A 72,089-nucleotide genomic window follows, 5' to 3' on the forward strand; every position below is an offset into this window, starting at 1 on the left:
TCCGTAGCCTATCCAGCATAGTCCTAGTCACCCACGCTATAATGAACTGTCCCATCTGTCGGTTTGCACGTGCGCGAGACGTAGCCTCGGCAAATCCAAGTTTAAAGCAATTTCCGGGGTAAAGTTTCAAGCCGCTATCTCTTAGATGGATGGCGTCAGGATGGTTTAAATGAACTCACTCCTTCGTTCGTCGCCGCATCCGCCATCGGTCAACATGCAATACGCTTTGACAAGTACAACAAGTGGTCGATGCTTCATGGTGGTCGGCTCTATAGGGCAAAAAGAGACGTTAGGGTATCGAGTTGAAGAGAAGAAACAAGAACGTGCTGTGAGCTAAAGGGAATCCCAGATCGACAGGTACGCCAGGGAAGAACTCGCAAGTTGAGGATCAGAAAAAGTTGGAGCGATCGAGTTTATTCACTTGTCGCGTTAAATATTTACATTTTTAAAAGTTGCATATACCTAAGTCGGTCTTGTTGCTCCCTAACAAGGGAACTTGCCCACATGAGCAATTAGTCAAAAAAAGCTATCCGTTGGAAGGTATACTATTTCCAATAGCTGAAACTTTCATAGGCAATTCAGTGGAAAAATTACACCAAAGCACGCTACAAACGGTTTCGACAATTCGTATAAATCACTTCTGTCTTCTACTTCTTGGATTATTTTAGAATTATTATTGTTATTGAAAAGAAATAACTAAAATAGAGAAGAGCTTGATTCCATTTGAAGTTCGAATTACATTTGGGTATAACAGGCTTATAAAATCGAATGATTTATTTTACACGCACGTACGTATACAGGGTGGACAGACAATCGTAGCACAACTGACTAGAGAGTAATTCTACATAAAAAAATAACGAAAGAACACGGTATACAATGGTCCAATTCGAAATCAAAAAGAATAATTTAAAAAGAAGAGATGATTGATTGTTTCGAATCGAATAACGCCTTGAAACTGGTGAAGCCAGGTAAAAAACAATGTTCGTGACCCACGGATTAGGAGGTGACAGGCTTCGAAACTCCAAGCGTTGCCACACAAAACTACAATCAATATCCATATAGTACATTTTTTAGAATTCCTTGTTCGAGTTGAACCTCGGTGTTATGTACGATCTGCATCAACAGTGATTGAGTAATTTAACAAATCATTGAAACCGGAAAAATAAAATTTTTATATTTTCAATTTTTGTATTGTGTAATTGTCATAATCAAATTACTGAAATTTTTACGGTTAAAATAGTATATGTATATTTGTATTAACTTGAAGCTAAGTGGATAACGTAGTTAAGAGAGTATTGCTGTCTAGACTGTCATTTATTCGGCCTTTTTTGTGATTTTTTTTTTAACGACAGCTAAGTTCTTTTGTACTGACATTTTGCAGACATATTTATTCGTCTTATAGGTATGTACAGTATTTTTTTCATCAAAAAATATTAAAAATTGCGAGAGTTATAGCTTCTTGTTTAAAAAAACGCATTTAAACTGGCTTACATGATATTTCAAGAGTTAGCAGACCGATTGACTTCAAATTTGGAGAGAATATTCAGCAGACGCGCCTTTATAGCTGGAACTAGAGATTTTAAAAAATATTGAGTTTTACCATTTTTTTTTGATACGCTAAAGACAAAAGAACGATTAACAAATAGAAATTCGAAACTTGAAGCGTCGCCATTTCTTTATTTATCAGGATTTTGACTTCTCCCTAGTTCCTGCTATAACTACAACCTTCCTTATGAAGATACTTCAACCCCCTCTGTTTCAAATTATCTGGAATCGTGGAAGCCATTGGAGCACCTTTTCCAAAAGAGCCATTAAATAAGAAGTTATAATTCCCACGATTTTTAATATTTTTCCATGAAAAAAATATTGTACGTGCTTATAAGATGAATAAATATATCTACAAAGTCTCAGTACAAAACAGCCTACCTATCATTAGAAAAAAAATCACAAAAAGGGCCGTGAAATTGACAGTCTAGACAGTAATACCTCCTTAATTAAATAATTAGCAAAGGAGCAGGATATAAGATAAAAAGCAGGTAAGGCGGAATAGTAGTACGAACAAACATGTTACGAAAGTCTATTGGTTTCTTCCTGAATGTTTTGTGGTCTTTTATTTGGTTTTTATCAACACCGAGTTAAAATCAATACCGATAAAAAACTTGACGAAAATTTCTATCAACACAATTTCTGTCACAAGAAGTATGTACTTTCAAGAGGAACTCGCAGAAATTTTACTCTTAAATGGACACCTAGCGTGAGATTGATTTATTAACATATATGTGATAGCGTGAACTATGGCCAATTTCTAGAATAAATTACTCCGTTTAACAACAGTTGGACATTTAAGGGGATCTTCTACTGTAAACCGCGTTTTTTAATGTTCTCTTTGGTATTATTTTATATAGAAACTATGCAACTTCTTGCATCGGTGTGCTGCATATATATTTATTACTCTTTCAGTAATATTTACAAATTTTTACAACGAGAAATTAGTCAAAATTAGTGGCAGTATAGAATCTCGTACTTAATCATTTATCGAAAAAGTGTTCTAATGGCTTCCATAATTCCAGCCGTTCTGTTTGTCTAAATCAAAAAAGCAAAAAAGATCCTTAATTAGGATACATTTGTCAATAACCAGTAACAAAAGGACAGAAAAAAATTAATAATTAAACAATTGACAGCATTTTGAAGTTGACCTATCGATTTTTTGGTTATTTTTAACTTTAACGGGCTAATAAAAAATAGAAACAATAATGATTTTGACTTCATTGTGCTGCGGGCTATAGCAACACATGTACTGAAATTACACGCCAAAATTAATAAAGTAGATCTTGTGGTATCATGGAAACCAATTCAGAAAAGATAGTTTTAAGAAAAACGCATTTAATACTAAACCTACCACGACCGGTCCAATAAACGTTTTTAAAATTTCGTTTAGAATTTCTAATATAGAATGTTATTTTAGCGCCATTTAACTTCACGACTTTTCTTATAATATACGTACAACGAATTTTTTAATATTCATTTCTATTCTTATTGTTTGTTTACTGAGGAAAAATATGTAGTCTGTCTTGCCTACTACGACCGGTCTCATAACCTGTTGAACGTTTTATATGTCTTTGTACAAAATCGTACAAAATTTGCAATGTAAATAGGAAATATACAGGGTGTTCGGCCACCCCTGGAAAAAATTTTAATAGGAGATTCTAGCGTCCAAAATAAGACGAAAATCAAGTGTATCAATTTGTTGATGGAGGCTTCGTTAAAAAGTTATTAACAATTAAATTCGAAAATTTCAAATCATTCTGAAAAAATTATTTTTTATTGCGGGGCTGAATTCTAATCATTTTTGGTAACCACACATACCCCTGAAATCCTACCCACTTTCGAGAAAAAAATTCGAGTAGGTACTGAAATTTTTAGACGAAATTAAAAAATTTCAAATCGTACTAAAAAATATATATTTAGTTACAGGGGGTAATTATAATCGTGTTTGGTCAATAGACATACCCTCGAAATCCTAACCACTTTCGAGAAAAAAATTCCTTACCAAAAATATCATTTCTGGCCAGAAATGTTACCCCGAAATGACGTGCGAATCTTTAAAACGTCATAACTTCTGAACGCGTGGGACGATTTTAATGTTTAAAAAAGCAGACTACGCGCATTTTAGTGTAGAATATGTACAAATCGTAAAAATATTCGAAAAGTTGGTCCTTGACCCCGCAAAATGGGAAAAATCTCATAAAAATAGTCCAATTTTGAAACAGCCATAACTCCTACATTAGTGAATATTTTTCAATGAAACTTTTTTCCGAAGTAGAGCTCATGGATACCTATAAAAAAGTATTAGACAACATTTCTGTAAAGCATCAAACAAATTTATTAAAAATGAAAAACGAATTTTTAAGAATAATCGACAGGAGGTAGGTGCCTAAATTTTTCGGCGAAAAAAAAATATTTCAGAACGTTCTGGAAAAATTATTTTCGTTCGTGGGGGTCAATTACAATTATTTTTGGTTATTACACATACCCTCGAAATCCTACCCATTTTCGACAAAAAAATGCGAGAAGGTCTAAAATTTTTCGACAAAATTAAAAAATTTCAAATCGTTTTGGAAAAATTATTTTCGATTACGTGGATCAATTACAATAATTTTTGGTGAATACTCCTACCCCCGAAATCCTACGTACTTTCTAGAAAAAAATTCAGTACGAACGGAACTTTAAACGTTAATAACTTTTTAACGAAGCCTCCATCAACAAAATAATATTCTTGATTTTCATCTTATTTTGACCTCTGGAATCTCCCAATCAAATTTTTCTCATGTGTGGCCGAACACCCTGTATAGCAAAGATGAAAGGAGAGAATCTTGAGTTTTCACTTTCTTAGAACAATCTAAAACGTGTATTAAAAATAGTTAAACTTTTTACGCGAACAGTTCCGAAACTAGTAGTGTTTTCTCCATAACTGTACCACTGTTAGAAACGGTAAAGCTTCCTCTTTGAAATGGCTTTTGTTTCATATTGATTCGACTTTTCGTTTTGGAGATATCGAAAGTTATGTGAAGGGGAAATTTTTTTTAATTCGACTATTTCTGTCTCCGTTTAATGTGTCGCGTCGGACCTCTCTCTCGCACGTGAGTCGTGATCGAGTGACGTAATATTTACTATTTACTACAAGCACGTGCGGTCAACAACCTTGCGAAGGCCGTTGTAAAAGTTCATTGGCCTCGCGACGTAAACAATGATAAGTAAACAAACATTTCGAACCCTTATATTTCCAAAACTAGCCACGCGATCAACTTGAAAAACCCGGTATATCTCCGGAACTAATTAAGCTATCGACTTGAATGAACACTCATTTTAAAGGGCGCTTCATCCTCTAGCCAATGAATATATCAGTTATTACTATTTATGCTGTCTTCTATATTTATTTTGAAATTTGCTTTGACACTATACACCCAAAGAAGTTTCATCAATTCCTACTAATCGTACGACTAGTGTACGATAAAACTGGACCATAAATCGTTTATTTAATTGAAAATGAATTTAAATACTGGATGTTTGCGTAATTACTAGGCAACACTTTTTCTTAAATAGTTGTTTCCTGTAGAACTAACTATGATATCGACTTGGAGCAAAATTCGTTTTTAAGGGCGTTTTATCTTCTATCCGATGAAAATTAAAAAATTTCGACGTAGTTTGTAAACTTTCTGTATGAAGTTAAAGTACTATGTACGCACATTCAGAGTAAAAGTATTGCATATTTTTGTACAGATTTTTAAAATGAAAAATTACGCGACATAAAAGTGAAAGATATCTTATGAATAAACATCAAAACACAACTTCCTATACATATAATTCAAAAATTAGAAGTACGTTGCCTCGTAAAAGAGAAAAAGAAGACTGATCATTTGATTGGTCATGGTAGGAAATGGGTACATATGAAGTGTCGCTAGGTTTAGCATTAAACAGAACTATAACTTTGTTAATTTTAGAAGTTTAATGACATGCTTTTGTACATATATTTCTAAAACTACATCCTTTAAGAAAATAGAATCTAAAAAAAATCTAATTGTTTGGCAATTTACAGTAAAGAATCCCCTTAAGTAGACGCTATTGTCCACTATTTACACAACTCACACGTTCAGAGAGGTAATAAGATCTTAATATGAAAATATTCGACTACCGTTTTTACTGTAGCTATATATTCGGGTTCTGAATATGTAAGGATGTCAGGGATGGTCACAGACGTGTGGTAGGATTAAAATATTCAGACACTTTAACCCTCTATGGGCCGAATTTGTTTCTTGAATATAAACTTACGAGTCACTTACTTTGATATCGGGTGCTGCCAACCGTCATCAATATTGTTATTAGTAGACTGCGGATCTTTAGGGAAATTCGTATTTTTATTAATAGAATTAATGAAATGGGAACTTTATAGAGGGTTGTCTCAACCCCTAAATACAATAATTTGTGTCTAACTTGAAACATTTCTTATATTTTGGCATATTAAGTGCATTCTGTAGTTTTTTGAAAATTTAAATTTCCCATAAATGCATAAACATCCGCAGTCTAGTTATTAGTTATCTCAGAAACATTAAATAATCTTGTGAGAAAACTAAAATTATTTAGTAAAATGTCGATATATTAACATGTGACCTGAAAGTTACACGGGCCCATAGAGAGTTAAACGTTGCTGTATAAACTATATTATTTAATATTACGATAAACTATTTAACAAAAAGTACGTAAAAGATATAAGGGTAAAAACCATAAGTGACTACTTTCGATCTGAGTTCGATGCACAGTGTCTTTCTGCTGTCGAAGTCGAACCCTCTCGATTCCTATCTACATATTATAAACAAATAAGGTCATCGATACGGAAGATCCCTTTTATTACGTATGTTCGTGGAGCAGACCCCCGAACGCATTTCAGCCTAAACCTAAATATATTGCTCATCGTTACGCACTTGATTCTAGCCTAAACTTCTTACAAATAACTTTTCATATCGTTATTCCAAGCAATAATGGTCATCGCGTAAAACTGTCTTAACGTAAAACCTACCTCGGACCCAAATCAAGAATCCGTTCCATCAGAATCTCCGTACATTCGTAACCCCTAATCACGTTTGGTGGCGCGGCGCGTCACCCGTGGACCACCAAGTCGAGGAACGGTCGTACGTACGGAGCTGGCGTCCAAGATCCTCGAGTAACTCGCGCGTTCCCTCCGGAGGAAATCCAGTCGCGGCGGCAACAGCGAATATGAAAAGAGAACAGAAGCGAGGAAAACGGTGTGCCTCGGCGTGGTTCGCTCGTCTGCGACAAGGTAAAGCGGCGAACGCTGAGCAGAGCAGAGCAGAGCAGAGCAGAGTAGCTAAGCAAAGGCGAGTGGTCGCGTCCAGGAAGAGCTAGGTTCAGACGAGGCGAGGCGAGGCGAGGCGAAGCGATGTAAGTAGGGGGATGGAGGGAACGCGCTAAGGCAACGGGTCCAAAGCCGTCGGGACTCGACGGGGCTCTGGCTCTGCTGGCGCGTTCACCTCCCGCTCGAACGCAGTACGCTTCGGACTCTCGCGCAGGCGAGATTGCACCAATCCGCTCGGTCGATCCGGCGACCACGTGCGCGTTGAACGTTACACGGCTGCCGCCGCCGGCGTTCTTTCCGTGACCTCACGACCACGTGTTTTCGGCGACCCCCGACGCGTCGACGTGAAAGTGAAACAGGAATTGGACGGAGATGACACCCTCCCTACGGATCGATCATCTTAACATACCAGGCTAGTGGGGAGGCTTGGAACAAAAACAAGACCCTCCGTGATTGATGGGAATATTACGGGCACGCGTGAATCAAAAGTTTCCTCGTTTTCTCGAACCTGATGCATTCGAGGGCATTAGACCGTAAGAGCAACACACCGATTATCGTTGTTTAGGAATTGAAGCATTAAGAGGAATGAAGAACATGGGATAGGGAAGAGGCATTTTAGAATTTTTTCAAATCTGTTCGCAAGTGGAATTGCACAGAGTAGGGGGCATTAGACTGTGGGGCGACATAGTAAGGCCATTTCAACGTTAACCAAAGTAGTTGGGAAGAGGAAGACAGAAAATGGGACAAAGCGATTCGAGTTTCTATAATTTTGTTAAACCTGTGAGTGGAATCGTATATATGCGTTAGACGTTAAATTGTAAGAACAGCGTAGCGATGTTAAGAAAAACTTTAAATCCAAGATAAATTGGAGGACATTAGATCGTATAACACAGTGACATTAACCTTTCAACGTGAACCAAAGTATTAGAATTCTATAATTATGTGACAACTATGGCAGCAATTCTAAAACTGACGTTTCCTTACGCTTTCGAGAACAAAAGTTGTCAAAAAGAACTCCTGAATTTTCTGTGAGGTCATAGCAATCGTATAAATTTCTCAACGATCGCAGACTGCAAGGATAAAAAATTACATTTTAAGTCCGCAATAATAAGAAAGGATCCCGATTGTCAAGATTCTATTTGCGGATTCGCGACGGGATGTAGATATATGTCGCGTGGCTATTCTAGGCGATCGTTAAATAGCGAGCAACAGAAGCGGCGATATTACTTGTTTCGATAACAGAGCAGCGCGCTGGCGTAATCGATAACGGATCCGATTAGTGAAGGGAATGGGAACGAGACGCTCTGTGATCAGGAAGAAATATAAACTTTACGAGTGGTTTAAGCTTGACGTGCTTTGTTTTTCCTAACCAGTGGAAACCCGAAGCTGTCACGGTTCGAGTCGGTCAACCTAATTCGTTTGTTCCGGAACGGAAGGGGTCCAAAGTTTTTCACGATTCTAATTACGCGACCTGATTCGTTTGTCTGGCGTTCCGACGATTCGAATTCGAACAAAGAGTGGCTAGTTTGCGACAGAAGGTCGAACGTGCACGAAGAGTCTCTCGAACCGATCGAGCGTTCCAGTTTCGATGTCCAGTTCGGAATGGTCACGCTATCGTACAGAGGAACGATCGATGGATTTCCCGATTGGTAGCCTGCTGATCGAATAGGATCAAATGTAGAGACTAGGTGGAAGAAAAAAGAGACGTTAGGAAGGGAAGGCGACCGAGCAGGATTGACGGGATGCAGAAGAAACGGTAGCTAGCAAAAAACGTTTAAAGCTACGGAGATATCGGGTTAATTAGATTATCGACGGTCTCGGGAGCAGCTCGAAGGCCTGGACGACCATACATGGTTCAGCTGTCTACGTAGCCAGGGGAAGTAGCGGGAGCGACGCGTGGGAGGTCGAGCGGCTTCCAGCGTGCTTTTTACGCACCCCGGGAAGACAGATTCGTGTGCTCACCTTGGGGAACCCACACATCGAGCAAGACTATTAAACAGATCTCGTTACTCGTCTGCCAACACCTATAGCCTTTCCGAGAAAACTAGCCGGCGTCCCGATCGTTTCAAGAACTCCTTCCATCGATCGGTGACTCGAAACGATCGACATAGTTACGTTCTGATTGTTTCTCAAGACGATTTCAAGAGTCGCAAAGTCGAAGCTCGCAGCATCGGTCTAACAGTATCAGCGACGTTTAAGTATCACGGAGTCGTAACACGAAACGGATAAGTCTGTATCGAAGTTTGTCGATGAACCGCGACCAGGTGTCGGCGTTAAACGCGGAATCGCGTGGCAACTTTCAATTTCGCCGGGGAACGCGCGCTGCTCACGCCAGGGCGCGTCAACCGCATCCTATAAATCCAGATTTCCGCGATTCCAGTGAACCAGTCCGCGGGCGCGTATATATGTCGCAGCGGCTTCTCTAGGAGACCATTAGACCCACGGGGCGAAGCGTTCGGCGCGATGAAAGTGTAGCTGAGCGTGTTATGCAAAGCAGCGCGTCGGGGGAACCAGAAAAGCCTGATCTGCAGTGATCGATCTGGAGTGTTGCTACGAATTCGATCGTCTGTTAGTGTGTTGCCCATTCACCGAACGCGTCGATGCGCGTGGCTCCGCTGACCGGTTCGCCGCGTACTTTCGGCTCCCAGCGGATTCTATCGACGATGGTGCGTCGCGTCGCGACTAGGCTTCCTAACAACGACTTTGCCAAGTGACTCTCGATGGTCTGGTCGTTCTCCAGCGTCCAGTTTCGGCGAATCGCTCGCCTCCGCGAGCTTTGATCCTCCAACGATTCCACGACTGTGGAACCTTCGGATTTGAATTGCAAATCGCGCGGGAACATGGATTTCTTCGAGAGCATTCCCCGTGTCGCTCGGTGAACGAATCTCGAGCGAGCGAGAGCGAGCCAGGCTGGTGACCACCGAGCCAACAGGAGACCAAGTCGGAGAGGAAAAAAGTAATGTCGGTCGCGGGTACGAGGAGGCTATGCAGAGTAGGCCTGGCAGCCGTGCTGGTCACCGCGTTGTGCGTGTTGACTCTCCTCGATTCGCCGCCTCAACTCCCGGATCCACCGGCGGATCCACCTCCCACGCCTGGTAAGCAGTTTTCTTCGCAAACCCATCGCCTCCAACGGCGCGCCGCGCGACCTTTGCCCTTTCGTTATCGCTGAACGGTTCGCAACCCGAGCGCCCCGCTAACGCGCCTTTCGCGCCTAACAATGCTCGTTTCTTTCGCGCATGCGCACTCAATGCTCGTGGATTAGTTAGGCCTGCTCGGATCGATGCGTCTGTCAGATCTCTCGAGAGAGAGACACGCCGGATACGCGTGGATAAGCTGACTGACGGTGTTGTGGGAATTGTCTAGCGGACAGCCTACGTAAATGAAAAGAGGCTTCTAACTAATCGTTCCGCGACCCCGAGCCTTCATCTTGATCGTGAATCGCCAACTTTGCTCAATGGATAAGCTACGGATTTAGTTTCTTACGGCATTATTCAACCATGTTCTCACTTTCCATTTCGCCCGTTGAATTACAATTGTCTGGCTCGCGAACAACGAGTATCCCGAAGCTGAAGACATTTTCGTGCCACGATAGAAATATGGTCGAATAATAGAACAAAATTTTATTTATTTAATTTGAAATTAACACAGTTTATCGTTTATTTCAATGTGTAAGGATCCTATATCCTCTTGACTGCCAAATCACATACGGTGTATTTAAAAAGTATTCCTACAAAAACTAATTACGAATAAAATGCTGTATAATAATGATTATTAAACAATATTTTTTAAACAAACGTGTTACATATATACTCCAAAGTCTGTAAAATAACAATATGAAATAACCAAAAAGATATTGTAGGAGATTTGTATTGAATATTTGTGCCGCGCTGTAGTTTTGTCGAATGTTAATTTATGTGCAAAAGGGTTGAAAGTGTTTTGTTCGAGAAGAAATGGGTAGCCAGGGACAGCGAGACAACAGGGAGAACGAAACGATTGGTTGTGAAATACTGACGTGCTTCTTACATGATATTAATTTGTGCAAAAAGATTGTGTGTTTGGTGTATTTCAAATTCGCTTATATAATTATATCATTCGTAATTCTTTGTTAAATGCTACAATATTTATATTGTTTATATAAATATCAAGAAAAATGAACGAAATGACAGAAATGAACGCGTAATAAGTATTCGTACAGTTACAGTTTATTACATTTATGATTTAAATTTTGTTGTGTAAACCCAATGTAATTAGTTTCAAATAACACTTACTGGTCGGCTTAGAAACGTTGTCTGGAATTGTAGCACAGACATACAGAGCAGTATTTATCATTACTATAGCAATGTGGGTCGAAGAAGTAAGGAAACTACCGTAGAAGAGCGAAAGATAATTATTAATTTGCATAATCAGTGAAAAACTTTACCCGAAGTATCGCGTATTGTAAAAAATCCAGATCTAGGATACAAGGAATCATTAACAGATACGGAGTACGAAAAACATTGTCAAATCGTGTGAGAAGTGGACGGCCGCGAAAAATTTCTAAACATAATGGTCGTAGTATTACTCAATTTATTAAAAATAATTCGAAAATGAATGCAACAAAGATCGCTGAAGAGCTTAAAAAATAATTTAAACATCACTGTATCTTCTTTAAACAGTACTGTACGTCATTTCTTGTGAAGTAAAGGTTATCATGGCAGAACAGCTCGAAGAAAATATTACGTGAATGAAAGCAATAGGAAGACGAGATTGGAGTTTGCACAAAGTTACGTAAAAACACCGATGGAGTCTTGGAAGAGGGTCATCTTCATGGATGAGAGCAAATTTAATATTTTTGACTCCGATGGACACTTCACAGTGTGGAGAAAAAAAAGTGAAGAGTATAAAACTCAGAACTTACAGCCGACAATAGCACATGGTGGTCATCTTCATTCAAGTGCTGAAAAAATGGGTATAGAAAATAATTTTGTCTTCAAGACAATGATCCTAAGCATACCGTTTACAATAGAAAAATGTGGATCTACGCTAATGGGTTGTAGCGTTAATGTAAACGCCGAATTGCTATTATAAAAGTGGAAAGGACATGTTTCGCGACGCAACACCTAACAGTATTAAAATGAAAATATTTCCTAAATTAATGATTTTTTAACATAAATATGTTAATACATTTTTGTAAAGAATATCAAGGTGCATCGACTAGTGCAATAAAAAGTATATCATTCCATTTAAAAAAATGTTAATGATCGTCTACAAAAAGATTAGTATCATCGAAATGTGCCCCTCTCGAAACTACTCAACATTATCTGAAACATTTTTCGCTACGCATAATAATAATATATGATATAAATCTAGATGGTAATTCACCCTGTATATTTTTGTTAATTTCATTTCACTTTCACCACTTTCAAGATCTCTGATTATTTGTAATTTTGTTTCAACAATCAGAATACACATTTTCGTTTGTTTGCCATTATAACACGTACTCTGTCAGTTTTGTACTGAATTGTTGAATTGATTAGAATTTCGTCGTCTGAACACAGGACACTACGTATATGTATATGAATGTATTCTATTTAAACATCGCTACGAAACGCTGTTCGGACAATAGAAGTTAAAATACTAAGGTCCTTACTGTACTAAATAGAGGAAAGTTCTGGTTTATTTAAAGAGGTATTTTCTAAAATTTTTAAAAAATTGATTTTATTCGAGCGTTTTACTTGAATTTCTTTTTGATCGGAGGAAAGAAAAGTATTAATTAATAACGTAGAAAGCATAGCTCGGTTCTCAGTCGCAATCGAGCTACTACGTAGTACTCAGTCACTTGATAGTTGAAGTCTACAGCACTTAGTACTAATTGCAGAAATCCGTCAAGGCCATTTAGCCTTTAAGCTGTACTGCAGTCTGGGTTAGTGCAAGACTGATCTCGTATTACGAGAGAGAAATTTATGTATCTCCTATATATACATACGTGATGGCGCGAGTTTCACGAAACGTATAAGTCTGTCGAAGACCGATACGGATGGCATAGTTTTACACAGTTTAGCAAAGAGAAACAGTTTTAAATTCAAGGAAAATGTCAGTCTGAGAACAAAGTTGGATATTGGAAATGATAAGAAAGCCATTCAGACTGTCCAAGAAATCCTTTTGAATTGATACAGGTTCGAGATGCATAAACTGTATTCCAACTTAGCTTTATATAGAATAAAATGGGGTAATACGTTCCACCGAACAGTTTTGTAAATTAAAACACATTTTTAATCAACGTATTATCATTTCCTTTATCAGTCATCAACTTTTATTATTATTAATTATAATCAGGATAATAAAAATAACAAGAATTTGAAAGAAAATTAAAAACTGGCACCACTGGGCAAGTTCGAAAATAAACTAAAATGTAATTATTCTTAACAAAAAATAACCGTAATACTTATACTTTGAATGAAAATGAACCTATAGAAAACAGTTATAATTAGACTGTGGCTCTTTATGCAAATACGTATTTTTATAGAGAAATAGGTAAAAATAGCAAATCCGGAATAGAAAGTCTTATTATTAGAGAATTGTAGAAATGTATTTTTCTAAGTATATTGCATATTTTGCATACGTTTATCACATATATTTCTAAAATTTTATAGTTTTTACTGAATTTTAAATCAACTTCAAAAATTAAAATCTCAATAAATTTGCGTGACTGATATCATCTTGTAACTTACACAAACATTTTTTTTTTATATAAAGTTTTACGTCGCATCAACATCGTGGTCATTAGTGACGGGTTTCTGTGTTGGTTTTAGATTTTGTGGAAGAGGTTGGTTTCTTTAAGAAATTCTATGAAAGTTTTTGGCAGTCATATAAGAGGTGGTGCACTGTAAGTGGAACTTCGTAACAGAAGAGAGGGTCTGTCTTCTTTATGAGAAATTCATGTGTTATCTTGCAATGTCCAGTTCTCGAACTAAGGAGTACGATTCTTTCTTTTCTGCTCATGTGGCCGCGGGGGATATCTTGAAAAAAATTTGTAACTAGACTATGGATATTTGATAGCTTCGATTTCCATATGTTGTTCCATTCATCTTTAATTTTTTCTTTTTTATGATGAATAATTTCTTGATGTGGGATAGGGATTGGGTGTTGTTCCATTTGGAGGGTGACTGCTTCTTTGGCCCTCGAATCAGCTTGTGTGTTGCCAGTTATTCCTTGGTGTGAGAGGATCCATATCATAGATATCTTTTTGTTGGAAGAGACAAGTTCCGTATATAGCATTAACCTATTTTTAATAATTTCGTTTTGGTTTCTTTTGGCGGTGTTCGTTAAGGGGGGAACCTCATGTAAATGGCCTGTTTTTCAAGAATTTTTTGTGAAAAATGTAATGCATAGATTGATTTAAAATTTTAGGTATCATTTATTAATATTATAATGTAACATGAGTATTTTTTTTAAGCCGTAATTGTTAATAAGGACGGTACAATGGCGGCTTGAAAATGGCATTTTGTAAATGCGCCGTGCAGCGTACAGGTTTCAAAAATGATCCGAAACCAAAAAATTAAGATGGATTCTTTAGTTTATGGAAGAACGCTCAGCATGATGTTTTTCTTTTGTTAAAATTTGCAAAATTGCAAAAATGGCGAAGTTATGAAGAAAAGAAGGATTTTTTTGTTATGAATAATTGTTAATATCAGTGTTTTAAATACAAAAATAAAAAATCGGAGCTCTTCATGCTGAGGCCAATTATTTATAGAATATTTGTGCCAAGTTTCATAAAGATCGAGTGATTAGTTTTTGAGCTTTGTTGCACGGCGTGCGAAATTTTGCGTTTCGAGAAAAACGCGTTTAAAGTTTGAGTAATAGAAAAATCGTGAAAAATTCGTAATTCATTTCAATTTACCGTGGTTTTTTACTAATCTACGATTCCAGGGCCATGGAACAGATCTTCCTCTTCTTCGAAAAGTTGTGATTTAGCCATTTTTTCTTTTTTTAGAGAAGCGAGAGCCTCTTTTGTGCAATGAAGACTGCGGCGCTACTGCTATTTAATACGACGTTTATTTTCACGATCAATGAATGTTTTACTCTGCTGTCCAATTACTATACTGAGCTCTTGCATTATTTGAAGGACGAACGAAAATCCTTCGTTGAATATGCCGGCAGCCAAAAAAGCAGTTATTTCAATAATTTTTATGCGACAATTGAAATGCTGAGGAGCTAAACGCCAAATGATGGCGTTAAAGCTCTCGTTAGCATTTTGTGTATGGCCACCTAAACATCTCTCCAACAAATCATCTCGTGAGAAATCTTTGTAAATTGGACGAATATGTTTTTGCATATCTTCATGTAATGGAGGTGGATGGTCAAATTCTTGTCCCAAGGCCTATGCAACGCACCACTTACACCACGAATCGGTACCAGGAGAACAGTCGTCGTGCTGCAGTTTTTCATTTGTTGAACACAGATGATTTTGCACTTATCGACTCATTTTCACTGTTGATTACACGGTCTCTTGGAGTTACTTCTATATTTCTTCAATGTCTGTTTCTAAGCGTTCTGAGCGTTCCGAGCTGCTTCTTTCGTAAAAGCCTTTATTCGACCGCCAGCAGAACGCTCGCTTCTCTTCGGGAAGATTTCGCTCTCCTCTCTTTCCGAAATCGACACCTCATATCTCTAAAACCTAAACATCCGTCGCCCGACTGCGGTGATCGCTTATACAACCATAAGACCAAGTGTTCGACGAGCATTCAACTACCCGAGGCGCTGCGCCCAATACAACTATTTACTTTATTTTAAAAATAAGGTACAAGGAAATCTCTGATCAGTTTCTAACTTTTTTATCGTATTCCTGAGGAAATTTCCTATCAATTTAAGCAAAAAAAAAAAATGCTCAAAAATTTCATTTTACATGAGGTTCCCCCCTTAAGGCTTGGGCTACGCTCGTGGAATCAGTGTAAATTGCGTGGTTTTGAGAATCAGAGGTGTGTATATGTTTAAGTGCGTCGTGTACTGCGTAGGCTTCAGCGGTAAAAATAGATGTTTGAATAGGTAGACGTCTCTTGATAACGTTATCATCTGTAATAATGGTGTATCCTACTCCTTGTTTGGTTTTAGATGCATCGGTGAAAAATTTTTTGCAAGATGCGTATTTTCTTTCTAGTTCTAGGAACCTGATCTTATGTTCGAGGCTTGATCTAAGGTTCTTGTTGCATTCGGCTAGAGTAGTGTCTATTTCCGGGGTTTTGGTCCGCCAGGGGGGGATTTTGTCTTGCTTCCGTTCTATAGTACTTGTTTTTTGTATCGTAATTGAAGGGAGGTATTTTTTAATTGTAACATACAGTGGTGATGGCAAATTTGGTTTTTTTCCGTATAACTCATAGTATCTATTGTTGAATATACAGGGTGTTCGGCCACCCCTGGGAAAAATTTTAATGAGAGATTCTAGATGCCAAAATAAGACGAAAATCAAGAATACTAATTTATTGATGGAGACTTCGTTAAAAAATTATTAACAATTAAATTTAAAAATTTCAAATCGTTCTGGAAAAATTATTTTCGGTTGCGAGGCTTAATTACAATCATTTTTGGTGAATAGACATACCGCTGAAATCCTATCCATTTTCGAGAAAAAACATCGGGTAGGTGCTGAAATTTTTCGACGGAAAAAAAATTTTTCAAATCGTTCTAAAAAAATTATTTTTGGTTGCGGGGGCTAATTACAATCGTTTTTGGTCATTACACATACCCCCAAAATCCTACGCACTTTCGAGAAAAAAATTCCTTAACGAAAATCTAATCAGGTGCCTAAATTTTTCGACGAAAAAAAAAATTCCAAATCGTTCTGGAAAAATTATTTTCATTTGCGAGGCTTAATTACAATCATTTTTGATGAATAGACATACCCCCGAAATCCTACGCATTTTCGAAAAAAAAATTCGAGTAGGTAGACAAATTTTTCAACAAAATTGAAAAGTTTCAAATCGTCCTAAAAAAATTATTTTTAGTTGAAGGGGTCAATTACAATCATTTTTGGTGAATAGACATACCCCCGAAATCCTGCGCATTTTCGAGAAAAAAATTCAGAATGGGTGAAACTTTAAACGTTAATAACTTTTTAACGAAGCCTCCATCAACAAATTGGTATTCTTGATTTTCGTCCTAGTTTGGCCTCTAGAATCTTCCATTAAAATTTTTCCCAGAGGTGGCCGAACATCCTGTATAATGATAGGTGGGGTTGCTGGGAGTAGATGACATTTACAGTGCGTATTTTATACTTAAGAATTTTCTTCACTGCTCCAGTAACATCTCACCAGTTTCAAATAGCACACCACTGATAGGATATGTACGGTATAGTCCCATAGATAATCGCAGTTACACAAACATTATATCAAATTAATCCTCAGAAAATGACAACAAATACAGCTCTGTGATAGTATCGCATAGTACAATTCAAAATAACATTCGCATGTAATACTTCAAATGGAAGGGTTGAAGAGAAAATTGTTTCAATGTGGAATGCAGTTTTAAAAACAAATTCCGATTAAAAAACATTATTTCCCATTGCTAAAGTTTTAGGAGGTGAAATTGTAATTCAAATTCTAATAATAATCAATGAAAAATAATGAGGTTATTATTATAATACACCTATTATGCTTATTATATATTTCACATATTTTTCTTCATGCGTCGGCAAATATAGGAAGATCCATATTACAATAATAGTCAACTTATAAAATATATACTACACTCTGCATGCAATTTTGAATAAAACTATCACAAAAAAAAAGAATAATTTGAATTGACCCAGTAGCATTGAAAATAGTGAAGGTGATCGTGTTACAATCTTCACACACAGTATAATATACAATTTATTATATGTACTTTATTTATTGTGGCGAGCATCCCTCGTTTATCAATTTGCACGACTAGGCTTCTTAATGGAGCGGATCAAGTCAGAAATTTCACATAAAGTGAACTTAATGGTGAAACAACTTTGTCGTTCATAAATCCTGGTTCTAAAAATAGTCGGGACGCGAGACGCAAGACGCCTTCAGCCAGTGCGACAAAAAATGGCATGAAAAGTAAAAGAGACGTAATAGGCAAGTCTTCTCGCTGACAGGGCTGTTAATATACGATACAGGTGTCTGTAGTCGCACGAGGTAATTCCCACGTGCCGAGGTACTTTTCTCGCGAGTCTGGTAAACGTGTGCGTTGTACTGTTCGCATTATTTCTTATTCACAAATACTTTCCCAGTATTACAGTCGACCGACAAAGAAAAGGAAAATGGCTGCGCGGTTCCTACAACTGGAAGCTAGCCGCGTCGATTTCAACGAGCATATTTGTCGACCGTCTATCACAGTAGATTTCTAGTCTAACATTTTCAGCACCGTACGCTTTAAGGGTGGATTTCTCTTTTTTGCCAACGAAATCTTTATGCACGAAAAAAGACAATTTCTGCAAAGCTACAGTCAGTCGGAGAATAGAAAAGGGTATATTTAATAGTTTATTCGAATCTTTGTGCCTGTATTTAATATTGTTATATGTGCATTGTATATTGGTTTTAACTAGTAAAATAGTATCATTTTTTATGTAAATTATAAATTAACATTGTTTTTGTATTGCATGTGTTTACGAAAATATATTCCATGCTATAACACTATAAATATTGTAATGTACAAAAGGCAAATTGGGTTCGATGCAAGCAGACTACAACGTGGGTGACAATATAACAAAAATGTATATAACAATAAAATGTTTATGCAGTACTTCAAGTGAAACAGTTTAAAGTGGCAGTAAATGGGTCTTTTACCTTATATTTGTATAAAATGTTTTTGTAACATTCAGCTTAAATTTTACAATTATAAACTTCTTACTAGACTGCGGGTGTTTATGTCAATAAAATATGTCAAATAATATGCCAAAATATACAGGAATATGCAAAATATACTGAAAATATATTCCAATAATTTTATTATTTAAACATAATAATAATCAGTTATAATTTAAATTACAATATGTTGCGAGTATTTTTGCAATATTGTCAAGGGTCAGTTGATAACGTTTATCGCTTAAAGTAAATTTATAGACAGAGAACGAACGCTGAACATCACAAGATGTGATTGGGGCATACTTGAATTTGCTGAAGTAGCATGTTTTAATTGTTTTAAGTTCTTTCACAATCTGACTTCGTAAAATTTCACTAATTTTGAATATTGTTTCGTAACAGGGATTTCTTACTAAAACTGCATTCCTAAAATTTCGATCTATATTCGTCACTAATTCCATCGATTCACTTAAAGGCATTCCAATAGTTTCTAATTTTGTTACATTGCCGGGGAAAGTTTGAAAATCTATTTTGATAAACATTAAATTCTGAATTAACGATTTATTTTGAAGAGCATCTTGTGTTTTTCTAACTGCTAATGCATCATTTGCATCGAAAGATTCAACTACATTTTTAATATCTTCCAAGAGCGTAGCATAAAATATTGCTGCCCGAATCCACGTCCCCCACCTTGTTAAAATTGGTTCAGCTGGTAATGGAAGATTTTCTAAAATTCTTCGATAACTTTCGACACGAAGTGGTGCTTTTACAAATACTTTTTTAATAGAAGATACTAAGTTATTTACAAGTGGAAAGTACTGACGCACTTCTTCTGCAACTCTATGTAAACCATGAATCACGCACGTTAGATGCACCATATTTGGATAAAACACCTTTAAATGTTTTCCAATTTTTATGAATTTACAAATCTAGCAATAGTAGAATAATTTGTTTCTGTTAATTGCTTACAGGAAAGTAAATGTGGTACTGACATCTCATCCTCAGACACTTTTCCAATAATTAAATTGGCTATGTTTCGTCCCATATTGTCCGTTGTTTCATCCACAGAAACCCACACATTATTTTCCCCAATATCTTCTCTAATATTACGTATTGCCAAATTATAACAATCATCAAGGTAATTTTTGCGTAGTGTCGATTCGTCTAATTCGTATATTTTGCTAGAAATCTTCGATAGACTTCGTTATCAAGACTTCGTCAAGGTAAATTAATCGCCACCATCGCTTTACACATGTCCATATAAAAATTGTTTTTTATTACTACTATCTGTTTGCCCACCTTTCGATCGTGAAAATTCGTCCATATTATTATTTTATTGAACTTTGCTTCTGTGCCCATTAGTATTTAAATGTTGTACTAATTGTGATTTTTTGTCACACTGAATTTCTTTGTCACATATTTGACACTTGACAATTTCTCCATTACTCACAAAACATTTTTCCACTATTAAAGAAATTCAATTCTATACTTTTATACGTTTACTGTTTTGTGCTTTAGGCATTTTGGGTATTTCGTTTCCGTAGAACCTATCTGCCAAACATACTTCAGAATAACTGATTAATACTATTCGTAACATCTATGAACTGTTACCATTATTGTGAACCATTGATAAATAGCTATGTTGAGATTTCTGCCATGACTATCGTACACAAACGTTAAATTAGTGAACTGAAATAAATACTAATGGAAAAAATAAACTGGAAAAAATATTAATGGGAGACTCTAGAGGCCAAAATAAGACGAAAATCAAGAATATCAATTTCTTGACAAAGGCTTCATTATAAAGTCATTAAAAAAATAATTAAAAAATTTCAAATCATTCTGAAAAAATTATTTTTATTGACGGGGCTGAATTACAATAATTTTTGGTGAATACACATACCCCTGAGATTCTACCCACTTTCGAGAAAAAAATTCGAGTAGATACTGAAATTTTTAGACGAAATTGAAAAATTTCAAATCATACTAAAAAAATTATATTTATTTACAAAGGTCAATTACAAGCATTTTTGGTGAATAAATATACTCCGAAATCCTACCCACTTTCGAGAAAAAAATTCTTTATCGAAAATCTAATATAAGGCCAGAAATGCTTCCCTAAAATTCATACCATTCTTTAAAATGTCATAATTCCTGAACGGATTGGAGGATTTTAATTTTTCGAAATGCGAACAACGCGTATTTTAGTGGAGAATATGTAGAAATTCTAACAATGTTGAAAAAGTTGTTCCTTAACACCGTAAAGTGAGAAGAACCCCCTAAACATGGTCCAATTTTCAAACGGCCATAACTCCTACAATAGCAAAGATATCTCATTGGAATTTTTTTCTGAACCTGAGTCCATGGATACATACAAAAAAGTATTAGATAACTTTTCTGTAAAGCGTCAAACAAATTTATTAAAAATGAAAAACAAACTTTTAAGAAAAATCGACAAGGGTAGCTGCCTAAATTTTTCGGTGAAAAAAAAAATTTCAAATCGTTCTAGAAAAATTATTTTCGGTTGCCGGGGTTAATTACAATCACTTTTGGACATTAGTCATACCTTCGAAATCCTATCCACTTTCGAGAAAAAAATTCGAGAAGGTGTGAAATTTTTCGACAAAATTAAAAAATTTCAAATCGTTCTGAAAAAATTAGTTTCGATTATGAGGGTCAATTACAATAATTTTTGGTGAATAGACCTACCCCCGAAATCCTACCTACTTCCTAGAAAAAAATTCAGTACGGGTGGAACTTTAAATGCTAATAACTTTTTAACGAAGCCTCAGTCAAGAAATTGATATTCTTGATTTTCGTCTCATTTTGGCCTCTAGAATTTCTCATTAAAATTTTTCCCTGGGGTGGCTGTACACCCTGTATATGACATATGCAGTATGTTTCGACATATGTTTTTATAAAAGATATGTAAAACGTATGCCATATGCAAAACATGCGAAATAATAAATATATTTTTAAGGACTTCTAATGATCTTTTATCTATTTCCTAGGAATATATGCATTTACATAAACATCCGCAGTCTATTTATTACTTTTATGTACCACTTATATTCCCCTTATATAGATTTTCGAACTAGTTTTTAACTTTATTGCGCAGACCGGATGAACTTGTTAAAAGGGTCGAATGGCCCGCGGGCCAAAGTTTCTGCACCGCTGGGAGTCAGCGTATAAACAAGTCATTAATCGCAGTAATTCCATGTAATCTGTAATTTAATGTCAGCACCAGGTTATACTTCGTGTCGAATAGAGTAGAACACCGATTATCTGGACAAGACGTGAGACAACTTAATCCGTGTAATCGGTAATTAACATACCTGTTCGGTAACCCGGACGAAACTCTTAACCGGGAACAGAATTCAAGAATTTCTATTTACATGCATAATCAATAACCCGAGATTCAATTTTCGTCCAAAAGACACTCTTTTGTAACAAGAATGTCTGCTTATAAAGTAATACAGAATTCCTGAGTCTGTACTCAATTGCCAACATAATGAAAATTTTTCATTTCATAAAAATATAGTTATTCATTATATCTATCAAAGTAAACCGACTTTACTACTATTTCCCATATTTCGTTTATAAATCACAGTCTTGTCGAGCATGCGAATCATATTTGGCGATTTTAGTGACTCAATTTGTCATCATCTTCAGAAACATTAAATAAAATAATTTAGAAAAAATATTTAAGAAGGCGTGAATGTAAAATACGCGTTACTTAGAAGCAAATTATTTAAATTGATTGTTGATGACAGATGAAATAGAAACAAATAATATTCCTTCGCTATTTCCTGCAGAAATTGAGTTAACTGATGGAGGATATGAAAAATACTTAACTAATTTAATAGTTTCTAACGCAATTCGCAATCTCGATTGGATCTCGCGTCGAACGGGCGACGGAACATCCCTGAAACACGGTTTTCGAACCGAATCGTCGTTCCATCTTGTTGTTAATCGACATCAACTATGATCTTAACTGGTGGCTAGTACAGTGCTTACCGAGTATCCCTGCCGCCGATCGAATCGTCTTAATTCGTGTGCAAAAAGCGAAGCCACCGACGCCGTAAATCCACCGCGACGCTTCGAGACACGAGCTTATCGCGGATACAAATCTTTACACGGTTCCTTGGCGGTAGCGACTTCATTAGGTGACGTAATTTACAGCCCGATTCGCCGAGTGATCGGCCGCCGCGCCACGCCACGCTGGCTCGACTTCCATGTACATACAGGGTGTTTAGTTATAGGTGTGCAATAATTTAGACTGTAATTCTACAGGTCAAAGTAAAACGAAAATTAAGAGTGGTAAAATTGCGTTTGACGCTTAGCGTCTGAGTAATTCATTGTTAATGATACGCGAAAAAATTAATACTTCGTTCAGTTCGTTTCTTTAGCATAGAACATGTGGAGGTCTATTTAACTTTCTTACGTGGAATTTAATTCTCCCTACGATTTATTTAATACGTTTTTTAAAACGTTTGCAAGTAATGCATATATGAATGTTAGAAAAACAAAGTACTATAAGCAGTAATCATGAAACTAGAATATTGAGTTTCAGTGAAATCCATTCAGTCGTTTAAACGTAAATGTATTAATAGGTGTACTGTGCAGAACTAAGAAATTGTCGCTTGGATTATCGAAGAACCAAAAGGGGATAATCTGTGACTTTTTTGTAGACCCCACCACAGACGAGGTATACGAGTAGACCTCACACGTTATGAACTTTCGTGGCCCAATAGATGGCGTATTTTATGTCATCCATTATTAGTTTATTGCAATGAAAAACAAGTTTTATTTGTTTTTATTGGAAACGACAATAGAGATAGATGTTTTCATCTCTGGGCAGAGTGATTCAAAAGATGACTTCGCAATTGTATCACCACAGACGAGGTATACGAATAGATCTTACACCCTATTGATTTTCGTGGCCCAATCAGACTGTCATACCGACCTGAAAATTCGCGCGTGATTTTAGCGTTCTCTTCTCATGGATGGCGGTCAGTTGAGAAACTATTCACTGAATTAGTATTAATGAACAGACAGCTGTAGTGTGTGCGTAAATACATGTGAGTTGACTATGACAGGGATTGAAAAAAGCAATCCAGTATTATCAGACAGCAGACCGGTGCTCGAAGGAAACTGCACCTCCATTTACACACATTAATGCGTAGCCACTTTGTATATGAGTTCTGGCGCTTCGTATAGCTTCGAGGATTCGAGGAAGAAGTAGCTGATTCTAATGGTCTCCTACAATAATAAATGTATTTCATTGAAATTTATTTATAAAGTAAAGCTTATGTATACCTATAAGAAAGTATTAAACAACATTTCCGTAGAACGTCAAACAAATTTATCGAAAATCAAAAACAAATTTTTAAGAAAAATCGGCAGGGGGTAGGTGCTAAAATTTTTCAACGAAATTAAAAAATTTCAAATCATTCTGAAAAAATTATTTTTGATTGCGAGCGTTACTTACAGTAATTTTTGGTGAATGAACATACCCCTCATAATCCTACGCACTTTCGAGAAAAAAATTCTTTACCGAAAATATAATCTGTGGCCAGAAATATCAATCCAAAATGTCGTGCTTATCTTTAAAATATCATAACTTTTGAACGGATTGAAGGATTTTAATGTTTCAAAATGCAAATAACGCGTATTTTAGTGAAGAATATGTAGAAATTCCAACAATGTTGGAAAAGTTGTTCCTTGGCCCCGTAAAGTGAGAAAACCCCCATTAAAGTGGACCAATTTTCAAACGACCATAACTCCTACAATAGTCAATGAATTTCAATCAAATTTAGTTTAAAAGTAGAGCTCATGGATACCTACAAGAAAGTATTAAACAACATTTCCGTAGAACGTCAAACAAATTTATTAAAAATTAAAAATAAATTTTTAAGGAAAATCGACAGTGGGTAGGTGCTGAAATTTTTCAACGAAATTAAAAAATTTTAAATCATTCTGAAAAAATTATTTTTGATTGCGAGCGTTAATTACAGTAATTTTTGGCAAGTACACGTACCCTCGAAATCCTACGCACTTTCGAGAAAAAAATTCTTTACCGAAATTATAATCTGTGGCCAGAAATGTTTCCTCAAAATTTCATGCGTATATGTATATATAAAATCATAACTCCTGAACAGATTGGAGGATTTTATTGTTTCGAAATGTAAACAACGCGTATTTTGGTGAAGAATATTTAGAAATTTTAAGAATATTCGCAAAGTTGTTCCTTAATCCCGTAAGGCGAGAAAAACCACATAAAGATGATCCAATCTTCAAACAACCATAACTCCTACAGTAATGAATATATTTCATTGAAATTTATTTACGAAATAGAGCTCATGAATATCTACGAGAAAGTATTAAACAAAATTTCCGTAGAGCGTCAAACAAGTTTATTGAAAATTAAAAACAAATTTTTAAGAAAAATCAACAGGGGTAGGTGCAAAAATTGTAACATTTTGTTCCGCTTTAAAGGAGTGTATCTCAAGACTAGGAAATAAAAGAATGAATGTCAATCGGACATTCCGGATAATCGGCACAATAAGACATACATACACATAATTTAGGATTATACTTATCACTGGATACTGAATCCATGCTTATTCTAATACTATTCAGCACCTTTTTATAATCGTAAAGAGCACCAAGAAATTCATCAAAACAGTACTACTCAAAGAATGATAGTTGACAGAAACTGTAACGAAGTCGAAAGACCATATTTAATGATTTTATATTTCATAAGGAATATTTTAATAAGAAGGTACTCAAAAAATATATAAATAATGTTTAAATCGTGCAAATGAAGATGTTACGCGGTACAAAAATTTGTTTCGTATAATGTTGGTTTTTGTAAATTAGAATAACTATTGAATGAAATAATTGATATTATATCTCTAGGGATCGAAAGCATTTCTTAATAATAATTAAAAGAATTTAATCATTATTCATTATTCCAATGCGATAAAGAAATTGTTTAATATCTATTTTATGGAGTCGTGAAGTTCTTATAAGCAGTTGCAACGATATACGATCGAATGTTTTACGGGAAATTAATGACATGTACCATTAATACGAGTTTTAGAACAGCAATTTCTTTGCTAGCTCTGATACTGGAGGAATCTAACGGGATAAGTTTTAAGATTAAAGTAAATCTCGAGAGTTAAACAATTGTGTTACTTATGACTTTTACATACTTTTTCTGCCTTGATGTTTGATCGTAATAATCTTTTAAAAATTACATTTATGAATAGGTTTAAAATATGTGTGTATGTTGATTGTGTATAATAGACAATAAACTGGCAGAGAATCGAGAATATGTAGCCGTATTAAGTTCATCAAGATACACATGCTCCTGTCTTTACAATCGGCACACAAGTTTCAAATTTAAAAGAAAAGAAAAATTTACAAAGAGAAAGAAAATCGAAATGGGAAAAAGTCGAGTCGAAAGGATTAAAACCTCAAAATCCAGCCGTTAACGCATCGACGAACAAAATAGTGGAGGACAAATCATGTACATTTTATCGAGGTTAGACAGTGGCGTTTTATCAAGGTATTCTTCCATCAGGCTCCTTTTAAAATATGTGCCGTGACCCCAAAAGGAGTAGGAATCTTCTTCTATACAACGCTGTGAGTTTAAAAAGGTCGAGAACCTCTACCCTAAAATATTGCACACCTGTAAGTAGATACTCTATTACGCTGGTGAAAATTATGAAAAAGGAAATGCGGATACTTTGGTAGCTTTTCGTGATCGTATTCTTCAGTTTACATGCGTATTTCTATCATGCGACTACCGAGGCTCGTAATGCAATTTTTACTTTATTATAAAACTGGTAAACCGTGACGTGGAAGATAGAAAAAGGGAATGCTGCAGTAAAGGGCACGAAGCTCACACTTGGCGTAATACGCGGTCGTTGGGTCAAGCGTAGACACCAGTTTTAACGACAGGCGGCATCAGCTGGGATAGTCGTTCCTATCGAACGGAACAAATTGTTTTACTACACTGCTCAGCGCGGAATTAATCCGGTCGCGTGAACCTCTTCGCGAATGGGCGACGACCACGGATTTAATTGATTGTAGAAGTTACGCCTCTAGCTTGAAGCAATTCCGTTCCAAGTGAGCTTTCCAAGAATCTCTGGAAATTCACTGATACTCCATAACAACGTTTAATACTAAACCTACCGCGACCGGTCAAATGACCGTTTTTAAAATTTCGTTTAGAATTTCTAACACACAATATTATTTTAACGCCATTTAACTTCACGACTTTTCTTCTAGTATACGCACAATGAATTTTACAATATTCACTTCTAATCTTATTGTTTATTTTCTGAGAAAAATATGTAGTCTGTCTTACCTACCACGACCGGTCATCTGACCGGTTGAACGATTTATGTTTTTTTGTAAAAAACTGGACATTTGGTACCAAATTCTGGTTAGCTTCCGATATAAATAGGAAATATATGTATAGTAAAGACGAAAGGAGAGGATTTACAGTTCCCACTGTCTTAGAACAGTCTAACAACGCGTATTGAAAATAGTTAAACTTTAGACGCGTTTAGTTTCGAAACTATTAGTGTTTTATTAATTATTGAGGTATTATTAGAAGCGGCAAAACCTCCCCTTTAAAATGGTTTTTGGTTTTTGTCGATCCGACTTTCCGTTTTCGAGATATCGTAATTTATGTAAAAATTAATTTTTTAAATTCCGCTCTCGGCCTTAGAAAAGGCTATTAACACGCATTAAAAATACTAAAAACTTTAGACGCGTGCAGTTCCGAAACTACTAGTGTTTTATTAATAATTGTACCACTGTTAGAAGCGACAAAGCCTCCCCTTTAAAATGGCTTTTGGTTTTTCTCGATCTGACTTTTCGTTTCGGAGGTATCATCGTGTAAAGACAATCGTAATTTTTAAAATTCCGCTACGTCTGACTCTGCGCCTTACGAAAGCTTATTAACGCGTATTAAAAATACTAAAAACTTTAGATGTGTGCAGTTCCGAAACTATTAGTGTTTTATTAATTATTGAGGTATTGTTAGAAGCGACAAAGCCTCCCCTTTAAAATGGCTTTTGGTTTTTGTCGATCCGACTTTCCGTTTTGGAGATATCGTAATTTATGTAAATGGTAATTTTTTTAATTCGACTATCTCTGTCTTCGTCTAACGGAGTCGAACCTTTTTGTCGCACGTGCTTGCTGCTGACCTACCCCGCGTACGTGACTCTCGTGACCTAGTTTGGGCGTAGTATTTCCAAGAATTTACTACGCACTGTTTACTATCTACGCGCGCGCGAGATCAATGATCTCGCGAGCGCACAACGAAACGTAAACAAACCGTATCTCCGAAACTAGCCATCGCATCGACTTGAAATTAAAATCGCTATATCTCCGGACTAATGAAGCTATCGACTCGTACAAACGCTCATTTTAAAGGGCTTTTCATCCTTTACTTACTGATCATATCACATACTACAATTTTTGCTATCTTCTATGTTTATTTTGATATCTAGTATGATGCTACATACCCAAAGAAGTTTCAGCAATTTCTACTGATCGTACAACTAATGTACGATAAAACTGGACCATAAATTGTTTATTTAATTGAAAATGAATTTAAATACAGGATGTTTGCGTAATTACTAGGCAGTACTTTTTCTTAAATAGTTTTTTTCTCTAGAACTAACTACGGTATCGACTTGAAACAAAATTCGTTTTCAAGGGTGTTTTATCTTCTTTCCGATGAATATTAAAAAATTTTTTCACATAAAAGAAAAAAACATCTTACGAATAAACATCAAAACACAAGTTTCTATACATATAATGTACAAATTAGAAGTATGTTGCCTCGTAAAAGAGAAAAAGAAAGATTGGTCATTTGACCGGTAAGAATGGGTATACATGCAGTACCGGTAGGTTTAGTGTTAATAAAGTACGAGTCGCAATAAAAACTTATCTTTTTTTTGTATTCCTTGTTTTTTAAATACTTAAACTGTTTACATTTTGTAATCTTCATTACTGTATGAAAGAAAATAATTTTCAACACATTCTATTCAATTTTCATCCGCCGTTTGAAAGAAAATTTAAATTTCGTAAATGTGATGGGGAATTAATTTAAACTGCTTTTGAAACAATCGATCGAAAACGCCAGTATTATTTTGTGTTATACTAATGGTAATTTGTCTCACCTTGAGACTACTGCGTTACGAACGTGATACTACGTTTGTTTCAATAGTTATTTCACTATTCTTCTCATCTTTAACTTTTAAATGTTAACGTATATTTTAAAAGCGTAATTAGTATTGCAAGGCACCCTAAAAAATACTATCGAAAAATGAAAAGCTCCTTGTATAATTGTCTTTACTTTATGCATATGTAGATTAGAGTGCACTTTATTTATATTTGATGAAAAATTTTTTTCATAATTTTTTTTGCGACACCCCCCAAAATTGTGACACTAGACAAAAACGTAACCTATGCAGAATCTGGAAAACATGGTACATTACAGTTGAAAATTTGTTGTTTTTGTAACCCATTTTTCTCCATTAAAGTGTATCGCTTTCATATATTTTAGTACCTCTTTGAATTCATCTCTTTATGCTTTATAAGGATATAGAAACAAAATTTTGAATTTTTTGTTTTTTATAAGTCATGATTCTCAAATTACAACAATTTATTGCCGGAAAAAATATACTTTTTCGCATTATATTTACTTCGTTAAATAGTACCAGTTTTACTCATAACATTTTTTTCTATGTTTATAAATAACGAAGATATTTATAGAGATTTTTTAAAGCATTGTTACGTCTTTGACTTCATATTTTGAAGTAAAAATATTTCGAAATGATGTAGATGTATATCAAGATTATAGTTTCTTAATTATTTAATATTACAATTAATTCATAGGGACAAAATAATTTATGTAAACGCGTGCGAAATAGTATTTAAAGTCTTGAAAGTAGCATAGGTTATTTTTTCATCTAGTGTCACAATTTCAGGGGGTGTCTCAAAAAAAATTCGAAAATCGAAAAATAAGGTCCACCCTAATGTAGATACACAAAATGATAGAGTTCAATATTAATTATAATCAAAGTGAATGTAGACTTCGTATTATCAGTTAAGTGTAAAAATTCCTTTATTCATTTTCCAACAATTTTTATATAAAAGGTTTCCAATACGCGTGTTTGAAAAAACCATTTTTTGGCCATTTAGTCAAACTGACCGCCAAAAAATATATCTTTAAAAATAAATTTGGGGGGCTGGTCGAGGTCAGCATGCACGTGCTCTCGCGGGGCCCTACCAGGTCGGTCGTTACGATCACGGAACGACGGTTATGGCCGCCGCGTTCGTCACTCCAGATTTATGACTCGAGTGTAAGTGATCTTCGAAATGAATTCGTGCCTACGTGATGTCGACTATTCTAAGTCGAGTCATAAACCTTAACATTTTTAAATTTATTTACGATCACCTTTCGAATCGTGCAAATAAATATAACAATTTTGTTACGCACCTTTTACAAATTACAATCGTTCTTAAACGAAATAATTCTTTTCCGCGAATCAAAGGCAGTTTCCATAAATAATTGAAAGCGTTTAATTGTTATTCATTGTACCGACACGTGAAATTTCGTTAGTTAGTAAATAAATTCAGTTATTTGCCGTGAAATTCTTGTGCGCATTTAATATGCGGAATTTTCGCTTGTAAATTCCTCGTGTCCTATCTTCTCTTTCATCTAGCTATTTAAACGAAATTTATTCATCGTTCGTTGTCGATATGACGTTATGGTGTGTTATGCTCGTCATTTTACACCTTCCTGCGCTTCCCTTCTTTCTCTTCAACCTCACCTGTGCTGTTTGTGCACCTGCTTTCCTCATCCTTCTTGTTTTGTTTCAATCATCTTCTCTCTCGCCGCGAGACTTATCTGATTGTTGTCTCCGACTTCCCTACCTCTGTTATCCTTGTTTAACCTCATACTTAATCCCTCTGTTTTTGTCCATCGACAGTCTGCCGAGAATCGATCTATCGGTACGACTTCGAGGAACTGCATTTCAATGTAAAAATTTGAATACTTATATGGTGCAGTTCCTATCCATCCATTGTCCAGTGTCTATCCTGATAGGGAAACTAAATTGTAGAACTAGTAATAGCTGTGTAGCAATTTCTTTATTTACTATTATAATGAAATCGCTTTTTTTTAAATACCCACAATATGTATCTGTTAGGTCCCACACGAATGAATAATTTATTAATAAAATAGTGATTGCACAGTATCGGATTGTTATATTATATTTATTAACTCTACGTTTCAGCAGTGTGCCTGTTTCCTCCATGGGTTATACATAAATTACAAAGCCTATTTATGTACCTTTATGTTACTCTATAAAAATCTATAAACTTGATCTGACAAATAAAATCCCACACGTTCAACTTTATGGGCCCGTTTATTATTGTGGTTATGTTTGCTCCTCGAGTCTGAACTGAATATAAAGACGGACATTCAATCTTCAAACTGAAACGTAGTTAACGCTTAAGATTTATGAAAGTTCGAGCAGTAAAAGCCAAGATAACTAGTGTTTAACGTTTGATTTATAAAAAGTAAGAAAGAAAAAACACGGTAAAGACCGTGCACTATTATTGAACTTGAGCAATTATTAAATTCATAACTATTACGCAGTTAATTATACGAGGTGTTGTTTTCTGAATGGAAACGTGGTACCCAACCAGATTAATCCACAAGACGTCCATCGACGCATTATATTCAGTCTTCTACCAATCATTGAAACGAATTCAAACAAGATGATTAATTCTTTTTAATGAAAAATGATGATAACGTAAGAAAAACGTTTAAATCACCGTTAATCTCCAATTACAATTCAAAATTATTTTGCTTGAATAAAATGTTAACCCCTTATCTATAAATACTACGACTTTTACGTTTCGAACCTCTTCAGCATCTGAATTTCCACTGAATATGTTATTAGGTTGTAACTGAATATTAAATTATATTTGAGTATTAAAAGTATTCGTAACTAAATGCATTTAATCGCTTATGATGGCAAACAATTAAATTAAACATTACTCGCTTCCGTCGATTGTTAATTAAATTAATAGTTATTCATCGATAGTCGAATCGAAATTATTTTTTAATACAAATGAACGAGTAGAATGAGCGTTTTAATCGGTAAATCAATTTAAAAGAATTCTGTCGCTATAAAACGTGAAATTAACAACGGTAAACAATCGTATTTATTATTCTAGGAACTTCACTTTTATTTTGTTTCGTGTGATTATCAATTTATTAAGTGAATTTATTCGCGTTCGATATACATTTTTTCTCTCGATGCTCTCCACAAATAAAAGTCGAGTGGTACGAAACGAGGTGATCTCGGTGGTTAAAGTATAGGCCCATTCGTGGCAGTTCATACTCCTTTACTGCAGCTCGGGCATTCCCATTGCAGAAACCATAAACGGGGTGCATATTTGCATACTCTCGATGAGGCATTTCGATATGAAGTCTAACAACTTACTAATGGGACTGGCGAAAATTGCCTTCAAGGTGTTTGACGACCTTGCTAGTAAACACAGAACTCATAAACAATATACAGTAATGAATCTTAAAATGAATCCCGGGCATAATTCATAAGTTGACTACTTCTAATCTTTCAAGTGGAGGAATCCCCCTTAGAGCTAGCGAAGCGTGAAAGACGACATTTAAAAAACGATATAAAAGTAATTCTCAAAGAAACTTAAGAGTGATTATTGTACAGGGTGTTCGGCCACCCCTGGGAAAAATTTTAATGGGGTATTCTAGAGGCCAAAATAAGACGAAAATCAAGAATACCAATTTGCTGATGGACGCTTCGTTAAAAAGTTATTAACAATTAAATTCAAAAATTTCAAATCATTCTGGGAAAATTATTTTCGGTTGCGAGGGTCAATTACAATCATTTTTGGTGAATACACATACCCCCGAAATCCTACCCACTTTCTAGAAAAAAATTCGAGAAGGTGAGAAATTTTACGATGGAAAAAAAAATTTTTCAAATCGTTCTAAAAAAATTATTTTTGATTACGGGGATCAATTACAATCATTTTTGGTCATTACACATACCCCCGAAATACTACTCAGTTTCGAGAAAAAAATTCCTTACCAAAAATATAATTTCTGGCCAGAAATGTCTGCCCGAATTTTCATACGAATCTTTAAAACGTCATAACTTCTGAACGGATTGGACGATTTTAATGTTTAAAAAAGCAAACTACGCGTATTTTGATGGAGAATATGTACAAATCGCAAAAATATTCGAAAAGTTGGTCCTTGACCCCGCAAAATGAGAAAAACCCCATAAAAATGGTCCAATCTTTAAACAGCCATAACTCCTACAATAGTGAATATATTTCAATGAAACTTTTTTCTGAAGCAGAGCTCATGGGTACCTACAAAAAAGTATTAAACAACTTTTCTGTAGAGCGTCAAACAAAATTACTAAAAATGAAAAAGGAATTTTTAAGAAAAATCGACAGGGGGTAGGTGTCTAAATTTTTCGACGAAAAAAAAAGTTTTTAATTAATTCTGAAAAAATTATTTTCGGTTGCGGGGGTCAATTACAATCATATTTGGTGAATACACATACCCCCGAAATCCTACCCACTTTCGAGAAAAAAATTCGAGAAGGTGTGAAATTTTTCGACGGAAGGAAAAAATTTCAAATCATTTTGGAAAAATTATTTTCGGTTGCGGGAGTCAATTACAATCATTTTTGGTCAGTAGACATACCCCCGAAATGTTGCGCATTTTCAAGAAAAAAATTCAGTACGGTCGGAACTTTAAACATTAATAACTGTTTAACGAAGCTTCCATCAACAAATTGGTATTCTTGATTTTCGTCTTATTTTGGCCTCTAGAATCCCCCATTAAAATTTTTCCCAGGGCTGGCCAAACACCATGAATATGTAAATATTGCTAATTTATTCCTACATTGTATGGCAGTAGCTGTCAATGATATTATTCCCTTCGTAATGCGTACTTTCGTCATAACTTTTTAATAAAATTTGAAACGATCTATGTTTCTATAATTTTGTTTTCTTATACAGTCGGCGTCTGGCAATTGACTGCCTTAAGGGAGTATTGCTGTCTAGGTTGTCATTTCTTCGGCCTTTCTTTGTGATTTTTTTTTTAACGACAGGTAGGTTGTTTTGTAGTGACATTTTGCAGATATATTTATTCGTCTTATAGGTATGTACAGTATTTTTTTCATCAAAAAATATTAAAAATTGCGAGAGTTATAGCTTCTTGTTTAAAAAAACGCATTTAAACTGGCTTACATGATATTTTAAGACCTAGCAAACCGATTGACTTCAAATTTGGAGAGAATATTCAACAGACACGCCTTTATAGCTGAAATTAGAGATTTAAAAAAATATTGAGTTTTACTATTTTTTTTTGATACGCTAAAGACAAAAGAACGATTAACAAATAGAAATTCGAAACTTGAAGCGTTGCCATTTCTTTATTTATCAGGATTTTGACTTCTCCCTGGTTCCTGCTATAACTACAACCTTCCTTATGAAGATACTTTAACCCCCTCTGTTTCAAATTATCTGGAATCCTGGAAGCCATTGGAGCACCTTTTCCAAAAGAGCCATTAAATAAGAAATTATAATTCCCACGATTTTTAATATTTTTCCATGAAAAAAATATTGTACATGCTTATAAGATGAATAAATATATCTACAAAGTTTCAGTACAAAACAGCCTATCTATCATTAAAAAAAAAATCACAAAAAGGGCCGTGAAATTGACAGTCTAGACAGCAGTACCTCCTTAAAGGCTTGAACGTCTAGTCAAAAGTCTAGACACAAACGCACTATGAATTATGTCTATCACGTGCACAAAAATGTCTACGGAATTTCAATTTGCTTTTGAAGAGGATGAAAATTGCATAGAATATGTTACAAATTATTTCGTTTTATACGATAATAATAATAAGGATTACAAAAGGATTTTGTAAAAAGACTGGACGTGATTTCACATCGATGATAACTGAAAAAACAAAAAACAAAATATGAGATTTTTCCCCATCGTCGATCTTAATTAATACTAGTTCAAATAGTACGATATTCAATTTAGTGCAAATTATAAAATGATAGGCCGCATTTAATACGAGGCTCGCAAGGTATTTTGGCTCGTTCTGACAGTAGTAATTTAGGAAAAATAACAGATATAAAAAGAGAAAGTACTTGCATTCGAACTCCTTAATTCGTACAAGAAACAATTTTTACGACACAATCGATAAACAAAATGAAAAGTTAACACTCAAAAGAATTAGAAGACATTCCAAGCTACGATGATTCTGAAACAAAAATTTGTGGATGGTGAAATACGAAGATATGAAGAAAAGAAAAAACAACCAGCAGTATTGAAACACTCGAAAAAATAATAAACATCCTCGTGCTATGATAGTTTAGTAAAATACGTATTTCCTTTAAATTAGAAGCAGCCCCTGAATTCAGGTATTCGAATAATGCAATTAATTTATGGGATAAATGGGGAAGATCTTTCGAATCGGTTAGTAATGTGTTAAAACTCGTTGTGCAAAATCGTCAACCATCTAAGTTGCGTATCCGTTTGGCCCTGCGTGGCCATTAATGCGTAAATTGCGTATTTCACGATTGAATTCATTAAAGGAATCGATCGATGAGAAAAGAAATTAAAATATGACCAGGACATCGTGGTCGTGACTCTTGGGGCGTTCGTGACTCCGCGCGAAACGAGTTTTCCCTCGGTACTCAGGCCGAGCTTATTCGCTATTAGAGGCCAATTAACGAACGGAGCAATTGAAATTCTGTGTATGTAACTAATCGACGCTTGGCCGAGGTCAGTGACGCGAATCGACGTGGCCTGAGACAGGAGTTAAGGAAATTACACAGGAATTATGGGAAGGACTATTTGGACATGGCACGATCGTTGGGTAAACACGCAATCGTATTCACGGTGTACCACGTCCGGCTTTAACCGATGACGCAATGCTTCCGTCCGGTTAGAGGACTACCATGTCTCTAGACAGCCTTTCGATTCCTAGAGTAACTACAGCATATTTAGAATACTTTTAAGACGAATAAAAAATTATCGGAAAAGATGGGAATAAACAATATTGCATAATATCATAGGGAAACTAATAAATTTTTATATTTCGAACTTTCAGTAGTAATGGAAAATTGTTGGTTGGTGAAATAATTGACAAGATCACAATTATATGTATATTTACACTTTATGTACAAAGAAAGACGTGTTTACTTTAACTGCCGACACAAGACTGTACAGAGAAATCGATAACGTGCACAGCACTTTTATAAAGCCTAGATGGCATCAATACAATTTCTATTGTACGATAACATGTATCGCGATTAGCCCCATGCTCGAATTTCCATATTCCAACAAAAACAACAAGTATCAAAAATTTTAACTTAACTGAAAAAATGACACGAAATAACGATTTGGCTAACAATAAGTCGAAGGTAACTTGGAATAGTGGTATTTCAATTACCTTCACAAGCTACAAAATTTAACAAAACAAATAGAAAATAAAATTACTTAGGGAAGCAAAAATATAGGAAGTATAGGTCCACTATAGGAACAATCATCTTTGTTAAATATTAATTCTAAGTCTTAAAATGTATTTGCAATAATCACAGATGTAATTTCCGGTATTATAACTAGCACATTCCCAATGTACCTACATTTCACACATAAGACATTGCATCCATTCTTCTCTTATATCTTTTTATTTATATCTTCTCTTATCTCTTATTTCTTCTCTTATATCTTCATTGTACTTCTTCAGTGACCATTCCAAGTTAGCAATACAGCATTGCAATAACAAATTATCACAAAACTATCACGGAATGTTAACTTACAAATGAGTACAACATTAGATGATTTGAGCGATTGAATACTTGCTGGAAAAAAGTTTTGCACATTAACGTTTTTGTATTCTACAGATTGCATTGATAATGTTAAAATTAAAGACGATAAAAAGTCGTAGAAAATGGGGGGAAATATTTCGATAATTAATTTGCAATACGTATCATATAGAAATAAAGGAAATTTAAGAAAAAAACATTAAAATTTTTGGCTTTCAAAGTATACAAAAATGAATTTAATATAATTTAAATTGTTCTCATGTTGAAATGTACAACTTCTTTTTAATTACAAAGTTTAAATTAATCTTTGCTAAAGTATTGAATTATTTGTTACATAAAGAGAAACAAGGGCGTCACAAACAAAATGATGAAACCTCATTTTCCTCGGATATTCAAAAATGTTGGTTAGGTCATTGAACCGAAGGAGGGTAGAATAATGCATCGATATATGTACATGACCACTAGACGAAGAAACTAAATTTATACGAAAGCTTGTTGAAATAGAAGTGGATTGCAATGTTATCAGTGCATTAGAATCTAGGCCACTGTTACGTCAGGGTTATCGATAAAACTGCACAATCGATTAGAATTATTCTTCCATATTACGCGTACAATTTTATGTCGAAACGATCGTTCTCAGAATGCACATAACTTCAATTTAAAAATTAATGTAAATAATGGTAAGGAAATAGCACTTTTATATTTGGATCTGTCAGAGAATGCACACTCAATCATTTATAAAATTGCTACGTTTCCATGCGACATATAAAATTTTATTCTTCATATTTTTTCCAACATTTTTCATCGTACCCCAATGTTGTTTGAATTTTTAATAATTATAACTTTTAGTTCTTCCACTATTCCAAATGATGATTACACTGTTCGACACAAATTTTGTCTTGTAATATACATTGGGCGATCCTGATAAAATTTCTCGTTTCAAACAAAAATTTGGAAACCGATTACACTATCACCTTCAGTGATATACTCATTGTACACTCTCAGTGACATACTCGCTGTACTCTCACATGCACTATTGATATTGCTGCAATTTATGTACCATGTTATAAATATAGTTGTTCTGTTTTAGAATTATTTTGTTGAGTTTAATTTTTGGTGAATCTTGTTCTAGAAATTTGACTTGTTTATTAAGTATGTGCGTTTATACATACACAGGCTCACGAAAGTATTCGAACGATAACATATTCTTAATTGAAATTGACACAAACCGTACAGTATAGTAAATATTTTGAAATTGTCGTATATATCGCGTATGGGGAATATTTGAGAATTGTAACTTGTAAAAATTTCATTAAAAATAAATAATTCGAGTTAGAAAGACTTTCTTAAATTTGATAACATATCGTAGGTCACAAAAGCTTTCGAACTGTATATTTAACATTAGTTAATAGCAACATTAATTCGACTAATCAAACGTTTAGTATGAAGTTGACCCACCTTTTGCTATTATTACAGCCCTAAGACGGTTTTCCATAGAAAATGCTAACTTTGACGTAATACTTATGCTTATAAAATGCCATACTTTAACAATTTTCTGTTTTAACACTTCTTTCAATGTAATCATTGTATTTTTTAATTTTCTTTCCACCTCATCCCATAGGTATTCAATGGAATTGAGCTCAGAACTTTGTGGTGGATTTGGCAATGTGTGTGTAGTGTTGTACAGTAATTATTCTTGAACAGTTTTTGCCGAATGCTTCGAATTTCGGGTCATTGACCTACTGGAAGTAATATTTTTCCGGTAAACCCAATTTATTGTCTTTTAAATTTTCTTTCAAAATTTTAAAATATTTCATTTTAGCTACAATTCCAGCGATGAATGCGAGATTTACAACCCAATTTGCTACCATGCAGTCCCACACCATCAGTTGGCTGTAAATTCTTTCATTGTAATTCGGTATTCTTTGTCCTCCATATATTTTTGCGACCATCACTGCCAAAAATATTATATTTGCTTTCGTTAAAGAATAATACTGTACTCCAAAAAGAATAAACATTATCAATATACTGTTTGGCATATTTGAGACGTAATATTTTATTTTTTTGACTGATATACGGTTTTTTCTTGAAACTCGTGCATTAAAACCATGTTCTCTTAATAATTTACGACACAATTCCAGATAAACATCTTTTTTAATACTAAACCTATCATGATCGAACAAATGACAGTTTGTAAAATTTCGTTTAGAATTTCTAACACACAATATTATTTTAACGCCATTTAACTTCACGACTTTTCTTCTAGTATAATAAATTTTTTAATATTCACTCGTATTCTTATTGTTTGTTTTCTGAGAAAAATACTTAGACTGTCTTGCCTACCACGACCGGTCATATAACCTGTTGAACGTTTTATATTTTTTTGTAAGAAACCGAACAAAATTTGCGATGTAAATAGGAAATATACAGGGTGTCCCAGCATCACTGGTACAACCAAGAAGAGGATTATTCTGCATGAAGAAACAAATCAAAATTAAAGAATAAAATTTGTTCATTTGAGGCTTTATTGTTAACAAAATTGATTTTGAATATTCATTGAGTATCTATATTTTTAACTATGTCGGATAAATCTCAATACTGACTTTTATTGTGTTTTCTGCAATTTTATTTGTTGTCTTATTCTTAGTATGTTATTATCTTTAGTTTTGACTAATCATGGTCTCCAGATTTGATACTCCTTGATTTTTATCTATGGGGTCATGTTAAAACAAAAGTGTATATGAAGAATATTTTAAGCGTGAGAATCATTTGGTATTTGAAGAATTAAAGACAGAGAATACATTAGAATGTATGTTCATACAAATATAATTCAGAAAGTATAGTTACGTATACAGCACAATGAGCAATTTTCAACAATTTTTGTATTAATTAAGTTAGTTTAGTAAGTTAATTACATGCCGGGTTTTCATTTAAATCCTGTAAATAATCAGTTGACTTTCTCGACAACGAAACCTCAAGCGAAAAAATTTTATTTTTTATTTTCGATTTGTTTTTTCATGTAAAATCACCTCCTTCCAGCTCGTACCACCGATGCTGAGACACCCTGTATAGCAAAGATAAAAGGAAAGAATCTTCAGTTACCACTGTCTTAGAACAGTCTAACAACGCATATTAAAAATAGCTAAACTTTACACACGTACAGTTTCGAAACTACTCACGTTTTTTGCATAACTGAGCCATCGTTGGAAGCAGCAAGGACTCCCCTTTAAAATAACTTTTGGTTTATATCGATCCGATTTTCCGTTTTGGAGGTATCATAATTTAAATAAAGGGGTAATTTCTAAAATTCCAATCTCCGTCTTACAAAAGTCTATTAACGTGTATCAAAAATACTAAAACTTTAGACGGGAGCAGTTTCGAAACTACTAATGTTTTCTCCATAACTATGCCACTGTTAGAAACGGTAAAGCTTCCTCTTTGAAATGTTTTACGTTTTATGACGATTCGACTTTTCATTTCGGAAATATCGTAATTTAAATGGAGGGATAATATTTTAATTTCCACTATTTCTGTCTCCGTTTAACGCGTCTAACCTCTCTCTCGCCTGTGACTCGTGACCGAGTAACGCAGTGTTTACTATTTACTACAAACACGCGCGATCAATATCTTGCGAAGGCCATTGTAAAAATTCATTGACCTTGCAACGTAAACAATGAAAAGTAAACAAACGCTTCGAACCCTTATATTTCCAAAACTAGCCACGCGATCAACTTGAAAAACCCGGTATATCTTCGGAACTAATTAAGCTATCGACTTGAATGAACACTCATTTTAAAGGGCGCTTCATCCTCTACCCAATGAATATATCAGTTATTACTATTTATGCTGTCTTCTATATTTATTTTGAAATTTGCTTTGACACTATACACCCAAAGAAGTTTCATCAATTCCTACTGATCGTACGACTAGTGTACGATAAAACTGGACCATAAATCGTTTATTTAATTGAAAATGAATTTAAATACTGGATGTTTGCGTAATTACTAGGCAACACTTTTTCTTAAATAGTTCTTTTCTCTAGAACTAACTACGGTATCGACTTGGAACAAAATTCGTTTTCAAGGGTGTTTTATCTTCTTTCCGATGAATATTAATTATCAGCATTTTTTCGTAAATAGTTGTTACGACGATTGTCCTTACAGTTCGAATACTTTTGTGACCTACAATATGCTATTAAATCTAATAAAGTTTTTCTAACTTGGATATGTGTTATTTGATTTAAATGAAATTTTTACATGTTATTCTCATACGCGGTATATATGACAATTTCAAAATATTTACTATACTGTACGGTTTGTATAAATTTCAATTAGGAACATGTCATCGTTCGAATACTTTCGTGAGCCTGTGTACGATAGTGACAGTCGAGTAGAGTGAGATAATTTAGTCCACCAGTGTAGACGATCCCCCAACCATTGACCTAACGCGTAACGAAAGTTTGCAACGTTAGCAAAGTGGCCGGTTCGAATTAATTTCAGCGGGAACGCAGGTCGCTGCTTCCAGGTTAATGAGCAAAGTGTACCGTACGTCACGTGACTATCACGCAATCTCAATCTTCACAGGCTCACTGGCTTTCCTGACACATTTTCTAGGTGGCGAACCTCCAGGCACAAGAAGCATCGTGGCTTACTCGTGGGCGCGGAGATTGGCACTCGATTACAGACCTTCCAAGGAGTGCGACGGTAATGGAACGTACGGAACGACGTTAAATACGTTCAAGTTAGCCGACGCGAAGTGGCTCGAGACAATCCCCGGACAGCTCTTCCTGTACAGCGCCCACTTGGACCTCCGAGTGGCCGGTTATCCGAGCCTGAGGGTGATTGGCGTTAAACGTGGACCTCTGCCGACCTCTGGTCTTTTCTGCACCGTTTGGTGAGACTTTTTCTCCTATTCCCGATTCGCGCGTTTACTCCGGTGTTAACGTTCTCCGTTGCGCCATCCAGAGCATCCCCAGCGGCCCGCATTCCTCGCGTGCTTCGTTGCGCAACGCTCTACCCTCAATAACCTAACGACGCACGCCACAAGGAATTCCGGAACGCTTGCTTTTTTTCATCTCCCTAATTGTCCACGGTGGGCTCGGGAATCGAGAACGGGGAGATTCCGTATGGAAATGACAAGAAATTTAAATTGCTGCGACATTTTATTGTCGCAGGTTTCGGTCTCGAGAAAATTGATTTTGAAAATTGCTCATAATTTTCGATAGTTTTACGAAGTTTACGTTTAAGAACACGCTTTTAAAAATAAGTAAAATATTTTCCTGCGACACGATTGATGTTTGTCGGTCGATTTAAGAAGTCTCGTGCGGGACTTCGAAAAAATCAATTTTTTTTTATTTCATTTTTTGAACGTAAATAAATATTTAACATTTCTGTTTATAAGTTTGCAGGCCACCAGTTAACAATTACTATGTTATAATATCTTTTGCTGTAAAAAAAGTTACATACGTTAAAATTATTTATTCGTAACAATTTTTATACGTTTAATTATGTTTTCTACAGATAAATTTTGTATATTTATGGCATCATTTCACATAAATAACATTTATCTCTCTTTTTAGGGTTTGATATTGGATAAAAAATTAAATTACAAAAACTAAATCTACAAACCGTAACTAATTTCGGTTGCCTTAGTACTGCGAATTCGAGTAATTACGTCTTCTCGGCAATACGGCGAATTGCTTGTATTTTGATACACAAAACATCGAGACCCAGTAAGTCAGAAATTACATTATACATGCAGGCATATTTTTTGGACTACAATATTATGTATATGGTATAAAAACACAATATTCTCTGTATGATACAAAAAAGACATCAGTGTTTAGTTTATTTTCAAATAAAATTATCCCGAAGACCTTAAATCTAACTATTTTTATTATCAATATATTATTTGATTAAGAACAATAGGATTATTATATAATCTCAGAAAACCATCATAAACAAGTATATTCGTAATAATTTAGACACATTTTTTGATAGTAGTAAAACTTAAAGGGGCAGTCTCATGTGAGACCTTAAAACATTAATTTTTTTTTTATTTCCTTTTTTGAAAGTATATATATTTAAGAATGTACTGTTAAATTTTAAGATAAATGTCAAATATTGTGGATTGTAATTGAATAAGTAGATAAATTAATTATTTTGCTACGAGTGATAACAGGAAACCTACCGAATAAAAATCGTTTTGATTTTTTTTATTTAGTCAACCTTGAGAGCTACAATCACCTACGTTAGTTTTTAAACACATGTTTATTGTGGACGTAATAAAAACATGAAAAGTCAATAAAAATTATTAAAAAATTTATTTTGTATTCCCAAAGGATAGTTAAATAAATTGCGAAAATAAATTGTAACGTTAGATGTAACATTTAATTTAAAAAAATGCATAAAGATGGTTAGATTGTGCAACGTACACATGAGACTGTCCCCTTAAAGGTGCTAGAATATTGATGATGCCTGATTAAAGGTATAGTATTATACCAATTCATTGGGAGTGGACTTAAAATTAATGTCCTGTTACTGCTACATTTTATTCTGTATTTACATGTTCTATAAATTCTATGCAAAATTTGGAATAACGCAAATCGTAGAAACATGGGAAGCATTTATTTATAATGCTCCATGCACATTTTATGTTATTACATTTACTATACTGTACATTCAGATGAAAATAGAGCTAGTCCAAACGGAAAAAGTTATTATAGTATTTAAAATTGTTCGTTTCGGTAGATAAAAGATCCAGAAACAAAACTGTAATGGTTGGTGGTGGGGATAATTTGAAAAACACGGGTTTTTTGATAAGTAGTAACTCGTAGCTTCGTAGATATAGAAAGATTTAACTTCCGCGTAAACTTTTTTCGATATTCACGTCGTTCTGGAATCTGCATTTCTTTCCAGAGGCGAGTGTACCCTCTGAAACCATAATTCCGCACGAATGAAAAATGGTTTTGTGTTATGGATGAACTACTCTACTGACACGCCATCGTTCAAAGTTTTCTAAATTTTCGTGTGCGCGATGTTCCTTTGTCAGACGTACGCGTACCTGCACAATTCTCAAAATTGATTTTCACAGAAACGAACACTAAAACGAACAATTTTCATACCAAATTTGATACACATTTTTTCACATACAAAGAGAGAATATGAACGCTTTTGAAACTGGGCATAAAATGTACGGCATAAATTCAAATAGATTCCTAAATATTATTAGTTTCAATAAACAAAAATGAACGTTAGATATTAAAAATTTCACCAATGATTGCCAAATAGTGATCGATAATCATGAAAATGTACTATACATTTTTGGTGTAGAAAACAAAATAAAATTAATGCCCCAGGATTTGAACCTGTGTTCTGAATTATATTACGTTCATCTGGAATTTATTAAAAGTATTATAAATTAGACCAATTTTAGCGAAGGCAACACTTGACAACGAAAAATTCAATATTTTCAGTAAATCGTCGAATCGAGATTTTGAATTCAAAAACAGAAATATATCAGATTTTAATATTTTACTCTTCTAATCAAAAGGATTGATTGTAAATGGTCAATTTCAATTGGTCGTGCCCTATACTGTAAGCACCATGTCACCACAGAGACTCTGTTCTATTGGTAATCTCCCCTTGTTAGAATCGCCCTCTTTCTGGTTGTACAAGGATTTCTGACCCATTGTGTGGACCCTTTAATAAAACTGAAGGGACTTTTGTACTAGGGTGTTCTAATCTAACTTTCACCCTACTCCATTTTCCCTTTGCTGGTGAATGGCAGCTATGTCATAATTTGCACGATTATGGAAATCCGTTGTGGTAGGTAGTTTGGTAGAAAGGCGAAGAATCTCCCATGCCCGATTTGGCAACTGAGCAGCGATTTTTGCTTGTTGGCCAGGTACGAAGAGGATAACAGAGGCAGAGCTGTCAGCGTAGAGGCGCTGGTCTCGACGATTTGGTTGAACGAGTGGGGCGAAACGGTGGACAGCTACGCGGGCGTCCTCGTCGGCTGTCAATTATCCAGGGACTCGGTGCTCGAGCCGTCCAGAGTGTACGTGGGCCCGGACCCCTGCCACGAGAATGCTAGTCATAGTTTAGCGATAAGCCCGGTGAACAGAAACGACGGGGAGGAGCCGCGCAGGCAGTTCACCCTGTGCATAAAGGGACTGGACTTCGACGAGGACATATCCTCGAAGCTGGTCGCGTTCGTCGAGCTGCATCGTATCCTCGGCGCGGAGCTATTTTACTTTTACGTGTTCAACGTGCACGAGAACGTGCTGCGAGTGCTCAGGCTCTACGAGCGATCGAGCCTGATCAGATGGTTCAATCTGACGCTGCCGGGCGATCTGCCGAACGAGAAGAACGCCAGGAGGCGGCTGCTCGGCGAGGACATCTGGATCAAGAGACGGATGGAGCTGATACCGTACAATCATTGCTTCTACGAGAACCTTCATCGATCGGAGTTCGTGTTACCTATCGACATCGACGAGACTATCGTGCCGGTCAGGAGACGGAACTGGTACGAGCTGTTGCTCGACGAGAGGATCAAGTTAGGCAGAAGCTTCAAGGATTTCGCCTCGTACGCCGTCAGAAACGCTTACTTCTTCCCCGAGCTGCAAACCAAGAACCGAACCCATCCTCCGGCCGATCTCGATTACCTGAACACCATTAGGGCCAGTTCGATCTCCCCGGAAGGTGATTCGGTGAAGAGCTTCGTCTCGACGAGACGCGCGTTGACCGTGCACAATCATTACGCGCTGACCACGCTGAACCCGTCGACGAGACGCGCTCACCACTTCGACCCCGAGGACGTGCTGAAGCACCACCACAGAGCTTGCGACGACAGACACTTGGACTGCGATCTACTCATGGAGGACGTCAGGGTCGACGAGTCCGCGTTGAGGTACGCGGACGAACTCAGAGCGAGGATCAAGGTCTTTCTGACCGATCTCAAGGCATTCGCGTAGACCGAGAAAGCATTTTGTAAATAAACGAGTTCCGTTAATTATAGCTTGTTTTACTTTCGTTTTATCGCCCTGGTATTAAAGGTGTCTTCCCTCCAATCCCAAAATACATTGGTGGCTCCCACAAGGTTCGTGAAGCCGCTCTTTATCAAATAGAAAAGTTTTCTTTTCTATTTATCAATAGAATCTTTTTTTCCTTTTTTTCTTTCCTATTTATCAATAGAAAAGTTTTCTTTTCTATTTATCAAATAGAAAAGAAAACAACACTTATTTGCCAACACAATAATTTATTAACGATTCGAATATATAAACATAAAACGAGTTAACAGAAAATGTTCAATGCGGATATACAGGGTCTTTCTTTAACTTTTGCCCACATTTTTTCGAGCATTTTTGTTAATCTGACAAAAAAATGTTTCCAACAAAAGTTTATCAATTTCATGCGTACTACATGCTACAATACTGAATTTAACAAAATTATTATTTTTTCAATAAGAAATCGAGGTCACCTTTATTTTTTTGAACAGCATTGCATATTTTTGACTTCATATTATTATAGCTTGTATTAAGACAAATTCAACGAATTGCTATAATATGACCTTCAGATGACCTTGAACTAAGAAAATTCAGTTCAATCAGGAAAAACGATCAAAGATGAAAATTACTTTATTTTAAATACATAAATCGCCAAATTGATAAGTTTATTTCAAAAAATTATATCATTAAATAAATCCAACGAAAACAAGGGTACCAGTCGGCTGTAAGGATGAATCTTGAAAGTTCAGATAATCCAGTTCATAATAACTCAATAATAGATACAACAATAATTTATGAAATCATTTATAACCACAAACGATATACATAAACTAAATAAATTGAACTTGTGACAAAATTATGTTACAACCTATGTTCAAACTGGAATCCATCTTCTACAGCACAGAACACTGCTCTCTGTACTACACTTTTAGTTGTCTCACGAATTAACACATTCCGAACTATGTTACTACATGAATGTATTATGCGTTCCCGGAGTTCTTGGACGTTGTCAATTGGTCTTTCGTAAACAATGGACTGCAGATGTCCCCAGAGATAAAAATCTAAAGGGGATATATCTGCAGAACGCAGTGTCCAGCGAATTAGTCCATATGTTCCTATTCAACGATTTCCGAACTTAAAATTGAGATATTGAAATTCGTACAAGTTCTTGAAAAGCTGAATCTAATCTTTTAAATCTTGAATTCTGAGCTTGTCCTGTTTGGTCGTTATTTAAATACAAAAATTCTATTATGGGAGGTGTCTTGATTGGCAAATCGAAGCTGGTACATTCCATATGGGTCAGTCCTTCAGAAACTTTAAGTCCCACCCATTGTGGGTTCGTACGGGGGTAGTCGACCTCGATGTCAAGTGTGTAGGTATCTGGGCCCAAAATACCCCTTGAAAACTAATTATCGTATGCGTCGCGTAAATGGCTTTAGTATACGTAAATTTCCTATTGTCGAGTGAGGCAGAAGGATGGTAAAGTTGCAAATTCCTTAAATTAAATAAGTCCGGTAAATTCTGTTCTATTAAGTAATTTGGAGGGTCTTAAACCTTCGTACTATTAATATTTGAAAGGAATAATAAGGATTGACTTCAAATTTGGAGAGAATATTCAGAATATTAAAAAAATATTAAGTTTTACTATCTTTTTTAATATGCTAAAGATAAAAGATAGGTTAAAAAATAGAAATTCGGAACTTGAAGTACCGCCATTTCCTGCTAGTGAAGTACCGTTTGTTCCTGCTACAACTACACCCTTCACCCTACACCCTAATGAAGATACTTAGCCAACAGATTAGCGGATCAGCTGGAATCGTGGAAACCACTGGATCACCTTTTTCAGAAGACCCATTAAACAAAAAGTTATAACTCCCATAATTTTTAATATTTTTTTATGAAAAAAATACTGTAGATGCTTGTAAGATGAATAAATATATCTGCAAAATCTCAGTACAAAATTGCCCACCTATTAAAAAGAAAATAATGAAAGAGGCTGAACAAATGACAGTCTAGATAGCAATAGCCCCTTAATAACGCAAAAAACATTTGTGATATAATTTAAATGGTATCGAAGGAGAAATACGTATTTACAGAAATTGAGGTATACTTTTTCATCTTTAAAACTGTATAAGAGTAAATGAAAAAGAACCTTTTTTCTTTAAGTAAATAAAACATATATGGTATAAATGTCGAGTCACAAAAGTCTTCATACGCTTAATAATAATACAAGTTTGGTTCACTTAAATTACAGTTTGTAATCGTTGCTGCATTGACTGCACTAAGTTGGAAGTAATTTCATTGCTTATGTTTTCCCATTCAAATGTTCTTTAATTCTTCGCGGTTCGAAATCGGTTTACTTCTAATTTTTCTATCCAATTCTTACCAAAGGTGCTTGATTGGATTGAGATCTGGAAACTGAACAGGTGTTGGTATCACGTGAGACTCACTGTAGATAGAATCATTGTTTAGGATCATTATCTTGGTAGAAGTCGTCATCAAAAATTCCAAATTTTGGCACTAGCTTTTAAACTATCTTTAAGAATATTTAGATAAATAAATTTACCCATAATAAATTTATGGAGAAACGTTATGTAAATATTAATAAAATTGAATTGAACAAATTTCGTTCTTCTATACGAACACTTTTATGGGCAATTGTAGTATTCCACATAATGTGACAATAGTAGATAGTCCAGTCTAATTTTATATAAAATAGACTTAATTTGTGAGATACGGTAGATTCTATGTTATAAAGTAATTGTGATATTAAGAAATATTTAATTTTTTAGGACTGTCATGCTTATAAAGGTAAGGTTATCTTTATGATTTATCTACAAGCTTCGTAATTATTTTTTTTTCCTACTTTACTAGCATGCTAAATATTCATTTTTCCGCGAGTCAAGTAAAAAGGAATGATGAAAGAATAATTTTATTTTAAGCTATATCTTGAGGTTGAGATTTATTACTTAAAAAGTCTAATAATGTCACTATCATCCTATCATGGCTTTTTGTAAAATAATAATTTAAAATTGTATAAAAACAGAAGATGTTTAGATTATCAATTTGCTGTTTTTTTAAATTGCTTACTTTAAACAGTGACAGTTTTCAATAATATGTACAAACACTGTCTTTGCAAATGTATTTTTATTTCCGTAACTGTTAAACATAGCGTAGATATCTTTTCTCTTAATCGTAAAGAATTTTCTTTTTAAAATAATTTTAAAGTCAGTTTTGCAATACAAAGATATTAAAATCATTCTTATTTTGCAAATTTGAGACCCAGTTGGGGACTTAACAAATTTGAAAATACTTATTCTGACCCTCATACTTCACACAACCGCAATTTCGAGAAGAATGTTCTGTTTTTCTATTATCTTGTCGTAAATAAATACTGTTCTGTCATTAAATCAATTTCTATTATTACTAACAATTTCATTTTAATATTTCTAATTTTGTATATGTCGAAACTACGTTTCGAAAAAACCATTAAGAGTTCTTTTGCAGTAACGAAAAGGAATTTAGATAAACATGTTGACAAAACATTGTATAGTATACTAAATTACAAACATTTATATTTGCAAATTTCATTAAAAATTGCAATGGTTTTGAAACGAAGTAACAACGGATGCAATTTCGTATTAGAATTTGCAAATATTTTACGTCTGAAATGTCAGCACGATGAACATTAGTTTCCCTTTCTTCTTTCATTCACCAGAAACTAATAAATTCATGTTTGCTTCGTTCCCACCACAATGTCAAGTATACACGTTGGGTAGGCTGAACGATCATGCCGGATAATGTAATTTCATTGAAATTAACTACCTAATTTTTCTAATGCACGGTTAATAGCATCCTATATATCAACAACACTTGCAACTCAGCAGGAGTTCTAGTTCTATCACTTCTAGTTTATTGCGTCTTTCCCTGGCTTTCACGATTCCATAATTCTAACCAGTTTTCCTTTCCCTTCTGTGCGTAAAGTACCCCAAGTTCCATGTGTGGCTTGCATTGATTACATTCTATTCATTATATACGATAGCTTGTTGATGTGATTCCGCTGTTCCTCTATTTTACCGCTTTATGAGTTGTGTCGTCGGTGTTTGAGGTTTCTCGTAGGAAAGAAAAATACTCAGTTTATAACGAAACACTGATAATACAATAACAGCTTAATGGTAGATAGAAACATGTCCAGAGGAACGAACTAAAACATTAAAAGTAGAAACATCTTTATTGCGAGAGTGCCCTCTCAAAGCTAGCAATAATGTTGAAAATTCATCATCGACCACGCTTATTGAAAACTTGATAAAATCTTTACGTAGTTTTCTTTCTACGACTAGTTTCCCCAATCCTTGTAAAATGTTTTCAAAAATGTTATGGTATCAAAGCCTCGTGAATAGAACTCAGAGAAGGGGAGGACCCTAACTGTATCATTTGGACTTTAACGATCTTTTTTAGGATGATAGAATACATATTTATAATAGTATGTTTGAAATATTAGCCGTAGTTGCTTGATATAATTAATTAAATTTATGTTTTTATGAAATATGGTTTCTAGTCGTGGAAGCCACGATTAAAGTGGTCGACTTCCCACAATGTTATAGTCTCTCTTCTCTTCATCATATTTTTTCAAAAATTTAACTCGCACGCGTACAAGTCATAATACCAAATTTCATGATATATGAAAAATCACTCCTAAGATATAAAGCAAGACAGAAGGTAAACATAAATGGTGCTTCTTCTAAATTGTTTTTGTTAGTAATAAACATTGTAAAGCAGGTCATCTTAATGTTAGAAGTAGCTTATATTGTAATAAATCAGTTTTCATCTAACATTTTTAAAACAAACCTATATAGAGTGACCTATCCTAATATCGGGAGACTTCTCCTTTCCAGGAATTTTGAACCGATTTTGACAATATTTGAAACGCTGATACAGAGCATGTATTGTAGCAGAAAAAAATAGTTTTTAACAAATTCTTAAAATTTTAAACTCTTTCTAAAGAACTTTGTCTCGAACGAAAAGTGTTTATATTTCAAGGCAAAAAAGCTTTTGGATATATGCATACAGAAAGTTTGATCAAGTATTATTGAAGCAACCTGTACTCCTATATACAAGGTGTACGGCCACCCCTGGAAAATATTTTAATGAGAAATTTTAGAGGCCAAAATAAGACGAAAATCAAGAATACCACCTTATACCAGACCTTACATCCATTGTATTTTTTGAGGCCCATTTTTCTGGGGTTCTAGAGCACCATTAATAAAGATTGTTTTAATTTTGAATGATTAAAATCCTTCAATCCGTCCAGAAGTTACGATTTTTTAAACATACGCATGAAATTTCGGAGAAACATTTCTGGCCACACGGTATATTTTCGGTAAGGAATTTTTTTCTCGAAAGTACGTAGGATTTTGGGGGTATGTCTATTGACCACAAGTGATTGTAATTGACCCCTGCAACTATAAATAATTTTTCCAGAGCGATTTGAAACTTTTTTTTTCGCTGAAAAATTTAGGCACCTACCCCCTGTCGATTTTTCTTAAAAATTCGTTTTTGATTTTTAGTAATTTTGTTTGGCGCTCTACAAAAAAGTTGTCTAATACTTTTTTGTAGGTATTCATGAGCTCTATATTCAAAATAAATTTCAATGAAATTCAATGATTATCATAGGAGTTATGGTCGTTTGAAAATTTGACCATTATTATGGGGTTTTTTTCACTTTACGGGGTTAAGGAGCAACTTTTCGAATATTTTTGGAATTTCTACACATTCTTGATTAAAATACGTGTCATTTGCACTTTGAAACATTAAAATCCTCCAATCCGTTCAGAAATTATGATATTTTAAACATACGGATGAAATTTCAGGGCTACATTTCTAACGTCTTATTATATTTTTGGAAAAAAATTTTTTTCTCGGAAGTGCGTTGGATTTCGGGGGTGTGTCTATTCAGCAAAAATGATTGTAATTGACCCTCGTAACCGAAAATAATTTTTCCAGCATGATTTCACACTTTTTAATTACGTTGAAAAATTTAGGCACGTACTCGAAATATTTCTCGAAAGTGCGTAGGATTTCGGGGGTATTCCTATTCACCAAAAATGATTGTAATTGTCCCCCGCAACCAAAAATAATTTTTCTAGAATCATTTGAAATTTTTTAATTTAATTTTTCAATAACTTTTTAACGAAGCCTCAATCAAGAAAATGATATTCTTAATTTTCGTTTTATTTCGGCTTCTAGGACCTCCGATTAAAATTTTTCCCACGGGTGGCCGAACACCCTGTATAGAGTATAAAGAAACACTACCAGCAATGGAGTTTTCGTAATAGAATTTATCTACGTTTACAACTTAATGGTAGATACATGAAGTAATGAACTAAAATTAAGGGTGGAAACATGTTCTTTATTGGGGCAATGTCCTCTCGAAGCTAGTAGTAATGTTGTAAACGCATCGCCGAACATCCTTATCGAAAACTTGATAGAAACTTTGCGTAGCTCGATGGTCGTTTCCTTTTTACGACTCCACCGTCTGCAACGTCTTCGCTAGCAAGGGAAAGCTGGGAACCGTACAGCAACTTTTTTTATTCATTTTTCTTTTAAGCGTAAGCAAGGATACTCGGAATAACCTCAGAAAGTAACAAGGATCTTCTATCTGCCATTAACGAGAAATAACTTCTTGAAGATGGTAAATTTCAATCGTTGAACGTCGACTGTGCAAATTGAACTTTTGTCGCCAAAGTGGATCGGCGCAGTCGGTGCTCGACTTCGAGCGAACGGTACTATTGCAGTCCTTACATTCAAACCGTTAGATTCTTTAATATATTTCAGGGAACGTAGGAAATATATGAAAAGGTTATACAACACAGGAATTTTGGTCCAAAGAACGTGTAAGACAAGATTGCGTACCAGAACGACCCATAGAAATCGACCTACTCGAATATCTTCGAAACTATTGCTGGTACAGAAACATTTTTCTAATAAACAATAAATGATTTTTCATAAGTGAACGCATATAGGGAATATGATATGATATGCTGGTACAGAAACATTTTTCTAACAAACAATAAATGATTTTTTATAAGTGGACGCATATAGGGAATATGAAATTTAGCTTTATATTTTTGATAAATCGGATCATACATTTTCTAACGCAGTAATAAATGCAACTCGTAATTCCCTTGATAAAAGAACTTGTAAACTTTTTATGGCGGAAATTTGTTGATTTAGAAGATACATTGGTTTTAATATTGTAATTGGTGACATTAGTAGTGTATTAGTAGTAGCAGTGGTATTGATAAATCAAATAAATATCTTCTAAAATTGGGTACTATTGTCCAATATTAAAGTTAAAATATTTTCTAAATTAATAAATTTTTACTGTGCGTGGCTTAGTACTTTTCTTTAGAAAATGACGCGTTGTACCGATTAATCTATTAAACAAATAAAGTTAATATTCGTATCTACGTGTACATTTAGAAAAATTATAAATTACATTGATAAGTTTATTTCAAAAAATTATATCATTCAATAAATCCAACGAAAACAAGGGTACCAGTCGGCTGTAAGGATGAATCTTGAAAGTTCAGATAATCCAGTTCATAATAACTCAATAATAGATACAACAATAATTTACGAAATCATTTATAACCACAAACGATATACATAAACTAAATAAATTGAACTTGTGACAAAATTATGTTACAACCTATGTTCAAACTGGAATCCATCTTCTACAGCACAGAACGCCGCTCTCTGTACTACACTTTTAGTTGTCACATCAATTAACACATTTCGAACTATGTTACTACATGAATGTATTATGCGTTTCCGGAGTTCTTGGACGTTGTCAATTGGTCTTTCGTAAACAATGGACTGCAGATGTCCTCAGAGATAAAAATCTAAAGGGGATATATCTGGAGAACGCAGTGTCCAGCGAATTGGACCATATGTTCCTATTCAACGATTTCCGAACTTAAAATTGAGATATTGAAATTCGTACAAGTTCTTGAAAAGCTGAATCTAATCTTTTAAATCTTGAATTTTGAGCTCGTCCTGTTCGGTCGTTGTTTAAATACAAAAATTCTATTATGAGAGGTGTCTTGATTGGCAAATCGGAGCTGGTCCATTTCATATAGATCAGTCCTTCAGAAACTTTAAGTCCCACCCATTGTAGGTGCGTACGGGGGGTAGTCGACCGTTGATTTAAAAAATCATTGATTTAGAAGATACATTGGTTTTAATATTGTGATTGGTGACATTAGTAGTGTATTAGTAGTAGCAGTGGTATCGGTAAATCAAATAAATATCTTCTAAAATTGAGTACTATTGTCCAATATTAAAGTTAAAATATTTTCTAAATTAATAAATTTTTACCGTGCGTGGCTTAGTACTTTTCTTTAGAAGATGACGCGTTGTACCGATTAATCTATTGAACAAACAAAATTGATATTCGTATCTACGTGTACATTTAGAAAAATCATAAATTACATTACGTACCGCACGAAACCATCAAAGTTTAATTAAAGTAAAGAATATGAGTAAAATATTTACACAACACGTCCTTAAATCGTTTCGTCGGCTTGCAACGCGGAGAACAACGAACCTGATCCCCGGGATTATGGAACGAGGTGCTTTGTACGAGGTTCGCATAGTATCTACAGGAGTAAACAAGGGTTGGATCGCGTTCAGCGGGAGATTCGCGTTAGTGGCGCCCTTGGATAAATCGTAAGACGCGCATAAACCGTCGCGGAACTGCGTTCAAGTCGTAACGGAGTTTAATAGCTCATGAGCAAAGCATATCCCGGGTTTGTTGGACGTAGCGCGGATAAGACGGAATGCTATTTGGAGAAGAGATAAGTAACTTTCGGCGAGGTGCATAAACTTCACCGAGCTCCAGTGTCGCACACGCGCTGACCCCACAACGTCGCGGTATTCGTAGTTCGACGACTCGGGTGGAATAAATCTCGCGGCCAGCGCGCGAATCGAACTTTATGCGAGCATCCCTGCGACGCGCGAAAAGAGATTCGAGTTTTTACACGGAAACTTCCGTTGTCGACTGGATCTGCATCCTCTTGCAAAATTTTCCATGCTGCTCGACGCGAATACAAATCGTAACCGCTTTAACCCTCTCAATACTAACAAGACTAAATCAATAGATAATGGTCCACTCACATTGTGTAATATACAGAGTGTTCGACCACCCCTGGGAAAAATTTAAAGGGGGATTCTAGAGGCCAAAATAAGACGAAAATCAAGAATACCAATTTCTTGACTGAGGCTTCTTTAAAAAGCTATTAACAATTTAATTCAAAAATTTCAAATCGTTCTGAAAAAATTACTTTCGAGAAAAAAATTCCTCACCGAAAATCTAATTAGGTGCCTAAATTTTTCGACGAAAAAAAAAAAATTCAAATCGTTCTGGAAAAATTATTTTCGGTTGCGGGGGTCAATTAAAATTCGTTTTGGTGAATAGACATACCCCCGAATTCCTACCCAGTTTCTAGAAAAAAATTCCTTACCGAAAATATAATTTCAGGCCAGAAATGCTTCCCGTAAACATGCGAATTTTTAAAACACCGTAACTTCTGAATGGATTGGACAATTTTAATGATTAAAAAGCCAAAGGCCGCGTATTTTAGTGTAGAATATGTAGCACTGATAAAAATATGGTGTTATTTTATTACATTCAGTGGTAGTACGATCTTTCATATTGACCACTGTAGTTAGAGGCTCAGCGTACACCTTACGTTCCAAGTTGAACAAAATCGTAATGAATAATGAATAAAATCATAAACAAAGCTAGCATTAAGAGGGCAAGTGTTATCGATGCAGAAAGTGTCGTATAATGTGTATTCAATTCATAATATTGACGAGAAAGTCACGATTTCCTAATAACATTAAAATGAAAATGTCTTCTAAACTAATGATTTTTTAACATAAATAGGTTAATACTTTTTTGTCATAAATATCAAAGTAGATCAACTGATGCAATAAAAAATATATGATTCCATCTACAAGAAAACTAGTATCATTAGAATGTGCTCCTCTCAGAACCATTAAACTTCATCTGTAACATTTTTCACTACGCGTAATAATAATGACGTAAATTTAGATGGCAATATCTGGTGTCATGTGGTGTCAAAAATCACAAACATTAAAAATCTAAAACATGACATTGAAAAGTAGTTAGATGATTTTGCATTTGATTGATTTCGACAATAAAGAAGCAAAGGTTACTTTGTCTAGGATCTTGTGATTTGGCTTACAATGGGTGTAAAAAGTATTCGTACAGTGACTAATTACGACTAGAATGCTGAATAATGATGTTTATTAAACAATATTTTTTAAACAAACATGTTATATGTATAATCCAAAGTCTGTAGAGCAACAATATCAAATAAACAGGAAAAATATTTATATTGTCTATATAAATAACAAGAAAAATGAACAAAATGACAGTAATGAACGCATAATAAGTATTCGTACAGTTCTGTTGCCATTATAAAGAGTACAAGTAATTGAAACATTTGTAATAAAAGCAACAAATAATTGTAAAATTAATATCTATTATTAGTATTTAGCAGAATTTCCCTTTGATTTTATTATTGCGACTAGTCTTCCAGATATTGAATTAACTAAATTAAATGTAATTTTATTAATAATTTTATTAGTATGTCCGTGCTGCAATTTCAGACAACGTTTCTAAGCCGACCAGTAAGTGTTATTTGAAACTAATTACGTTGGGTTTACACAACAAAATTTGAATCATAGGTATAATAAACAGTAACTGTATGAATACTTATCACGCGTTCATTTCTGTCATTTCGTTCATTTTTCTTGATATTTATATAAAAAATATGAATATTTCTTTCGTTTATTTGATACTGTTGTTCTACAAATTTTTGAGTATATATGTAATATGTTTGTTTAAAAAGTATTGTTAATAAACATTATTATTCAGAATTCTAGTCGTAATTAGTCACTATTTGAATATTTTTTACACCCTCTGAACATACGTCGTGTCCATCGTCTTACTATTTTGATGATTTTTGCTAAAATAATTACTTTAAATACTGACAATAGTAATAGAAAATAACACGACAACCATATTTACTGCTGAATCATATTCAATTATTGAAACCCGCAGTTATATAAAATCTAACATCCTCCACACTTTGTTATCTATACAGACTCTAAAAATTTTATAAATATCATAGAAAATACAATTACTAGAAAGGAACATAAAGTTATACAAAATATCCAAGAAACCTAAATTGACCCCATTAACAACAATAAGCGTGTGGCCGTTGCTTGGATTTCGTCTCACTCAAATTAACAATTAACAAATAAAAAGAAAAACTCAATTTCATACCAGAATTTCCTGGAATCAATCCACAATACTGAAAGAGAAGAATGGACTAGATTACGAACCACGATTAAAAGAACTGAAATCTAAGATATAGTGCAAAATTTCTATCAACCAATGCCTACCTTCAATATGAACAGCAAAAGAAGAAAGTATAACAAAACTCAAAATATCTCTTTTTCTGAATAGCGAAAATACTACAATTTCTTAAAAGCGAAATTCGTGGGTTTTCCGTTTTTACAATATTCTATAATATTCTAAGTGATTGGAATTTCTTACGTAAAAATTCTTTACTCATTTTTGTGATTGTGTCGTTATTCTCGAAACGAAACCACGCAAATTTCCATCTCCATCAATCATTCGAGTGGGTTATTAGCAACTTGTTCGTTCTTTTTAAAAATTGAAAAAAACTTTTAAATAAATCTTAAAAAAATCAATTAAAAATATTCCTTACTTACTTATCAGATTAATAACGTACACCGTAAATATTCGAATTAATATATGTACGAAAATATTCTGTTTTGTAAATCATTATCACCTTCGATTAAAATAGTATTAAATCACTTTTGTTGCTGTTAAATAGTTATCCACGATATTATAAAACTGACCAACAGGCCATCTTGGAGTTTCTCATTTGACGTTGTTCCCTCCAAGAAAGCATGACACATTTGATCCTATGCGTCAACAAGACTGCCCTTGGTAGAATTATAATAGAAACTCAGCCTACGTTGTTAGCTGAGTAAATGTTTGTTAGCGAAACGGTAGGCCATACATCTCTTGTGCCCATTACAACTGACTCTCGAGAAACCGTTACCACACACTGACTACCCTTATGTAGCTTCATCCCCACACACGTACAACTACACATACACTCTGACAGCCACCACTCAGTCGGTCCGACTTACGCTCGCATTCCTCGAATTCTTATTTTCCTAAACATTTCAATCTCACTCACCCTCGGAAATTCCTCTCGCTCCTGCAATATAACTGGCAGGGCAGGTTGACCTAATTGATGCAACTGTGAATGGAGCAACCGTTTTCATAAAGCTAAGGGGAAAACATCGTGTTGGTTGAACATTAATCTTCCATGAAAAGTTTACGACTATTGCACAGGTTGTTAATAAATTATACGTTTAATAGGATTCACTGAAAATATTTTGATATGCTGAAAACTTTGTTATTTAATTTTACACTGTTTATCATCAGTGGGAAATTAGGCATACATATTAGCAATACATTAATGTTATTACTGAATGTCTAAATTGCAGAAATATGAAGTGTAAATCCAAAATAAGATAAAGGATAGACGATACAAACAAGAAAAATATGCTACAGTATTCCACGATTAACTGCTACTCAGAATTTCTATAAATGTATCATAAAAAATCCAACCTGTCTAATTTATTATTAAGACTTTTCTTTCAAGTTTCAGCAACTTGCAATTTTCTTGGCAATAATTAACAGCCCTGCATTTGCAAGAAACATTCCAGATTGTTGCCTGGCGACAAGTGGGTTTATTCCAGTTTTACGTGACACGCAGTCACCATTTCCGACGATTAATGCATTCAACAAAATCTTACAGACAGAGTCGTAAAAAAAGGAGACACTAATGCTTTCAGAAAGCAGTTAAATGTTACATACGTTCGCACTTAACGATCGGCGACTTTAAAATAAACACTCCTCAGCCGTCATTAATCCATGACTCTGTCCAATTCGTTTCTATACTCGCGACGCGTCGTTTGTACGTCTCTGAGACGTAAAGGAACCCGCCGAGTCACTAGCCGGTGAGCTTGAAAAGGTTAATGAAGTAACCGAGTCTACGCGAACACGACGCATCAAGATTGACCCAGTTCCAGATAATAATAAATCGCGGAAGTGGAACGGATCGAGTAGATAACGTATCGCTGAAACGAGCCTCTCGAAACGATTATCTCGTATGTGCCGTGACTCGTACACACGTAGTCTCGTTTATATGTAAAAGGTATTCCCACGGTAAATAACTTGGAATTAAACTTCATATACGGTATTTGTTCCTATTATTGGGCACACAAAAATATTGAATGCTTAAAATTCATAACTTCTTACTGATATACAATGATATACAAGTAAAGTATGTAATCCTATACTCAGTGAAATCTCTAGTTCTATACCTAAATTAGATCTGAAGCGTTATTCCATTATTTTTAGAAAAATTATAGTAAAAATTGTATTGGATTTCATGTCCTCTTTATCGATTTGCTCGTACCATTGTATATATCGGCCACTTGGTTCTCTCATTATTATTATTATTGTTATTATTATTATTATTATTAATTTAATAACGGGAGTAAACCCTTTAGTACAACAGATGTAATATGTAAGGAACTACAAATATGGATTTTATAATCACTTTGCTGATTATAAACACATTTATATATCTTAAGATCATTGGCATATAATAAACGTTTAGAGTGTTGGAATATCTTAGAAATGTCATTAATATATATTATAAATAGGAAAGGACCTCAAATGTGAACCTTGTGAAACACCAGATGTAACATTAATTTCTCTTGAATAATTATTATTGAATTTAACTATTTGAACTCTATGTGATAAAAAACTGGATAGCATACAGCCGTTTATTCCTAATACCTTTAATTTGAACATTAAGATTGAATGATTAATAGAATCAAAGGCTTTAGAAAAGTCAGTGTAAATAGTATCAACCTGCATGCCTTTATCCATACAGCTGGTCAAATAATAATGATACTCCACAAAGTTAGTCACAGTTGATCTACCGATAAGAAAATCATGCTGCTCATTAATGATGATTGTAAAGAAATGATAGTTTACGACTAATTAAGTTTTCCATAATCTTAGGCATGACATTTTGAGTGCTAATAGGCCTAAAGTTTGAAATTAACGTTGAGTTAGTAGATTTAGGTGTTACTCATCACTCATGTATGGGACAGAAACGTTTGGTGGCTTGGGCGTTGTCCCAATCATCTAATTTTCATTGCCTTCTATGATAATACCCCATTACTGTACAGGGCAATTTCGAGTATACAGGGTGTTCGGTCACCCCTGCGAAAAATTTTAATGGAAGATTCTAGAGGCCAAAATAAGACGAAAATCAAGAATACCAATTTGTTGATGGTGGCTTCGTTAAGAAGTTATTAACGTTTAAAGTTCCGACATTACTGAATTTTTTTCTTGAAAGTGGGTAGGATTTCGGGAGTATGTCTATTCACCAAAAATGATTATAATTGACCCCCACAACCGATAATAATTTTTTCAAAATGATTTGAAATTTTTTTTCCATGAAAAATTTCACACCTTCTCGAATTTTTTTCTCGAAAATGTATACGATTTCGAGGGTATGTCTATTGACCAAAAATGCTTGTAATTGACCCCTGTAACTGAAAATATTTTTTTCAGAACGATTCGAATTTTTGTTTTCGTCGGAAAATTTTAGCAGCACCCCCTTGTCGATTTTTCTTAAAAATTCGTTTTTCATTTTTAGTAATTTCGTTTGACGTCCTACAGAAAAGTTGTTTAATACTTTTTTGTAGGCGCCTATGGGCTCTACTTCAGAAAAAAGTTTCATTGAAATATATCCACTATTGTGGGAGTTATGGCTGTTTGAAAATTGGACCATTTTTATGGGGTTTTTCTAACATTACGGGGTCAAGGAACAACTTTTCGAATATTTTTATCATTGTTATATATTCTATACTAAAATACACGGCGTTTGGCTTTTTGATCATTAAAATCGTCCAATCCATTCAGAAGTTATGGTGTTTTAAAGATTCGCATGAAATTTACGGGAAGCATTTCTCGCCTAAAATTATATTTTCGGTAAGGAATTTTTTTCTCGAAAATGGTTAGGATTTCGAGGGTATGTCTATTGACCAAAAATGATTATAATTGATCTCTGCAATCAAAAATAATTTTTTTAGAACGATTTGAAATTTTTTAATTTTGTCGAAAAATTTCACACCTTCTCGAATTTTGTTCTCGTAACTGGGTAGGATTTCGGAGATATATCTATTCATAAAAAATGATTATAATCGACCCTTGCAATCGAAAATAATTTTTTTAGAACGATTTGAATAATTTTTGTTTTCGTCGAAAAATTTCACCACTTACCCGAATTTTTTTCTCGAAGGAGGGTAGGATTTCGGAGATATGTGTATTCACCAAAAATGATTGTAATTGACCCCCGCAACCGAAAATAATTTTTCCAGAACGATTTGAAATTTTTGAATTTAATTGTTAATAATTTTTTAACGAAGCCTCAGTCAAGAAATTGGTATTCTTGATTTTCGTCTTATTTTGGCCTTTAGAATCTCCCATTAAAATTTTTCCCAGGAGTGGCCGAACACCCTGTATAAGGGCCGAGGTTTCTGACTCGGCGAGCTCAGTTTTTCTAAAACTCTCGACACAACATTACTTTGACACTCGAGGCAAGATCGGGCTATAATCGTCATCAAGCAACGTACGTATCTTAGCGGTTTTATTAGTGAGTGTCCATAAGACTAATCGAGAAGTAGCTCCCGCAAACGCGCCGCGTAAAAGCCGACATAGAACTTTAGCCGTCAAGGCAAACCAGCAATGGTACTAGTTCTGTTAATTGACCATTGTACTTGAGCATCGATTAGAATATATTCAAGTAGTTAGCCTCACTTGCATTATTCACTTAATCAATCCTGAACCCTATTAAGAGTAAGACTAGGGGTATCTCACGAACCCGGTACACCTTCACCGCTCGAGGTGTACCATTATGACAGAGCAAGATCCTAATACTCCCAGGGTATAGAACCCCTGGTTCGTCCGGAACTCCTTTCTCTTTCCTAACCATACCTAAAACCACCGGTCGAGCACTGCCCTCGACCGAATCCGGGATCTCGCGCTCGCACTCGTAACATAGGAATCGGCTCGAAAAAACATAACTTCCATAACTTAGGAAAGATGCCGGCAGATAAAGATTTATTAAATATTAACCATAAGACTCTAGACATAATAAAATTACATGATTTAAAAAATATGGGAGGAATATTGTCATATCCTGGACCACAATTATTTTTGAGTTCGTTAATACGTGTAAATATTTCGCCAATATCAAGAGAAAGGTTAGAGATATTTATATTAGACGGGTATTCGAAATCTGTAGAATTATTATGAACAATATCCTCTGTATATACTGACTCAAAAAATTCAGCAAAGGCATTCGCCACCGATAAATTGTCCATCAATACATATATTATCCTTATAAGTATAACACGAAGCAGGTGACTTAGATTTCTTTAACGAAGTAATAAAATTCGCAAACGATTTTAGAGGAATATATTATTATAATATATAAGCATTATTAACCAGCAATATTCTCAACTGTACACGGAACAAGTTTTATGAGTTTATTATGAATCCCCTTGTCGATAGACAGTTGGACGTCTGGAATATTCCTAAAAACAAAACATCAAGCGTGAGCGAGTGTTAACGATGCCGGTGGTTCGTCGACGAAAGACGATTTCCTTGTCTATTTTGCAGAAGAGACCACCCGAGGTTACGAAGATCCAGATGATCCGGATGTTTACGAACTCAGCTCGGACATCCAGACAAGAGTAGGACCGAAGAGATACACGGGCTCAAGAATGAAATACGTGCCAGAGGGCATTTGTACAAGTCAACCGACTAGTTTAACCCTTAAGTGGATTATTGCCCTCTTCAAGTTTAAACTAATAATTGTTTAATATACGTCAATGTAATTCTCCATGTTTGTAATTCCAAACACTTTATATTACATGACACGTCATTTATTTCAATATTACTTAAATTACTTAATTTGGTCATCTGACAATTGCACCTTTTTTGACAATAGGAATTATCGTATCGTAAAGCCATTCAGCATACTTCATTAGTTTCAAGGGGTGGTTTGGGCATCTACTATACAGAGATGACTTGATGGCTAGGCACGCTGATTGGCCGTAGCGTAATAGCGACGCCTGCTCTCACACGCATTGCCATTATTGGCTGAGCCGCTCACAACTACAATTCCATCGCGTGACAAAGGACGTGAACAAAACGTATAGGGACAAAGTAGGATAAGACAAGACTGAGAGGCATTGGCGTAACCGTACGCTTAAAATACTAGCCGTGAATAGGACAAAAATGTATCTCTCGTGGTTATGGAGACCCTACTACTATGCAGCATGACGTCAGAGCGAGCCTCTCCAGTTGGAATAAGGAGGCACGAAGACCTTCTCTCCTTACCCTTGCCCCGTTTAGTTTGTAGGTGCCTAGCCAACAAGTCATCACTGGATAGTACCTACCCTTTGGGACCGCGGACACCTACCCTCGTACAATCCTCAGTGGGGGGGATTTGGAGTCCCGGGAGGACTTATCCACGAGGGATGGGCAAACTTCGGATTTGTTAATAGAATCTCCTCCTATTTTTGAACTCCGTATATAATCACCAGTGAACCGGACGAATTCAATTACAGCCAGAACATTGACAAGTTACAGACACTTACAAGTTACAATAGAGCAGAGAACACTTATTAGTTACTGCCAGAACATTGACAAGTTACAGTCAGAACACTTACAAGTTACAATCGAACAGAGAACACTTACTAGTTACGGTCAGAATAGTTACAAGTTACAAGCGAACACTCATCAGAGTATACAAGAAAATGCAAGTGTGAACGTAGTAGATATCAAGAACCGTTACGAACTATTGTTAACGCCTTATCTTTGTATATATATTTTTGTTAATAAATTAATGTGTTTGGAAATAGATATTGTAAGTATCTATTTGCTACATAAATCGGCTCCATGAACTTTGTGGGAGCCAACGCTCCATTATGTCATTATTTTTTAAATGCTTTAAAGGAAAGTTGATTTCCATTTACCAATTTGGTAAAAATTAACATTAAGTAAAATAATTCAGTTAAGATTGAGAGTCCTCTTAAGGATTAAACATCGTGAAATGCTATTTATCAGATTTTCAGTGTACTTTTTATCAATATTTTCAAATGCCTTTGTTTACATTTTTCGCGTTGTAATAACAGTCCACTTAAATGTTAAATACTTTTTTCATAATCGGAAAATACTGAATCGTTTTATTTATTGGGGCTTTGTTTAACGAATGAAGGCGAAGGCAGACCCCGCCTCGAGCTCCCTCTTTCGTTTCGAAAAAACATATCTGTTTACACGACGTTCTCGAAACCCTAATTGCTCAACCTTGGCTTCAAACCAAAGGGAGATATTATTCGGTTCTCGTTACTGGGGATACCTAATTGCGAATCATTGGCGAACAAAAAACTTGGGTCCTTTTTTGATGAGCCAGCGATTCTGCCATACCAGAACGATTTTCATGGATATCGATGTCAGCTCGCATCTGCGGGTATCGAATTAATCCACGTGTTCGCTCGGTGCGCGTTCTTATAGACGCGAGATTAGGTTTGGTCCCTTTTTTCTCAGTTTCTGAACACGGCACAAAGTTGGACGCCGATCAGTTCTCGTTGACGACTTCTCGAGGCAAGACTTCAATTCAAGATTATCAGAGCGTAGTGATACTAGTGACGTGCGAAGCATGGGATTTTTTCCTTGATGGGAATAGCACGGTATCGTTTCCAACAATGAAAGCCATAACCTCACCCTGGTCGGAAGTCAGTTAATTAAACAAGGTATACATACAGGGTGTTCCGCATCTTTCCGTACACACTTTAGCAGTGTGTTCTACAAGTAAAACTGAGACTAAAATGTAATATAACAAAAAATCCATAAAAGCTTTGTTAAAAAGTTATGAAAAAAATATGTAATGTGATGTAAATGCTATGGAATATACCTATGTTTTCATTTCTACACTTTTGGCATCGACGTACTATTGAATTTATTGTTGACTTCATATTTACAGTTCATATTTTTCTTATAACTTCTTAACAAAGCACATATGGATTTTTTGTTATACAGGGTGTTAGCCAAGCCAAGGAAAAATTTTAATAAGAGATTCTAGAGGCCAAAATAAGACGAAAATCAAGAATATCAATTTGTCAATTGAGGCTTCGTTAAAAAGTTCTAGAAACATTTCTGGCCACACAGTATATTTTCGGTAAAGAATTTTTGTCTTAAAAGTACGTAAAATTCGGGGGTATGTTTATTCACGAAAAATGATTGTAATTGATTCTCGCAACCAAAAATAATTTTCCCAGAACGATTTGAAATTTTTTTTTTCGTTGAAAAATTTCAGCACCTACCCCCTGTCGATTTTTCTTAAAAATTCGTTTTTCATTTTTAATAAATTTGGTTGACGATGTACGGAAAAATTGTTTAATATCTTTTTGTAGGTATTTATGAGCTCTACTTTAGAACTAAATTTCAATGAGATAGGTTTACTATTATAGGAGTTATGGACATTTGAAAATTGCACCATTTTTATGGAATTTTTTTACTTTACGGGGTTAAGGAGCAACTTTTCGAATATTTTTGGAATTTCTACATATTCTTGATTAAAATACGCATTGTTTGTATTTCGAAACATTAAAATCCTCCAATCCGTTCAGGAGTTATGATGTTTTAAAGATTCGCATGAAATTTCAGGAAATCATTTTTGGCCAGAAATTGTATTTTCGGTAAGGAATTTTTTTTCTCGAAAGTGGGTAGGATTTCGGAGGTATGTCTATTGACCACAAGTGATTGTAATTAACCCCTGCAACTGTAAATAATTTTTCCAGAGCGATTTGAAATTTTTGTCTCAAAGGTACATAAAATTCGGGGGTATGTTTATTCACCAAAAATGATTGTAATTGATTCTCGCAACCAAAAATAATTTTCCCAGAACGATTTGAAATTTTTTTTTTCGTTGAAAAATTTCAGCACCTACCCCCTGTCGATTTTTCTTAAAAATTCGTTTTTCATTTTTAATGAATTTGTTTGACGCTCTACAGAAAAGTTGTCTAATACTTTTTTATAGATACCCATAGACTCTAGTTTCTCCCAAAATTTCAATGAAATCTATTGACAATTGTAGAAGTTATGATCGTTTGAAAATTTGACTGTTTTTATGGGGGGTTTCTCAGTTTACGAGGTTCAGGAACAACTTTTCTAATATTCTTGGAATTTCGACATATTTTTCATCAAAATACGCGTTGTTTGCACTTTGAAACATTAAAATCGTCCAATCTGTTCACAGGTTATAATGTTTTAAATTTCAGGGCAACATTTCTAACGTGACATTATATTTTCGGGAAAGAATTTTTTTCTCGAAAGTGCGTAGGATTTCGGGAGTATGTCTATTCACCATAACTGATTGTAATTGATACCCGCAACCAAAAATAATTTTTCCAGAATGATTTGGAATGTTTTAATTTTGTCGAATTTGTCCACCTACTCGAAAGAAGTGCGTAGGATTTCAGGGGTGTATCTATTCACCAAAAATGATTGTAATTACCCCCCGCAGCCAAAACTAATTTTTTCAAAATGATTTGAAATTTTTGAATTTAATTTTTTAATAACTTTTTAATGAAGCCTCAATTAAAAAATTGATATTCTTGATTTTCGTCTTATTTTGGCCTCTAGAATCTCCCATTAAAATTTTTCCCAGGGGTGGCTGAACACCCTGTATACTTAGTATATAGCGAGGTCGTAAACTCGAGTAGGTGTCAAAGTTTACACGTTTCAGCTCTCGAAACAAGTGAATTGACAGAAATACCAGCAGCTAAGGGTCTTAGACCATAGTCAGGGCCGTACGAAGAAATGTTTTATCTAGTGTCGTCATTTTTAGAAAGCCAGTTTTAGAGGTATCGTAATAGGTAAATATCTTACTCAAGTCTTTAATATCTTAATTTACTTGCTTATAATATATGCATGTAGAAAATGAAAAAAGGTAGTGCAATTATGAGCACAGAAAGATATTCAGAAAGGCACCCTCAAGCAAAATGACACGTACGGCCCTAAGTGTCGCAGCAGTAGTCGGTCCCAACTCTCAAGAGTTTAATTTACGACCTCGCTATATCGCGACCCGGACTATACTAATTAGTAGTCACAGATGTCGCGTAACAAGTACATAGACTTAATTCTTCGTTATCGACACTTTTAGGTAGATATCTTATATTTATACATACAACAGTCTTCTTAGTTGTTTTCAATTGCAAGGCAAGGAAAAACATACATAGAAACGCAACGTCATCGCACCACTCGTGTGCATCTAGCCTTAGGATCGCCGACCGCATGAATTATCTTCAATTTAACAAGAATCCCTTTGAAAATTTGCGTTGTCGGCGTGTCCGGTGTCACGACACGTGCGGACTATTTTGAATTAATATGAAGGTAAATCATTTGGCGCGTAAAGCAGGAATCGGTTAAAGCGCGTGCGTAACCGCGTTAGTTACGAGCATTTAGAATGGCACGACTAGTCGGCAGAATTTATGACGAGCGACAATCGGCGACAGACGCGTCTGTTCTTTCGCGGCGGGCATCTGCGTTCCCGTTCGCCGAGCGTTTCACGCGGAATTCGTATGCATCAAGCACGGTAATGTCTTTCCGGGACCGTACGTCGCTCGAAGCCATCGTATTTCTGCGTGGACTTTCAATTTAAAGCAAGAGTTGAAAGTCGGTATTCTGAAACGAGCTGGATGACTGTAGGCGAGAACCGGGCTCTGGTATTTTTTCCTTTACCCTGTTTTCGTTTTGCTTTTCAACCGAGGGATCCCGTGACACAGTGAAATACGGGGTGTTCCGTATGATTCGTAGCATATCCGGAAAGGAGGGTTCCTCGTCCAAAAATAAACAGAGAATGTCACGAATCTACCAACATCCTTGGACGAAACGCCAATTTTCTTTTATACTAATATATTCCCCTGTCGAGTATGACGAACGACTAGGATTTGAAAAATGTTTGTCTGCTTCTATTCACATTTATAATACTTTATTCTAAACTCTATTATTCATGGAATTCTTTTTATAAATTAGATTTTTAGTCAAAATTCTAGTGTCTTTTGTCGAATATTGTGATTTCTTGAATTTCTTAAAATTCCGTGAGCAAATGAAGTAGTTGGTACTCTTCATGAGAAGATAAACAGTAACTAAACAAAAGTAGTAAAGGTTACACGGAACTCATAGAGTTTAAGTATGAAATTAATAATAACATCCGTCAGTTCATGTAAATGTATAAATAAATTATTATTTATGATGCATGTACTAAGCAGAGAAAAGAAAATTAAGAAATATTTGGGTCAGGTATATAGATATAATATTTTAATTTTTATATACAAAGTCTTACGTACGACGCAACTTTCAATCTCAAGTGATAAGATAAGGTTTGTTATTTAAATTTTAGTGAGTTTTGTTTTAGTGAAATAGATAAACATATCATCTCTTACACGATATTTACGTAGTGAAATTTGATAAAAATATTCTGTTAAGTGTCGAAAACTAACGACGGTTCATGAATTAATACATAGTACGAATATCGTACTTGAAGGGTTAATGAGTGTATTTAGATGTAATTTTAATGTGTTTTATTTTACCAAAACGAATCCAAAAAGCAACGCAAGGAAAGAATTAAAAAGGACATTTTATTAGTTTCTGTGCTATACCTTCAAAATTATGCAAAATTTATAATAATTTTGTTTTAATAATTGAAAGAAGAAAGCTATCTACATTAAATAGGATTGAAGATATAGGTTTCTGAATTAAATTAAAAAAGTACAAGAATTATACATATAAAAGTGTCTCGTTTGTATATGCTATTTTAAAAGGGTAGGCTTTATAAGGATCTACTACCCTTGTAAAAAGAGCACACTATTTTTCTGTTCGTTAAAACGTCGATAAATGATCGCAAGGGGTTGCATATTTCAACGTATTGTAGTGATTAACCTGGTCTTTAACCTCGAGGAGTTAACAGAGATATATTGCTGCGTATAATTAGGTTTCAAAAGAAATGTAGGTTATATTAGAGGTTTTAGTCGCTATTTGGAAGAAAAAGGTGAACGAAAGTAAAATGAACTGCACAATTTGTTGGACACGAAGCACGCGATTGCCTAAGTTCCTGTATTACGTTAAACACTAATTTCAGCCGAGCAATATTAATTTTCTAAAGTTACCGTCTTCCTACACCTTTAGGTTATTAACTTCAGTTTTCGAGAATTAATTCCTCTTTATACAAATTAGTTACTTCAGAACTTTGATCAGATTGCGCTTACCTAAAGACTGTGAAGTTGGAAACGCTTTTGTTATCTAATAAATTCCTCTCGACAGAGATTATTGAAAAGTGTTTAAAGTCAACACAACCTTCCTTACAGTCGAGCTATTAAATTAATGGTATATAAAGTCTGGATCGTGGGCCAATCCAACTCTTTTATCGAATTTATTCAGCACACAAATTAAAGATAAAAATAGATTAAAAAATTTGTATGAGAAATACGAGGGCGTGATTTATCAATTGTATTTTATGATTGTAATACTTCTAAATCGTTCTTAAATTTTCAGAATATATTGTTGAAATATAAACAAATTCCAATAGTAGAATATATAGAATATCAGGCAACCAGTAGTGCAAACAGTAATATTGATCATTATTTTAATTATTTTAATTTATTATAAATTTTTTTATATATGTCTCTGTTTTGCAAAATAAAGTTTTAAATATTTGTTTGGTACCCGTGTATCGTCAAATAAAAGAAAAAGCAATCCTAGAAAGTATTATATTTACAAGCATATGTTTAACCTAATTTTTTATTTTTTTTATGACGAATTTTTTTGGACAGATGAATTGGCGAAAAATGCATTTGTTTAAATAATATATCGAAAAATGAGCTTAAGAAGGATACATTCTAATACAAAATACGGCACGAACTTATGGGACAACCTAATATTATTGTCTTATCAGTTATGCAATTAAAGAATGTATTTAGCTGTGTTTAGGGCACTGATCCGGTTGTTATCCAGAAATCGGGTATAAAATTTTGGACAAAGATACTCAAGGTATCATATTTAAAGAAAATTAAATTTATTCCTTTGCACTATAATTGTTTCCCTAGGTTATTCTTGGCCAACTCTGATTTAATTTTTGTGGTTTTAATATCACACGTTAGGTATGAAGTAATTGCTTGCAGTTATTTAATGTTTAATGTTATATTGACAAAACGATTGTTCAGAAAAAATGTATAATATCGAAATACGAATATTTAGTTTATTGTTATTTATATATTTTTTAAAGTATGGTATTTTTTAAAACAATCTCCTACATGTAAAAATGGCTTCCTGTCGCAAGTTTCACAAAAGTAGACTGTTGTTCGCCTTCCATCTTTTATTTTTCTAGGCAACCATTATGTTTGCCTTGAGGATTTGCCATTAGTATATGTAATTTACCATCTAATCGATTTTCGTGATCCGATGTTGGGGGTCTTCCCCGGCATTTCGCGCCTTGTCGAAAATTGTTCACAAGTGACTCCACTAGTTTGCGAATAAAATTTGAATGCTTTATGGATTTGATGTTATCTCTTTTGCAATAATCAACCGATCCATTATCGCTTGAACTTGATCCACTACAGTTTTCTAAATCGATTTCCACGAAGTTAAGATCAAATCCACCATCGCTATCCTCAATATTGCTATAACCGCTATTTTCTTCTTCCATTTTGATGGCTAAAAATGTCAAAAAATAACTCTACCAAATGTGCAAAACCTTCATGGACGAGAATAAACTCAATATTAACAATAATTGAATTGCGCATGCACATATAACTGATTTGCTCATAGACACAAGTTTTATACGCAATTCTGTGCGATTGCATTTGAACATTTGATAAGGAATACTAATATTATTATGCTGAGAAGTGTATAATACAAGATTTTTATGTACATACATACAGGGTGTTCGGCCAATCCTGGGAAAAATTTTAATGGGGGATTCTAGAGGCCAAAATAAGACAAAAATCAAGAATACCAATTTGTTGATGGAGGCTTCGTTAAAAAGTTATTAACGTTTACAGTTCTGCCTGTACTGAATTTTTTCCCCAAAAATGCGCAAGATTTCAGGGGTATGTCTATTCACCAAAAATGATTGTAATTGACCTCCGCAACCGAAAATAATTTTTCCAGAACGATTTGAAATTTTTTTTTTTCGTCGAAAAATTTAGGCAATTAGATTTTCGGTAAGGAATTTTTTTTCTCGAAAGTACGTAGAATTTCGGGGCTATGTGTAATGACCAAAAATGATTGTAATTGATCCCCGCAGCCGAAAATAATTTTTCCAGAACAATTTGAAAATTTTTAATTTAATTATTAATAACTTTTTAACGAAGTCTCCATCAACAAATTTGTATTCTTGATTTTCGTCTTATTTTGGCCTCTAGAATCCCCCATTAAAATTTTTCCCAGGGATGGCCGAACACCCTGTATAATTTCAAAGCATTTTTTAAATAAAACTGCTTTCCACTAATTTGTTTCATTAACTACATGAAGTGTCACGCCAGAGGTGACTTGAGAGTTTTAGGGAAAAATAGTTTTGTCACGCTAGAGGTATCTTCATAGTGCGAAGGATTAAAGAAAATGCAGTTTAAAAAAAAACCAATTTTCCGATGCCTTCGAATGGGAAACTGCCTTTAAACCTTTGAGCCACTTTCGATTTGTCAACGTTGGTATCAAAGGAAACGCAACGACCGTAATAAACGTACCATGTTCTGGGCGTATTTTAAGACAACCTGTTGTCGACTGGACTTTTTATCGAGATTAAAGCAAACGGGACACATATCAGAGGCGAAGAGTCGAATGACTGTACAGCTGACACCGGTAGCGATAACGTCATCGCGGCCAATCTTCTCGAAGCGAGCACATTTTTACGACTCTCTTTCCCTTCCTAAAATCCAGGTCGCTCGATCTCGAGGGTGAGCTATGTCTTCTAGACGCCTTTGGCCCTCTTTTGCCTCATTTACCAACGGACGGCCTCTTCTCGTAACTCATTGTCTCCGCTGTGCCGTGTCAGCCTCGATTGATGCGCGCTAGCACCTCGACACAAGCCACGCGTCCTGAGGGCAGGTCAGTGTTTCGGGACTACGGTTCGCTAGATTGATGGTTCCTCTTCGCGCTGAATTGATCTCAAAAGTAGATTTCCTATTC

At 34.8% G+C, this 72,089-nt stretch overlaps 1 protein-coding gene across 1 annotated transcript; it reads left to right on the top strand.

Annotated features, from left to right (window-relative positions):
• The first annotated feature begins 7,073 nt into the window (after nt 1-7,073).
• On the top strand, nt 7,074-45,591 carry LOC143343425 (uncharacterized). Its single transcript, XM_076768320.1, has 3 exons — nt 7,074-9,966; nt 41,226-41,505; nt 44,518-45,591. The coding sequence occupies exons 1-3, from the start codon at nt 9,831-9,833 to the stop codon at nt 45,584-45,586; spliced, it is 1,485 nt and encodes a 494-aa protein (XP_076624435.1). The 5' UTR covers nt 7,074-9,830; the 3' UTR covers nt 45,587-45,591.
• The last annotated feature ends 26,498 nt before the right edge of the window (nt 45,592-72,089 follow it).

Source organism: Colletes latitarsis, chromosome 1, assembly GCF_051014445.1.
Source record: "Colletes latitarsis isolate SP2378_abdomen chromosome 1, iyColLati1, whole genome shotgun sequence".
In the NCBI taxonomy this organism is placed as follows: Eukaryota; Metazoa; Arthropoda; class Insecta; order Hymenoptera; family Colletidae; genus Colletes; species Colletes latitarsis.

What these genes read in the sequence shown, in the direction of transcription:
- LOC143343425 (XM_076768320.1), top strand. Translation starts at nt 9,831, where the DNA reads ATGTCGGTCGCGGGTACGAGGAGGCTATGCAGAGTAGGCCTGGCAGCC. An exon ending in GGATCCACCTCCCACGCCTG is followed by an intron (nt 9,967 to 41,225) that starts GTAAGCAGTTTT and finishes CACATTTTCTAG; the next exon opens with GTGGCGAACCTCCAGGCACA. An exon ending in GGTCTTTTCTGCACCGTTTG is followed by an intron (nt 41,506 to 44,517) that starts GTGAGACTTTTT and finishes CTTGTTGGCCAG; the next exon opens with GTACGAAGAGGATAACAGAG.